Source organism: Canis aureus, chromosome 10, assembly GCF_053574225.1.
Source record: "Canis aureus isolate CA01 chromosome 10, VMU_Caureus_v.1.0, whole genome shotgun sequence".
NCBI lineage: Eukaryota > Metazoa > Chordata > Mammalia > Carnivora > Canidae > Canis > Canis aureus.
Genome location: NC_135620.1, coordinates 35,783,082 through 35,844,029, shown reverse-complemented (window position 1 = coordinate 35,844,029; position 60,948 = coordinate 35,783,082). Strand labels below are relative to the sequence as shown.

At 40.6% G+C, this 60,948-nt stretch overlaps 1 long non-coding RNA gene across 1 annotated transcript; it reads left to right on the top strand.

Annotated features, from left to right (window-relative positions):
• Positions 1-21,788: 21,788 nt before the first annotated feature.
• On the top strand, positions 21,789-28,327 carry LOC144321649 (uncharacterized). Its single transcript, XR_013387243.1, has 3 exons — positions 21,789-22,435; positions 24,227-24,335; positions 28,193-28,327. It is a non-coding gene; the product is annotated as an uncharacterized LOC144321649 (long non-coding RNA).
• Positions 28,328-60,948: the final 32,621 nt, after the last annotated feature.

Sequence of the window (60,948 nt, the reverse complement as noted above, 5' to 3'; positions counted from 1 at the left end):
CATCAGCCAGATTAGTACCCCGCCCTCAAAGCTACACATTCCCCGACTCTTTCCCTTTCCCACTGACTAGGATGCTAGTCAGTCAATGCTAGGATGCCCACTGTCTGAGCCTGCCTTATAACCTCCTTGCATTAAATTGGAGCTGAGATATGTTTCCACTCCAGCTCCCATAACTCCTAGTCAACTGCTCCTTCTCTGCTCCCTGTCCACACTACACACCCAAGAAATAGATGCTAGTTGATCTGTTGAGATATAGAAAGATCAAACCAAAGTAGATGCTGATGTGACCAATGGAGAATGGGTGAAGGACCATACCTATATTGAGAGGAAGATGAAGGTGTTGGTACATTGAGTGGGAAATAAAGGGCTGAACTGGGATATATTGAATAGACTCTTCTATTGAAGATCTGGGGGTGGTAAGTAATATAGCATGTTTTAGAACATATTATTCAGGAATGGTTTCTTTCTAAACAAGGAGTGTTCAGACTCTTTAGCCTCTAAGTGGATCTGCTTACTAAGGTGGTCTACTACCAGGGTCAAATGTATCCATTTTTTTCCATTATTCATTCAATAAACACAGATTGAGCATCAAATGTATTCTAATTTATGCACTTCTTCCAAGTTCCTTGGCCTCCTATATCTCTCACTTGGGCCACTCAGTCTTGGAAAGCTCTTGCTGCCATTGGTGGGTTGCCATGGTGGTAGTGGCAGTCACTCAGCTCTGTCACAATAGCATTGAACTCTGGCACCACCTGTGTTATTCCATGCAATAGAAACCACACAGACCTAGAACCCAGGCTTGACCTGACTAGGCCTGTACAGACTCTTCTTCTTCTTACCACTTTTTACAACACAGGGGGAGCGGTCCAGTGTCCCAGTGGGTATCCAGGAGTGCAGAGGTGACCATATAAGAAGTTGGGTGGTTAACTGTCTCTTGGAGAATTTGATCAATGAGAGAAAAGAGACAGGATATAAGTGTTTTCCCTTTCTCCCTCCAATCCACGTTCCAAGGCACAGTGATTGTGTTTAAGCCCATGTGGAAATGTCTTTCATGGCCAGGCAATGGCTGTGCATCTTGTGAAGCTCACAACCAGCCTGGCAATGGAGAACCCTGACTGTGATCTTATATTTGTTTCTCCTTTTTTCTTATTTCACTTCCTTTTTCTCTCAGTCCTCTTGCTCTCGCATAGGCCCTCCCAATAAAGAATTGGCACTTGAAGTCTACTTTGAGTATGTCTTTTTGGAACTCACCCCAATCAAAACAAGTGATGCGGGACACTGAGCCAGGAACAGGGCATACATGCCCCACACACATATGTAGCTCCCAGCAGAGTGCAATAGGCAGGTAACAACACATAATAGCAAAAATTAACAAAAATATTTAATATTGAATTAAATATTAAAACATTAATAAACATTTAATATTTAAACAAAAAAGATACCAAGGGGAAGAAAAGCAGATTTTCTTTTCTTTATAAAGAAAGGATATAGGGCACCTGGGTAGCTCAGCAGTTTAGCATCTTCCTTCTGCTTGGGTCATGATCCTGGGGTCTTGGGATCGGGTCCCACGTTGGGCTCCCTGCAGGGAGCCTGCATCTCCCTCTGCCTGTGTCTCTGCCTCTCTCTCTGTGTCTTTCATGAATGATAAATAGAATATTAAAAAAAAAAAAAGATATAAAGGAAAGGATGACTTCTGATAGGTTATAATGGGCCAGGGAACATTGTGGGAGAACTAAGATGAAATCACTTTAAATGTGGAGATTTGGAAAGGTCTCTCCAAGGAGGTTCTATTTAAATTGAGACATTAAGTTTTAGAAGGAGCTAGCCAGGCTACAACCACACAAGAGAATTCTCAGCTGCCAGAACAGGCAACAGACAGCAGGACTCTAAAGCAAGAATGAGTTTTGGGTATTAGGACATTCAAGAAAGATGAGGATGGTTGGAAAGTCCTGATCAAGGTAAGAAGTGACTGCCTTGAGGCTAGGGAGGAGACTGAAGCCAGATGTGATAGCCTTTGTAGGCTACTGAATAAGATTGTATTTTATTCTAAGGGCCACTGGAAGCCATTACAATGCTTTAAGTATTTGAATCCAGTAAAATCTTAATTCCAATTCAAAACTCTTAATTTATTTGAATAAAATGTTTCACTTGTAACTCTAATAATACAAGAACAAAAGATTATGGGAATAGATACAAGGAAGTAAATTTTATAGCATATACTATGAGTGAAAGTAAGCAGAAATATATGTCTAATATGAATAAAATACAGAGTGTGGCTTGGCTTGTAACCATTACTCTCTCCCCTCTAGGAAATCATAATCTGTTATAACACTACTTTTCTTTGGTCAGGCTGGTCCAGCAGTGTGTGTTGATCTGATTCGTTTTCTACTTTGCTCCATCTTTATTCAAGTTGGTTTGATTATTTCTTTGTATTAAAGAAAGTTCTTAGTATTATAATTATAATTTCTTGAAGTACAGAGCCTCTTTCCCCTCATTTAGAATTCCTCATTAATTGTAGTTCTATTGCTATGGCTGTCATTAGTGCAATCTGCTAATTCACAAATTCACGGAAGTCCGGAAATACATTTCGCTAATGTGCACTGCAAAATGCCCTCTACAAAATGCCTCCTATATAATGTCATTTACAAAATGCTTGCTGCAGCTGCCAGGGGAGGGTTTTTATAGACCAACCTGGATTGGGGTGAAAGCAATATATCTTCTAGGCAGAGAAAGCTCTCCTCTATAACTCTCAAAGCTTTTCTTTGTGGTTGCCACCTATTTTCAACTGTCACGCGTTCCCAAATTGCCTCTTTGAAGTTAGGATTTTAGCCATCATATCTATTTAAGTGTGTTTTATTAACAAAGAGTTGGCAGGATTAAGATAGACTCACAAAACAGCAACTCATGAAAATTAAAACCAAATATTGACCTCACCCTAGTCCAAGTCATACCCAGGCAGAATTGGCAGTAACCCACGTGGTATGTTTTTTAGGGGTGTGAGGTCGGGTGGGGTTCGGGGGGTGAGAGTGGGAAGCAATAGAATTTTTGAATTACCAAATGTATTATTCTCTGGCCAGAAATTGCACCATGGAGATTCATCTCTTTTCCTTGGTTGGAAAATTTTGTCAATTCAGGGAATACATTAGCAACACTTTAGCATGGATTTGTTCACCCCAGTGATTTCCAGAAGACAGTTGCCTGAGTTGGAATGGGACATGGGAAAGATTTTGACAGAAGGGGATGGATGCTGTCTGGAAAGCAGACGCTACCAGGGAGGTCTATAAACGGAGAACCCAAGAGGATGCTGGGTGCCCAGGGGAGGAGGTTGCATTGGTGCTGAAAGCAAAGATGGTTGCAGGCCAAATTCTAACTTCAGACTTTTGCCTCAGGCAGTACTGTTAGCATTTCAAGTCCCATTAAATGACCCTCCTTCTCAAACAGATGGTGGCTTTACTGATAACAAAGAAAACAACTTTGGTGTAGAACAGATAATCAGACTAAGCTTCAAAGAGGCAAAATACCAAGGGAGAAGTTACTAATGTTTCTTGGAGTATGAATCACTACACACACACACACACACACACACACACACAAGGACCTGATACAATGGAAATAATTTATTGAAGAGAGTCAGTATTATCAAGGGCATTACCACCCTCACTCTCTTCAGATTTCCTGCCTCCCTGCAGATGGGTGAGGAAATAGAGTTGAAACGTATCTAATTTGAAATAAAATGTAAATGCTACAGACTAGAATATTTTTATGTTGGGCATATTTTGTGCCCAGCTGGGATGATTTAAGTGAAGGTTTGAGAAGGCCTCTCTGAGGCAGGGCTATTTAAGTTGAGCAATAAAACTTTGAGTAATCAAAATAATATTCTGTTCCTTATTAAGAAACTTTGATTTCATCAGAAAGAACATGATGTCTTGGGCTTAGCTAATTTCTAATAATAAGGAAATTTTAAAATTGCGTATCTAAGAAAACTTAATTTCTATAGAAATTAAATGCATAGATAAAATGAAAATGACTTGTTGCTTATATATCATGTAACTTGATAAACACACAGGCAGATGCGTACTAGAATTTGTACATATGCTCTCATGCATATGCGTAGACTGTCCTAAAGAATGAATCTGTGAGATTGTATATACTTAATATCTATAAATAGATATCTAGATCTATATTTAAAATTAGTTGATGCCATCTAAGTCTTCTTATTTCAGGTGCTCCCCCATTATTGGCCCCACATATCAAACTCCACCTGGAAGCTTGGCCAAGGTAGAAGCAGCCCAAGTTTTAGGACTCTTCATCTTAAGTGACACGTGTTAGCTGTTTTGACTCCTTCCTCTGATTTTTGACCCTCTATTTTACTTTAACCTTTCCATACAGGAAATCCTCAACTCGTAATTTATCTGCATCTGGCTTCCATTTGGGCTGTGGTTTCTGGTCACTATCTAGCCCTTTATGCTGTTTGTCAGATATGTCTACACCTTCCTGACCCTGGTTGCTCACACTGTCTCTAAAATCTGGGTTCCAAGAATTATCGTGAGGAAGTCACATGGGATGTTGCACCTTCCAACTGATTTCACAGGGATCTGACATTAAGGAAGATATATGGCTTTGGCAAACTAACATTAATAACATTAATAAACTGGTTCCTATACTTGTGTACTCCAACTACAGAGCTTCTGTTATATATGTCTACTGATGACCTGATCATATCTGCTGTGTTAATTGTCATGTATACAAAGATGAACAAAGTACAATGTTTAGCCTCACAGGCCTGGTAGGTGAGAGAGACATATAAGTAAATAATATCAATACAGTGTAATGAGCATGAGGATAGTGGTTGACACAAAGTAAGAAAATGCAAAGAAAAAAAGAGAATAATCAACTCTGCTCATAGATAAGGGATCATACATTTCAGTTTTCCCAGGACAGTCCTGGCTGTGACTCTTCCCCAAACATCCTTCGGAGTTTAGTATTAGTTTTGTCTTCTTAAACTTTCCCGTGTGTCCCAGTTTTGAAAAAAAAAAAAAATTATATGGTTACCCTACTAAAAATGAGAAGGCCAAGCAAACTTTACAAGAAGATGTAAGAAATAAAATCGAAATTATGGGAAGCACTCTACCAATTTGATGAGACACAGATGGTAATTTTGGACAAGGACAATAGGCCCATGACCTAAGCAGTGTGTGAAGCTGGAGAATGATATGTAGTCCATATATGATGCTGCTGCTCTGGAGAGGGGTGAGATACTATGGTTTGAAGCAAAACCAGGGCCAGTGATGATGAGTCTTTTCTACTCTTAAGGGCCTTACACTAGTTCTCGTAGACAATGGAGTCACATTAAAATTCTCAACCAGGGGATCCCTGGGTGATTCAGTGGTTTAGCGCCTGCCTTTGGCCCAGGGCATGATCCTAGAGTCCTGGGATCGAGTCCCGGATCGGGCTGCTTCCTGATCATGGAGCCTGCTTCTCCCTTTGCCTGTGTCTCTGCCTCTCTCTCTCTGTGTGTCTTTCATGAATAAACAAATAAAATCTTTTAAAAAATGTTTTTAAAAAAATTAAAAAAAAATTCTCAACCAAAAGAATGACCTGATTAGGTTTGCCTTTTAATCACATCACATAGAAATAATGTATGGAATAGATGAGTAAGAACTAAAACTTTAGGCAGACAGAATTATTAGGAAACCATCATAATAATCCAAACAAGAGTTGCTAAGTTAAGGCAGAAGCAGTGAGGGCAGAAATAGAGAATGGACTTTAAAGCTATTCATAAGGGAGGTGATAGATGTTAAAGGTTTATCTGATTTAGAGGATAGAAGGAAGAGTCTAGATCATACTTAGTTGGTAGTTGGAAATACGGAGCAAGAACTCAGAAAAGAAATATGGGGCTATAAGTTTAGATATGGGAATGTGAGTGAAAAAAAAAAAGATCTGAAATGAAAAGAGAAAGTGTCTAAAGCCAGAATCTGTCCTTCTAACTTTATTAGAACAATGTGGAAATATGGGATAATAAATGGAAACAGCTTTAGAAAAAATATGCAAGAGACTCATATGACAAATTAGTTTTGGTTAAAGAATTATTACAGATGTTGGCACTGGAGTTTGAATTGCCAGCATAATTTTTGGTATGGAATATTTTTTTTCAATGTGTGATTGGTAAAATTCTTTTATATAATAGGGGTTTCTTATAGACAGAACAAAAGTGTTCTAACCACAAAGATCCATTTTGGAATGATTAATATGTATAATCAAAGTTACTAGCAAAGGTCTCATTCTTTTTATGAGTCAGCAATAAGCATTAAATCTATTTATGATAGACTGTATAACTCTCACACTCTTATTTGGGCAAAAGCAGAACACTGTACTCAAAGAGCATCTTGTGGGATGCTTTGGTGGCTCAGCCGTTGAGCGTCTGCCTTCAGCCCAGGGCGTGATCCTGGGATCCCAGGATCGAGTCCCACGTCGGGCTCCCTGCATAGAGCCTGCTTCTCTCTCTGCCTGTGTTTCTGTCTCTGTGTCTGTCATGGAAAATTAAATAAAATCTTAAAAAAAAAAAAAGAGCATCTTGTAGTTACCAAAACCAAGTAAAAGAAGAGTTGAAGTACTTCTCTTTACTGACAAGTGTACACCTCTAGGAATTAGGTTTTAAATCATATTAAATAGTCTGGCACTATAGATGAGATCTTTTTAGAGTGACATTTCTAAATTTGATCTATTAAATTTTTTTTAAATTTAAATTTAATTTAGTTAGTATATAATATATTATTAGTTTCAAGAGCAGAACTTAGTGATTCATCAGTTATATACAGTACTCAGTGCTCATTACGTCAAGTGCCCTCCCTAATGTCCATAAATCAGTTCCCCCACCCCCACCACCTCCCCTCCAGCAACCCTCAGTCTGTAGAATTTAAGAAACATAAATTTGGCCCATTTTCTAAAGCAGTTTTTTTTTTTTTTAAATCTTAAAAGATCTTGTTTATTTGAGAGAGAGAGAGAGTATGAGCAAGGGGAAGGGAGAAGGGAGAGGGAGAAGCAGACTGCCCGCTGAGCAAGGAGCCCGATGTGGGGGGCTCAATCCCAGGACTCTGGGATCATGACCTGAGTTGAAGGCAGACACTTAACTGACTGAGCCACTCAGGTGTCCCAGTTTAACTCATTTTTAAAGTAAGAATGAAAATGCTCCCTTCCCCCACAAGGAGAAATGATTGCTATTTATTTCTTATATTAACTCTCTATATCACAATTGTTATACTATATGTTGGCAAATTGAACTCCAATAAAAAATATACAAAAAAAATTTAAGAATTAAAAAATAAGTAAATTAGTATAAGATTCAGAAATTTGGCAGGATGCAACAAAATTCATAAAAATGTTTATATGTCTAACCCAGTATTTAGATTTCTAGAAATTTATCCTGGTAAATTATTAAATTATTGGGGGAAAAATGAGGTGCTCAGAGGCTTATTTTTTTATAATATTGAAAATTTGGAAAGAAGCTTCATATTCCACAAGAGAAAAATGGTCAAATAAATGATATTGGAAGAATAATATCCACTGATTAAATGTTAAAGAACATGTACCAGCATGGGAAGTCCTCTGTATGGGATATTTAACTCTGAGAAATTAGGAGTGCATATGCCCAGATGTGAGAAGAAAACTTGCAAATAAATAGTCTATGCCATTTTTTCCAATATCATAGGAGAGCAATCAATAAATATTTTTGGAATAAATGAATGTAAAATGAAAAAAAATGTTCATTCTTCTGTCTCTTCCACTGGTCTATAAGTGAATTCTAAATAGATATCTATATGTAATGAAAGGTGTTTGAATTATGATACACAAACATTTCCACCCAAGTGTAAAGTCATGCTTAAGGCTGAGGTTTTTTTAAACATCTTGGAATTAAATATAGTACTTTCAAGTTGTCACACCCTAATAGAAAGATTTTGTAGTTTCTGAGGATGATTTCTGAAGCACTCTTGGAGAATTTAAGCTATTTTTTAAGTTATCATGGCAAAATTCTCTTTCACATCAGTACTTACAGCTCTGTAAATTTCACTATTTTGGACCATACAGATCAGGAATGTGGGCTAACTCAGATAATATTTATAAATAAATTGATGTAAATGAATGAAACTTAAAAACAATTGATTTACTTTTTACCTTTTAATTCACCAAGAAGATGGAATTAGTGTAAAAGCAATGAAATTAATAATTTTTTAAAAATATCATAGGATTAAGTAAAACAAAATATTCCGAATGCTTTCAGCTTCTGTTCTTAGAAAATAATTTGAAGAACAGTTCTATCTTTCACATATTATATAAAATTAATGTGACTTATGTTTTGTAAGTGTTTTACATCTATTTAGTGGTATCTATTTATAGCTTAGAGTGTAATATAAACACACCAAGCAAAGATATTTTCAAAAGGCAGCTTAAAATTCAGTAATTTAATTAAGCAACATGAGCTCCCTTCTTCCTACTCTATTTTTCATAATTAAATCTTACCATATCATATAATCTTTGACCAGTTGCTTTTGTCTTGGGTAGTGGATGCTGCAGTGTGCTGCCTGTCCAGATCTCTTGCAGAACTCACATATTCATTACCCCAGGTTCTGGAAGTGATGGCGGCTGAGGCTGACAGCTAGGTCCCTCTCTGGGGATTGCCTTTGTCTGAGAAAAACTGCCTCACCAAAGTTACTCCCATCTTCTCAGGGTACAGCCCACACCCAAAGCTCATTTCCCTAGCCTAAAGGTTGGTCATGAAAAGACACCAAAACTCATTTCCCTAGCCTAAATTTGGGACTTTTTTTAATGACCATCACAGCTCCAAAACTCTCTGTGGGATCAACCGGTGACTCCATTGCAGCTGCATCACAGTGTCCATTCTGGTGCTGACCCTCCTGGAGGTGTTGCTCCCAGTGGTGCTCCCAGATAAATCACCTTGGTGAAAGTTCAACATCTCTGAGTTGGCTCCTGGGGAAACCAACAAGTGCCAGGAATAGTCTGAGAAAGCCAATCTTAAGATGGTGTCTTGAAAAGAATCCCATCACTGGTGGGAGGTAGATGCTATGGACTGAATTGTGTCCCCCTCCTCCCCCAAATTCATGTGTTAAAACTATAACCCTAATGTAACTTTATATGAAGATAGGGCTTTTAGGAGATAATTAAGGATATAGCAAGGCATAAGGATAGGGTCCTAATTTAATAGGATTAGTGGCTTTATAAGAAAGAGAGACATCCCCCTCTCTCAATCTCTCTCTCTCTCTCTCTCTCTTTATACCATGTAAGGACACATCAAGAAAGTGGCCACCTGCAATCCAGAAAGAGAATTCTCATTAGAATCTGACAATGCTAGCACTCTGATCTCAGGCTTCTAGCCTCTAGAGCTGTAAAAAAATAAAATTTTGACTTGTTGTTTAAGCTACCTAGCCAATGGTATTTTGTTATGGCAGCCCGAGCAGACTAAGACAATGGGTTGTTGATGAGCTCAGTATGCAACACCTATGCAATTGTTAAAACTTTTACCAATGGTGAATTCAGATGTGGTATCAGTAAAAGGAAATACATGGCCAGTGCAATATTTTAAGTATTTGAATAGTTTTGGAGAAACTATTGAATAGTTTTGGAGGACTATGAAATTAGATGGTTCTTTCTAGGGGCCCTTGATACTTTGGAGAAAAATGATAAGATTTAAAGGTAATTAATCACCAGGTTAAGGTAAGGTATGAAAGTTAGAGGGCCTCATTGGCAGCATAGTATGAGACACTCATTCAACTAGAAGCAGAAAAAGTTGAGACTCATGCATGGAAATTTATTAAAAGGCTATCAGAGATCCAGAGAAGGTTGAATGCTCAACCCCAGCAAGCCTGCTCCTCCTAGGTCAGGTCCCTGATGCATAGAGTGGGATTTCACAATGTGAGGGGAAAATCTGGATCAACCAATTTAATCCTGAATTCCTAGATTACTTTGAACCCTCTGCAGAGCAGTCCATTTTGCCTGTAATTTTGTGTGAAAATGGTGCAGAGATCTGAGTCTTGAAAGACAATATAAATTTGTCTCAGGACCTACCTCCACTTTCCTATTGACCACCAAAACAATACTTTTATGTCATGACATAACCTAAGCATGAAAGTTCTGAACCTGATGTAGAAAAGAAACCATATCATAAAATAACTGCAGGACCAAGTCAAAATCTAGCTAGATAGTGACCAGATCCTTAGGGTGCTGGGATCACAGGGTGGGGATATAAAGCTGGACAATGGAGAGGGCATCAGGATGGTAGCAACTTTCAGTGACACAGTCTTTTTTTATATCCCGGCAATGATCTTGCTGAAGTCTTAGCTAAAGGAAGGCTCACACTAAAGAAGTAGGGATGCCAGGACTCTGTGGCAGACCATGGAGGAAAGGGCCAAGTGGCTGACAGCCATGGGCTTGCTAAGTGAAATACTGGATAAGACAGCAAGCACTTTATCTGACTCTTCTATGGAAAAGTCCATGGCAAGGAGGGGTTATAGGCCAGTGACATAAAGATGAGCAATGAACTAGTAGGGAGGTGTATCTGAAACTCTGAAGGCAAACAATGACCATAGGAGATGCTGCTACAGAACTGGGCTCCCTGAGAGCAATACAGACAGGAGAATCCCAAAATGATAGGGACTGGTGGCAGTGCAAAACAGGTACAGATACAATGACAACATGGTCAATGTGGAAATGTAGAGTGCCTGAGCTATATAAAGCTATGGAGATGTTTACTAGAACCTAGGAGAAAGATAGGTGAGTAATTGCCAAAGAGATCACTCAGTCTGTGCAAACAATATTCAGAGGCTATGGGCAACACCCCAGTGGAAAATAATTATCCCTTGCCCAGCCTCCCGAATCAAGTTAGCTTTCAAACTCAGAACCCACACCCTGGAGGACATGCCAGGTTTCTAAAAAGAAGGACCTTACAACTCCACAAAGTTTGTAAAAATTCCCTAGTTCTTCCCCCTAAAGAGTTGAAGATACATGCTTGGGTAATCCATGGACTAGAACAAAGAGAATGCCCAGATATTTCAAATACTATGGACACAGAGTCTAAGTTGAAAGTGCCCCTCCCCTCCAGCTGATATAGCAAATAAAAAATAATAGCGCATCCTGGTGGGATGGCAGACAGTAGTATATACCCATAAAAAAAACTAAAGTGTGCAAAAATGGTGGTCCACATCATACCCCTACCTAATTCACCAGACTGGTCACTGAAAAATTCTTAGGTATCCTGGAGAATGACTATGGCATCCTGAACACTCAATCAAATAGGAACCCCAATTGTAGCTCCTCTGTCAGATGAGGTATCTTTGCAAGCACAGGATAACAGAGACTTGGGACATGGTCTGCAGCCACTGAGCAGATGAATGCATTTGTTTTGAACCCCACCGGGAAGGAGGGTGGGCAGCAGTTTGCCTTTGCATGGAACAGACAAAAGTATGCATATGCAGTCTTGCCCCAGGGCAAGACTCTCCCCCCACCTTCTATTGTAATTAGTCCAAAGGGACGTGGACTGTCTGGACATTCTGCAGAACATCACATTGGCCCACTATATCAAAGGTATAATAATATTAATTGAATCCAATGAGCAAAAAGCAGAAACTGTGTTTGACATTTTGGTAAACCACGTTTGCTCCAGGGGTAGGAGACAAACCCTATAAAGATTCTGGAGCCAGCCATATTGGGAAAGTTTTAAACATCAGTGAAGCATGCAGGAACACTCCCCTGGAAATAAAAGAGGATTTGTTGCCTCTTGCATCTCTCACCACTTGGAAGGAGACCGTGTCTGGTAGGTCTCTTTGCATTTGAGAAGCAGTGTGTTCCACATAGGAAAAACTGCTCCAAACCATTTAACAAATGACATGGAAGGCTGACGGCTTTTAGCAGGAAGCTCTGTCTCAGGTCCAAGACAATGCAGAAACCCTTTTGCTCAGGCCATAAGACTTGGCCGGTTGTACGGTACTGTATAGAGTGCATGGTATGACAAGAGGGATATTGTGGTGGAAGAGATGCTTTATGAAACTTATGGCAAGCCACTATAGGAGAGCCAGAGTGGAGACCCGTGTGTTTCTAGGACAAAGATATATCATCAGCACCAGAAAATTATAGACCATTTGAAAAAACAGTTCCTGGCATACTCCTGCCCTGGACATGAAGTGTTCTTGTGAGCAGAAGTTCCCATAATGGTTTGGGTTCTGTCAAATGTGCCAAGTTATAAGGTCAGACAAATCAAATAACAGTCTCATGTAAGATGGAGGTGGTATACCTGGGATGGGCCTGGGTCATCAGGCAACCTTGTGCTTGCACATTTGATTCGTGTACAGCACAAATTTAACACTATAGGCTTCCACTCACCATAGCTGGTGTAGCCACCGCTACTGCTGTATATCCAACCTGCTCATGATCTAGACCAATACTGGGTCCCCATTGTAGCAACATCCCAAGGAAATCAACCAGCCAATGATTCCACTAGGCTCTTCCAACCTTAAATGAAGCAGCAATTTACCTTGGCTAGAATCAACACATGGTCAACATGGATATGATTTTCCTGCTCTCCATCTGAGGGGCATTTGAACCATCAATGCAGGATCATGTACAATAGAGGATCATGTATGGACCACGGGACAGATCATTGTGACCATGGATTCACTAGTCATAATACTTCCCGTACCACCCAGAAGCTGCTGGCCTGATGGATCGAGGAATTTCATTTTCAAAGAGTAGATGAAGTTTCAGCTTGGAGAGGATTCAGTGAGGACAATGCCCCATTGTCTAAGATACAAGAAAAGCTCTAAATCAATGACCCTTATATGCTGTAATGTACCAATAGAATACTGACTGGGCTCAGGGACTTAAAGTAGTATTAGGATTGGCCCTGCTTATTCCCACAAATCTATTTAGGGATTTTAAGCTTTCTGTGTCTGCAACTGTAGGTGTTGCAGGTCTAGAAGTCCTGAACCCTAGGGAGGCCATGTTTCCACCACAGGGCCCAGCAAAGGTATCATTGAACTTTGTTATGAGTGCCACCTGCTTACTTTGTACTTTGTACTCCCTGGTTGGTTTGTACAGATGTGGGCTGTCCCTTAGATGGGTTGCATCCTACGTTGAAATAGCTCCCTTCTGCTGAGGGCAATGCTGAGGGAGGACTCAGCTCTGGGACTCCAGCCATCACTCCCAGCATCTGAGGGAGTAAGAGGCTCCATTCTGAAGAGGGGCCATTCCTTGCACCCCTTGGATGCCTATTTCCTGTATAGAAATTTTACTCCATCCAGGAACAGTTCCCTCAGAATTTTGGTTGGTTCGTTGCTCTTCCTGAGTAAAATCATAGGAAATCAGTGGAACATTCTATAGTTCCCACCATCGTAACTGGTCTTATGCTACAACCGATACTCCTCATCTCATTCCTCATTGCAACCACACTACAGTTCAAAAACTCTGCTGGTTCCTGCACCCTACATCTCCTTACAGGTGTTTCTGAGCACAAGGGCCAGTATCCATGCACCTCTTCATCACAGTGCCTCGTTCCCAGGGAATCTGCTCCTCGACATTTCCATTTTCCCTTTCCTCAGAAGGACGTTAATGATGGTGGGGTAAATGCAGGGTTTGAAGATGAACTCAGAAAAAGTCTATTGGCCTGATTTCCTCATTTCTGCCATTCATCTCAACTTTTAAGGCAGGTGTCTTTGTCTAAAACTTACCTGGAAAATTGGCAAAGAGAATTATGCCCATGAATTTTATTGTTGAGGAGAATATATACACACACAAAAAAAGCAGTTGCTGAATTTATTCATTTACTATGGCTGCCACAACAGAGCACCATAACCTGAATGGCTTAGACAACAGAAATTTATTGTCTCACCTTCAGGACACCCGAAGTCCAAGGTGTCAGCAGGGTTGGTTTCTTCCAAGGGCTGAGAAAGAGAATCTGCTCCAGGACTTTTCCCTTAGCTTCTGGGGGGTGAGCTGGCAATTTTTGCATTCCTTGGCTTTTGGAACATCACCTTGATCTCTGCCTTCATCCTCACATGAAGTTGTCCCTGTGTGAGTGTCTTTACATCCAAATTTCCCCTTTCTGTAAGGATGCCAATCATATTGGCTTACGGGAGCATTCTACTTCAGTGTGATCTCAGTTTAATTACATCTAAAAAACCCTATTTCCAAATAAAGTCACATTGTGAGTACTGGGGGTTAGGACTTCAACATATGAATCTTGGGTGGATACAACTCAATCCCGAATGTCGAACTTTAGGGGGAGGGTTGTGTTTCTTAGAAAATTTCAGTGCTAGAAAATACAAAAAAAAAAAAAAAAAAAAAAAGTAGTAGGCTAGTTGGAATTTTTTATTAAGTGGAAAACTTAAATCACTGTCCTCAAGAGAAAGGCTTTCTTTCCACTTGCTAGTTGAGGGGAATCACCCCCAGGGGTTGCATTTCCAATGAATTAGCATAAAAGCACTGGATTCTATTTGTGTCCTGACATGTACCTGTCTCCTTGCTCCATCTGAAAACTTTATGGCACCAAAAGGAAGAGAAATAATAATGTATCCTCTCTGCATGAGCCCATAGTAACTGGTTACAGCTAATCTTCTAAAGAAAGAGAATTCAATCTAGTAATTAGAATTTATGGGCATAAGTTCTGGAAGATGAAAACCCTCATCATCCTATTTGGTTCATTGACTCTGAAAGGCCCGCATGCCGTGTCACATTGCCAAATCGCACATCTGCATTTTGGTTGGTACATGCCTTTGGTGTTGGCATTGGCCCTATGACCACAGATCTTTCTATTGTAGCTATTTTAGTGGCTTGGCACTTTTTTATTCCCTTAGGTCTTATGGTGGAGCAAGAGGACACCCACAGTGGAAGCCAAAAGAGTCATCTTAATGAATGGCATATTATAGACCTCGGGATTGTGATCCACATTGTTTCATAGCATGGCTGGCTAAATTCCTGTCACTGAAGGATGGCGTTAAACCAGGCATAAAAGTGATGTGAAATCTTTTTTTCAGAGAGCTGCTCACAAAAGCACTCTTGTCCCCACCAACTCTGCCTTTCGTACGACAAAGGACAGCAAAATCTTATGTATGAATACGGAGCACCAAGTCTGTATCCCAGGCTTCTAGAACTCCAGTCAGAGACTCGGGAGGTGAAAGACGGTCCCACACCTGGACCCCCACCACCTCGTGCGGTAGGTCTGGGAGCGGCGCCCCGAATAGAACAACCCAGGCCGGGCCTTCCAGTTGGGAGCTCCCCTCCGGCAACCGTGTCATTAAACACAGGATTCAGGGACCTGGTGGGACTCTGCCACGACGGCCGAAAACATATTTCAGGCCCAAAGTGTCAGAGTGAAGGGGGGGCGGTGCGGGGAAGTGAACCAAATGCTGGAGCAAATAAAAACATCTTTTCAAATGTCGCCTGCTTGCTGCCAAATGTGGGCTCCGAGGGAGTGCCACCGGGAGCAGGTTCCACATGGCGGGGCCTTCCGAGGAGAAGCCTGGCTGGCAGGCCAGGAGCACTCGGTGATTAACGCCGTCAAAGACTTGCGAGGCCCCATTTCAGCAGCTCGGTCTGGAAGCGTTTGCCCGGGTCCCGTCACCGTCCAGCGGCCGGCTGGGCTGTGGGGTTTGTCAGCGGCTGGCGCCTGTGTGGGCCTCAGCTCTCCGTCACACGGGGTGAATCAGCCTGGGGGTTCCTCTGGGGGGACTTAACCCTGTGGGGATTAGGGTGCAGAGTATCTGACTTCAAAAAAAAAAAAATTAAAGGAGGGACTCTTGGAATGCAGAGTAACCAGTTCCTAGAAGTTATAGCATCCAGATGGCCAGATAACAAGGTTGGAGAGCCACGCACGGTCACCTTGGCTGGGCATAGGAACTGGTCATGGTGGGCTGGGAAGGGGGTCATGGAGACCCCCGGCAATGTGGGTGAAATTACAGGCAATTCTGTAAAGACTGTAAAACAGGATACGGTGAGGAAGAACTGCTCTCTTGAGAAGAGGCGAATATTAATGCGTAGGTAGCTGTGCCGGAGTGGAAAAAAAAAAAAAAAAAACACAAACCGGACATGAGTTCATGGGTTCAATACCCAAGACTGCCACTTATTAAACCTTTATATAAAATGAGGGTCATGGGCAGCCCTGATGGCGCAGCGGTTTAGTGCCGCCTGAAGCCTGGGGTGTGATCCTGGGGACCCTGGATCGAGTCCCACGTCGGGCTCCCTGCATGGAGCCTGCTTCTCCCTCTGCCTGTGTCTCTGCGCCTCTCTCTCTCTCTGTGTGTGTCTCTCATGAATAAATAAATAAAATTCTTAAAAAAATAAAAATAAAATAAAATAAAATGAGGGTCATGGTATCTCGTGTGAAATGTTTTTATTATGAATATATAGACATATATTATTGAGTAAACAAACTATAGATGCATATATATCTACACACACACGCACATTTATCTGTGTTCCTGTCATTTAGTGATCACTACTATGCAATCAACAAACTTTTGTCTCGTACCTCCTCTGAATGGGCACATCTTAATACGTGGTAGTGAACACGACAAGTCTCTGTTCTCTTGGAGCTTATATTAGTGAGTGAAGAAAAAACTGGCAACTAGACATGTAAACAAGTGACATTTTCGGTTGTGAGAAGATGTACGAAAGGGTGTTTTCATGGGGAACTTAAAAAGAACCCTTTAGGTAGAATGGCTCCAGGATATTTACTTTTTTTTTTCATTCAATTTTTCTCACATTCCTGCAGCAGGCACTACTGTTTCCATTTATTGACGGGGAGACCCAGGTCTTATGGGTTAGCCCTGATGGGGGAGACTTAGAAGTAGGGGTATTCAATCAGAATTGTGTGAGCCGCACTGGGTGCTCATCTTCTTCAGCAAGGGGATGTCTGAAATCGAGAGATGTTTCTGGCCCACCTTGTCTCTCTTTCCTTTACTTTCCTTCTTTGGGTAAAATATTATTTGCTGGAGCCTGCATGCATTACAATTTATGAATTGGGCCATGCAGCAGTAAACCGCACTCGCTTACGATTTGGGCCCTTACGGGATGTTACCACCGAACACCGAGGAGGGCGCAAAGGGCCCCATGACAGCCACGGTGCGAAGGGACAGCTGCACCCTGTTCCGTCTGCAGAACTTGCTAGCATCTTAGCTGCGCCATCTACCTCACAAGAAAGCAAGACTCATTTAAGAGGTTCAGACTGTCTACGTCCGACAAACATCTTCGAATTGGGAAAGAAGATTGCGGATTCAGGTTTGTTATTTTCCTGTTTCTTGCTTATGCCTGTACTACTTGTCGTGTGTATGTGGTTTAAGTAAAGTGGAGAAATTAAACTTGTATCGCGGGAAGAAATTGGGGGTGGGGGGGGAGAAGGAAATTAAATTGTATAAATCTTTGTCAAAACATACTTGGTTTGAGCTAGATTTGAAGCATCTCGGTGTCTCCTTACATATGTCTGGCTTTAAAATGATCTGAAACATATGTGTTCCATGGGCCCTGAGGAAGAACACAGTTACAATGGGGTTAAAATGGTGCTAAAGAGAAATCTAGAATCCTTCAGGTGAAGCCAGGACGCATACTCACCCTCCAGTTGTTGTTCTTCGGTGTTTTCCACGCTGCTATTGCGTGAAGAATTTTGTCAATTGTCCAGCACCAAGCAATGGATGCTTGGTGTCCGAGCCCTGCCAAGGAGCTGAGCGAACGACAGGATGATGATGGAACAGGTCTCCTGCATCCCTGCTTCTCTGGCACCCTCATGCTCTCACCCTCTCTCTTCTTCTTACTTTCCAATGAAGCGCCTCTGCTCCTGGCACTTTAATTATGTTTTCTCCCCCTACATTATTTTTGTGAGCTTTGACTGGCTGCTCATTTCCCATGTTACTTCTTCCAGCTGGAACCCCTTTCTCATCCAGCTTTCACCCATCCCATGGTTGGTAATTTCTGTATCTCGCCCTGGCCGAGCCTCCACCACTCAGAGCCCCCACCGCCTGAGCAAATAGTCTTGTCTAAGATATAACCGTGGAGTCCTAAGCATTGTATTTTCACCACATATTGTTTTACTTAACCTCCCAGGGACCCCTTGATATATGGTATGGTTCCCATTTTACACTGGAGGAAACTAAAGCCCAGAGCATCTAATGACCTCCCCAAGGTTACCCAGCTGGTAAACGGTGCAGTGATAGAGGAACCTGCATCCTCTGACCCCAGCTTGCTTGCTAGCGCCCGGCGTTGGGCCATCACGGGCTCTACTTTCCATAATGGTAGGTAGTCAAAGGGTACAGCATGTAGGAGACAAAAATTGTAACAAAAGTGCCTTCTGAATCAGCCCTCGCTCAGCCAAGTTGTCCAGCCAAGTGGTAACTGAAGTTTGGGAAATAGCATTTTGGTAGAACTTTCATGGTGAGTTTTGTCACTTATATACGACTTTTGCAAGATCTGTTCTGTGGAGCAGCTAATTAATCCTCTTGGGGCAATTACCCAGTCACCAGAAATGGTCTGCTGCGGGTTCATGCCTCTGGGCACAGTCTGCGCAGCAGGAGAACCTCACAGTGGCAGGTTCGCAACCACCCCCTCCTGAGGTCAGCGTTGCTAGCACTTGCCTATTCTGGGCCCAACAGCACAGCATCACACACAGGTGGGTGTTCTGTAAGTGCTTTTTAATGATGGTGGTGGTGACGATGTACGAAGGTCTGTTTATACTTGCAGAGAGGGCCGTGTATTTTAACAAGAAGGACTTTTGATTGGCATTTCAAAGAGGCTAGTGTTGTTGGAAAATGTCAGCACCCTGCATAGGAGGGCACTTCACAAGTGTTAAGGGATTGGGTCTGCTAAGGGGATTAGGATAATTGTTTTGGAGTGAATGGGCAGGCTCAGTGGAGGTGACCTGAAGTCATTTTAATGGGCCTAGAGGAGCTCATGGTGACAACTCATGCTAGTGGATTAAGATGCTCTGATGGAAATTCCCAATCATTACTTAGCATTGGTTCCATTGGGATACTGGCTGCCCTATTGTATTGCTATGCCTGGTAGGCTGACTCAATTTCTGGGCTCAAACAAAGAAATGCTGATCAAAGAAACTGCCACCACCCCACCATGTGGCACAGGGTTCCTTTGCCTCCAAAGATGAAAGATGCCTATTTTCATGGCACTTCTCATTTTGGGAGAGCCTTTTAATCTGTGCCAGTTCAAGATCAATCAAGGATGAAGTCAAACGCTGTCAGAATAGAAAAATCCTGTGGGTAAAAGTAAAGGAGGGAACTTTTTCTCCTAAGTAAATGCCAGGTTGGGTTGCTGCGAGTCAGTATTACATCAAGGTTGTAAGCTTTAGGAATAAAAGACAAAGTCTGGAATGAACGTGTGTGTAGATTCAAAGATTAGAAAGAACAGAATTCATGTGGGTTCTCCAGGGGAACTAGTAGTTCTTGTCTGTCTGCAACCTTTTCTCACATGATACAAAATAAATGTTGGGTGGAAACCTTAAATTTCAAGTATTGGTTAATCCAAATGACCAAATCAGGTAGTTCTGTTGGCCAAAGGATTGGGATGCTACCATCATCGCCCAAAGGGTTAGGATGTTTGTAGTTTAGCCAGTTTGAACTTCTTTGTGCATGAGATCATCTATGTGCCCTACACATCACTCCCACACTCAGGGAAGTGAAAGAATGTTCTAGAAACAAAATCTGACTTTTGCCACAGACTTCTTATGTTTTGAATATTTGAGGATATTTAACTTCTAATTCATAGTTTAAGACTTTGCAAGGTTGTCAGGTAGTCTGGGAACTTTAGCTGGTTACAGTTTATCCAAATCAGAAGCTCTTCAGGGAAGTGGCTAGATTGGAAAAAGAGGGCGGTACAAGGGCAGGCAGAGTGATGTATCAGCTTGAGTACCATGGACTGTACAAGTTTCGCAACAACGTGAGATTTGCACCTGCAGCTAACAAACTTTAGGTTTCTCTAGAATGCAAATTGAGGAATTGTATACACACATGGCCCTCAGCCTAGAAATTCCATGCCTTCCCACACTGGTTTTGTAAACAGTCTTAACACCCACATTACATATCTGGCCTTGGCTGCCTATAATCATTCCAGTTCCTCTGGTGAGTGGACAGTAACTATTTCAGAGGTTGGGATCTTTTCATTTTGAGTTTGATGTTTAAGTGTATTTTATTTATGGAGCATAACTCATCCAAAAAGCTTGTCTTTAAATTTTAAAAAATCTGCAATAAAATTTATTGTTTCTCTATGCAGCACTTTCTTTCTGTAGACACATTCATCTCTGAAAACTCCTTGCTCTGGATTCTCAAAAGGGCCAAGGAGAGTAATGGAAATTTTGATGAAATAGCCTTCAACTTTGAAATACTCTTTCTCCCTGACACTGTCAGAGTCGCTGTGGGTGGTTGTTAAAAATTGAGATTCCTGGAATTCAACTGAGGTCTACTGAATCAAAATCTCTAGTGCTAGTTCCGGAATCTTCAGTATACACAAGCCCGATAAGCACTTTTGTAGACCTCTGCCATATGCCACCAGCTTGTTTTCAGGACACACTCTAGACCTACTTCAGAGTCTTGGGTTTGTAACATACTTATACAGAAATTCACCTAATTTTGTACTGCCTACCCTTTGTCTGATTTTAGAGAGATGGATTATTACTTAAATGATTTATGTAAAACAGAAATAGAGATTTCTATTCCCTTTCTAATACCCTCTTCCTCCTCCCCAATCTCCTCAACTTTTCTCTCTTAAAACTTTCCTGGCCTCAGTTACAAACATATGTGACATACTGAGGAAGATATAGGAGAAAATGCCAGACAACAATAAAATGTCAAGGTGAGCCAACCTCATTTTTGGTATTCACATAGGAAGTCTGAGAGGGAGAAGTTAATTTACAGGTGGGTTCTCCAGGGGAAGGATGGCACACTGCAAGGCTCTTGGAGAGCGTGTCGGAGAGGTGGAAAGCTGCATATTGAAGGAAACCAAGATTTAGTTTGTGAGGGAGGGCAACTGGTAGTGAACTCAAGATGTCTGAGTACATGTACAACCCAGTGTAACTACATGAAAGAATTTTGTGTGAGGAAGATGAGTTTAAAGAAATTTCTTTGACTTCTAGCTGAGCCAAAGAAGAGATTATTCACCTGCTTATATTCAGAAATATGGCATCACATGAGGTTTTAGCCATTATACCTGCATTCTGACTATCTCCAAATCCTAAAAGTAAAATTCTATAAGTAGCAGGAAGCACACCTGGGAAACTGTCTCATTCTCACGAAGGTCCTTAACATAGTACAGATCAAAATTAAATTCACTTTTCATAAGTCATTTAAACATGACTAAATGTGCCTATAAGGCACCAAATGTTTTACCCTGAACTTGACTTAAGTAGTGGCAAAGCATCATATGATTTGGGGATGCTGTAAGACCTCTCCCTGTTTTCTCTTATTCCCCTCCAGCCTACAGAGCTTCTATTAATTTTTTGTCAAAAGAACAGTTCCTTTGGATTGGACATTATGTATCAGAGCCCCAAATCACAAAGCACAAAAAGCCATTTTACAGCAAGCAACTTAATGATAGTCAATAGCTGTTACCCAGAAAATGCCATGGCCAGAGAGTTTGGACTGCAGAGAGGGGGAGAGGTTTGAGGTACGATTGGTGGTTTGGGGAGGGCAGGTGCTGACACTAGGGTCACTGAGTGGGGGCGTGGGGACATCATGAGGTCATAAAGGAAGCTGAAAGGCAGCACTGAGGAAGGAAACACCAAAGACAACATTTTCTTGCATCATGCTAACCCCCTGGGCAGGACCTATTATGGGGTTAGTAGAATGAATAAAGGAGGCACAGAAGCTGAGGCAGGGAGATGCTGGGTACATTCTCATGTAACGCCTGGGCATAATCAGCAACAGGAGTCACAGCATGCATCAGCTACCCATCTCACCTTTAGCCAACTATTATTTTCTCCACTTTAAACTAACACTGATGGATCACCTTAGGGGAAAAAATGGATTAATGAATTAATTTCTCTAATTTTTCTAAGGCTACAGGAAAAAATAATTGACCTCATTCTGCTAACTGTGAATGGGAGAATGAAATTCATGCGCTTTTTTTTTTTTTTTTTCCTCTGGCAGGATGAGTTCTAATGATTCATGTCCATGGCAATTGAATTTCCTGGAGAAAAGCATCCTGAAATTTGAAGTTACAGTCTTGGCTTTTAAAACTCTGACTATAAAACCTTTCTCTGAGTGGAAAATAGGCTAAATCATGTTTTCTTGTCTTTTTCCTCTCACCTATTCTGTTCCTTGAGCTTCTGATTCACGACTATGCACCAAGGACATTGCGGATGTGGGAGTGAAATGATTCTACAATATTTAGCTCTACAGAGAGAGGCAGACTTGGCTCTGAAGAGGCTGCTAATTGGGTGGGTGCCTGACTTATCCCTCACTGATCCATCCCCACATCCCCAAGGTTTTTGCCGTACATGGAAACATATTCAGGGATTGATTCTAAGGTTACATAACCAATGTTCACAGACTCGTGTGAAAATGAGCCTTATTATTTTAGAACTGGGATGGGGTTTTGTCAATGCAGTTGGGTGTGAGATTAGGGAGTAAGGGGGCCTCTGGCAAACATGAGAGGGCATATCATGTCTATGGAATAAAATTTGTATTTTAAAAAAAAGCACAAACCTGTGTAGGCTAACAGACAAAGACAAGAACATCCACTAAATCCCAAATAGAAATTTACTGGTCAGATTGAACTTCCAGGGCTCCATTTTATAACTCCTGCTTTAAATTCACGTTTCATATTTACAAATGCACTCCAAACTCAAAATGCAAGCCAGTTTTGGATTATGGGGTATTTTGGGTCATCCACTTTTCATGCTATATTCTATCACTAAAATAGTCATTGAAAGACAATCAGGGGCTATGCATACCTCTCATGTCTAAAATGGCATATAGAGAAGACCCAAATATTGAGATTTATCTAAATATGTATGCTATTTTATTGATCTGATTCATATGCTGGTAAGATGTCTACTCAACAAAATATGCTGAGGTGACACTAGCAAAGGAAAAAGACTTCCAAAAATACTGAGCAGAATAGGAGAGAAAAGCAAAGTGATCCCATTCTATGCAGGGGCAAGGTGCATGAGGTATAATTATTGTTGTTACTGTTACTATTATTTCCTAATTCATAGCAGCATTCCTAGTACACAGTGAGGGCTCAATTCATGGTTGTTGAATTTACAAAAAAAAAAAAAAAATTCAAAGTTATTCTATTGTGTTCCACCTTCTGGAGCATTTTGTATTTCAAATGAGGTTCAGGGTAGAAATGTCAGTGTAATCGATAACCAATCTGCCAGAATAACAGTGTGACAGAAATCTGTGTTGTAAATTAAGAGATAAAGGAAAATAACGCTGTTCCTGAAGTCCCATATATAGACACGTCTTGATGATTTTGTCACTTGTTTACGTCTCATTGAAAAAATGCATCTTAGAACTGAAGCATCTACAAAGAGGACAAATGTGCAGTAAATCTGAACCAGTTAAACCTTAATAGTGTAAATGAAACCTTTAAATTGTGTGAACCACTAGCAGCCTTGCAACTCTTTACATGTGCAAAGAATTGAATGAAGACATATGGTCACCATCAACTTGGTTATTTAATTCCGAGATGACACACGTATTAATCTAACTGAAGCTACTATATAGCTGGTTGTAATTAGCCAACCACAAATTTCTATAACCACTTCAGTCTAAACCAAAAGCCAAAATGGCATTTCATGATTATACCATCCCACCCAGATTTGCATTTCTTGATGAATTCCCAAGGTTAGGATATGAGCCATACTGTAAAACCAACCCTCAATTACACCTTTTTAGAGGGGAAGATTAGTGGCAGGTGGTGCCTGCTATAAAAGCCTCATTAAAACACCTTCTGGTGGAGTTTCACAAAAGGAAGCCACCAGATGGAGACCCATCTCCACATGGTAGTCTTACCTCAAATGAGAGTTTCACCTGACACTTTGGGGACAGACAATTTTTTTCTCACCTAACAAGCCACTGAGGTTCAAAAGACGATCTATTAGGATTAATCGTACTTGATCACTAATCCATTGTAATGCCATATGCTGAAAGCGTTGTTCACTGTTAAGCCTGGAGCCAGGTAGAGCCCCTCTGGTAATGTAAACCCTCCCATTTTCCTGCAGCTAATCTAATTTCACCTCCTCCGAAGACCTCAGATGCCAGGAGCGATGCTTAACTCTTCCTACACTGTCTCTGATGCATTTTTGAGTGGTAGCAAATCTGATCTCAAAGGTAACGATGCTGAAACCTGCTGCCTAATTGGAAAATGATTTTCCTGGTGTTGTTTGGTTAGTGGGGTGAATGGATAGAAGGTATTCATTCCATTGTGCACGGATTTAAAGCCCGAGTCAACGGCCTTCTGATCAGCACAGCTTGGTATTACTCATCTCCTCTTCCCTAAACGTGTTTGTCAAATCTGCGATTTACTGAATTGGAACAATTGGCCAGCTGGGCAGAGAAAGTGAAGTTTATGTTTCATAGAGGAGATTTTGTCACCTTATGCAGTCCTTGAAATGGCAAGATTTTTTTTCCCCCCTGTGGCTGGACTTTGGTATGGATCCAAATTATTAAGTGCCCAACAGAGACACTTGTGTATGTGTGTGTGTGTGTGTGCGCGTAGTTTGTTCTCCTCTATGTTTTGTGTTAAGCTGCTTATGAAGCACCACCCACTAAGTTGCTTTGTGAAAGAAAGATGGCCTTTCTCGCTGAAGACCCCATGTCTACGAGTTACACACATGAACGTAATCATACCCGTATGGCCACATGAGCCCCACACATTTTGTTCTGGTCCTGGGGCCCCAGTATGAGGAGTTTATGAAATAATTCCAAATTCACTGCAATATTTTGTGGTCACTTGGTTACAGCTATAGAGAGACTGCAAGAGGGGGTGGAGTAAATAATCCATCTGCAACATATACTAAACAATATCATGACGATAACAATAGGTTTCCCAATACCCTATGCGTCAAACAAGTGGGGCCTGGCCTCCTAATGCCTCCAAAGTGTGGGGCTTCACACTTTCCTATAAACTGCTCACCAAAATGCAAAAGGGTTTAGACAGTAACCATAATTGTAACACCTAAGCAGTTTTTTCAAAAATTTAACCCTTATATTGCATAGTCATGGAGGAGCCATTCTTATTAAAATACAGATTCTCAGGACTCAACACAGACTGACAGAATTGGAGTCTCTAGAGGTGAAATCTGAGCCTTTACTTTTTTTTTTTTTTTTTAATAGGTTTTGGTTTTCTGTCTTTTACAAATTCTTCAAGTGATTCTTATGCACAATAAAATGTAAGGTCCAAGTAAGAGAACACAAAATCCCATTGCCTACCCTGAGGTCCCACCAGGGCCCTGAGACCCCTACTCTCTTCTTTCCTCATCCTGAAGGCAGTGTGACCCTGTGGTCAGGGGAGATAATGTGACCACAAGTCATTCTCTGAAGAAGATGGGAAAATACCCTCCAGTTGCTCCCTGGATCAATTCTGAAGCCAAGCAAGGCTGCTATGAGTGTTTTTTGTTATCCAAATGGTATATCTAATGTGTCCCGTACTGTACATGTTTACGAACACTTTAAAAAAATCTTAAATTTCTATGACACATATAAATCACTCTAACTTTGTTTTTATAGTTTATGTAGTCACCAGACACCACAGATAAAAATACAGCCTCAGCATTGTGCAGCTGGAAGACTTTAGTTTATCATACATAAGAACTGCTAGGTATGGCCAGGCAAAATTATCCTACAGTACTTTTTACAAAAGATAAAAAGAAAAAGAAAAAGAACAAGAAAAAGACAACACTCAGTAGCCAACCAGTTAGACTGAACCAGAGAGTCCAGGTTTTCCCTATTATTACACATGAAGGATAATGTTTTCTCTCTTTGATGCAATTGCATTTACGGGAAAGCGTGGGCAATATCTAGTTTCATTAGCCTCCCTTCTTCACAAGGAAGATTTTTACTTCCATGTATCAAGTCATCCAAGATGCAAATATTTTCTTATAAGTTTTGGCAATCCAACTCCAGAGAGGCAAGTCTCAGTCCACCTTCTGATGGTGGAGACCTGCCTTGTCTCCCTCAGCCCCACTCCTATCCCAGCATGTCTATAGGAATGAGGGCTTTGATGGGGGGCTCACTCAGTTAGGCATCTGCCTTTGGCTCAGGTCATGATCTCAGGGTCCTGAGATGGAGCCCTGCATTCGGCTCCCTGCTCAGTGGGGAGCCTGCTTCTTCCTCTCCCTCTGCCCCTCCTTCTTTCTTGTGCTCTCTCTCTCTCAAATAAATGAAATTGAAAAAATATATATTTTAAAAAAGGAATGAGGGCTTTGCTAAATCTTAAGGAAACCCAGACAAACAAAGGAGACATCAGCTAGTACTTGCTCCTCCCCTCTGACCCTGGACCTTAATCTGCTTACCAGGGATAGTAGGGATCTCCCCTCTTTGTGTGCAGGACAGAGTCAACTTTGGTCTGGTAAAGAGTGGAGGGGGTCAGTGTGTTTGGGAGGATCAAGAAGCAGTGGGTTGGACAGGGCAGTGGTCTCTGCATTGTGGTCACCATGCTCACTGGGACATGGTGGGGCCTGTAGGGAGTGGAGTATCAACCCCAGGTATCTAGCTCTCCAGAGCCATCTGAGCCACCAATACCACCTGAGTGGACTCCCTCTTTTTGAGTACCTGTGGGACAGGACCTAGAAGAGGGGTTCGAGGCTCTGCATTGACCCATGAAGGCAACAGTCTGAATATTGATTTTGAGCCTTTAGATCCCATTACTCCCTGGAAGCTGGGGAAATCTCAAGATTTAGGTTAATCTTAAAAAGATAAAACCATCTAAATTTTACCTTGCTCTGTTCTTTTCTTTCTTTCTTCTTTCTTTCTTTCTTTCTTCTTCTTTCTTTCTTTCTTTCTTTCTTTCTTTCTTTCTTTCTTTCTTTTTCTTTCTTTCTTTCTTTCTTTTTTTTTCTCCTACTTTCTCTCTTTCCTTCCTGCCTGCCTTTTCTCTCTCTCCTTCTCCTTCTCCTCCTCCTCCTCCTCCTCCTCCTCCTCCTCCTCCTTCTTCTTCTTCTTCTTCTTCTTCTTCTTCTTCTTCTTCTTCTTATTCTTCTTCTTCTTCTTCTTCTCCCTTTCCTTCTCCTTCTTCTTATGACATACTCTTTGTTCTTCCTGGCCATCTCTTCTTTTCTCTCTTGTTGGTCTGCCATTAGGAGAGAAAATGAACCCTGCCATGATGTTCTTTAAGGAATATAATTCTCAGCGACCCTCAGAAAGTAGTGGTGCTGTGGAAGGGGTAACCAGAATTGAATTTGTGACATAACAAATGTAAATGATCCTGAATTTCCTTTTCTTTTACTTTTCATTTGTATTGCTTCTCTGATAGTAATATCCATTGCTGCAAGATACGTACTACCTACAAACATTGGAGCACAATTCAAAGACAGATGCATCTAGTATCTCTTTTAGTATAAAGTAGAGCATTTGGCGCCTGCCTTTGGCCCGGGGCGCGATCCTGGAGACCCAGGATCAAATCCCACGTCGGGCTCCCGGTGCATGGAGCCTGCTTCTCCCTCTGCCTATGTCTCTGCCTCTCTCTCTGTGTGTCTCTAATGAATAAATAAATAAAATCTTTAAAAATATAAATAAATAAATAAATAAATAAATAAATAAATAAATAAAGTAGAGCATTTGGCTTTGATAAAAAAAATTAAATTCTTACAAAGCAGCATTAGTGTTTGTCTTCACTTTATCAAGTATTTGTGTAATTTTGAGTCACCTCTCCATTTCCCTTGCCACCTTTCCCTCAAACTTTTTTCTTCTTTTCTGTGGTTATTCTTTCTTTGTTTTCTTTTGTGTCAGTTTCCTCCCAGATTCTCCCTGGCTATATCTGGATGGTGTGGAGTATTCCATTCATGACTGAAGGCATCTGTCTGTGTCTGAGTGTAGGTTGTAGCCACCCCCCAGAAGTACTCATTCTTCCTCCTGACATTTTTCTCCTATGATTTTCCCCACCTCCTAATATTTTTCACTGTGACATTGATGTCAGGATTTCTGTGTTTTCAAAGAATAAAAAATATCTACTTTTTATTCACTTGCAGCTGTTTTTTCTGTATATTCCTGTGGATTACGAAAAAGGGAGCACATGTCTTTCTCAGCCCTCAGCTTTGTGCGGTGCTAATATGTGGGAAAGCTCTTGGGTCAAGATGGAAGAGAGGTGGTCATGATATTCAAACAGCTGGGCCCCTTTTTTCCATACTCCTTGGTCATTTTGCTTATCAAAGTAAAACAATGTTGTTTTGTTGTTGTTGTTGTTGTTGTTTTCTTCTGTAAAGTATTTACTCGCCGGGCTTTTATCTTCTCTGGTTACCTCAAATGTCCCCCAAAGAAGAAACATGACCCCCAATTAGAAGGCGTAGGGGTGGGAGGAGCAGGGTTAGGTGCCTGAATGCCCAGTGGCTGCTCTCACTAAACAGACAAGATTGTCTCAACCAACCTAATTTCTTCTCATTTAACTAATACAAGGCTGAGAGTGACCTTTGCAGGCCAGCGGGCAGGAGCTGAGAAACACTCCCCCAAATGAGCAAGGATGTATATCTGTTTACTCCACAGCATGCCGGCCTAGAGCTAATGACATTAATCCCCCTACTGCATTTCATTAGATGACAGACAGGGAGCCACACTTCGGAGGGAATCAACTGCTTCTCCCCATCAGCCAGCTGCGGAGAGGAGTGGCTCCAGGATCAGCGCCGCTCCCCTCATTTGCTTTTCTTCCTCTATTATCCCTGACATGCTCACTGAACTACAGACTGCATATGTTTAAAAATAATTAAACGCGCTCCAAACAAATAGGCAATGTTTCCACGATCCCTGCAATGAACGTTCTGTGTGTTTTGACAGATTTTTCTGCTCGTTGGATTCATCAAGCCGCCTGGCTCTTTGCTGTCACTCCTGACAACCCCGCAGATAAACCCCCAGGGCAGGCTTGCTGGCCTGGAGCTCCTTCCCTGGCTCTGACCTTGCGGCACAGAGAACTTCCAGGCTGAGGGTCCAGACACCACTGGGGAGATCTGCGTCCGGGGTTCCAGGGCATCATGGTTCCTATATGGCACCAGTAGGTGAAAGACAAAAGTGGGGCAAAATAAATTTGGGGTTTCATTTCGAATGGCTCTGCTGTATCATCCTGAGAAAATAGACATGAAGCTAATTCCATGAGAAAGCAGAAAGACTAAGACAGTGAGACCATCGTCACCCCAATTCCCTGTCAAATATGAACTTCTCATTCTGCTGCCTCTAATGCCCCAGTTTAAAATTTTTAAAAATTAAAATGCCTCTGTTTAAAGGATGAAGAGGAAAAAGGAGTAGTGGACACCTGGATGGCTCAGTGTTGAGCATGTTCCTTTGGCCCAGGTCATGATCCTGGGGTCCTGGGATCTTGTCCTGCATTGGGCTCCCCTCGGGGAGCCTGCTTCTCCCTCTTCCTATGTCTCTGCCTCTCTCTCTCTCTGTGTTTTTCATGAATAAGTAAATAAAATCTTAAAAAAAAAAAAAAAGAAACAGGAAGAAGAGAAAGACAAGATTCAGCTTATAAAGCTACATGAAATACTGCACGATTAAACAAATTAAAATGTGTATAAAGAAATTAAATCACAGAGAAGATAAAGAGTAAGGGGGTATGAAAGAGACTTGGCAAGTTTGAGATGTAAAAATCATCCTAAAAAGAGAGAAGCCTCATTGAAAGGCCTTACTGAGACAAAGATCCTCCTCAGACATGGACATATTGTGACATCAGCAGCAACATCCTCAACAATATTCATTTACAGATTGATGGAAGAGTGCGAGTTTCTTGATCTTTCTCAAAATAGGCTTATGGAATCTTGCAAAAGTATAACGATTCTAGAGGAATTCTGTGGAATAAGGAGTGTATGGAAGTGTACATCTGAGTTGTCAGAGAGAAGTGATCAATACATGTTGGTCCCAAACAAAGTTCCAGTCATCTGGCTTAAACTAAGAATAACTTGGAGAGAAAACATCCCAATGGATGCTCTCTAAATCCTATAGGTAACATATTTAACTCAAATTTGAATCAATATTAATAGCAATTAATAGCTATCAATAACTTATACATTGCTCAGATAGTGATGCCCAAGATCATCCTAGTGTCATATGGATCTTAACCAACAAGACCCTGCAGGAAAGTACAAGTTTCTCTTCAGGAAGAATTTTCTAATGTACTGCAAAATGGATTATCAACTACTAAATTCTACACCAGAAACTAGAAACCTATAGTCCATGGGTCAGATGCAGCCTACTGTCTGTTTTTATATGGCCTGTGTGAACCACGGTTTTTGACACTTTTTCATATGGCTGAAAAAAATATTAAAAACCCAATATTTTGTGACATGTGACAATTATTGATGTTCAATTTCAGTATCCATAAGTAAAGTTTTATTAGAACCAAGCCATGTTCACTCATTTTCATACTATGTATAACTGCTTTTGTTACCACAAAGGCAGAGTTGCAAGACACTGCATAATTCGCAAAGTCTAAAATATTTGTCATCTGGTCCTTTACATAAAAAGTTTGCCAACCTCTGTCTCGTACCATTAACAATAGAGTAGGAATATGATACCTTTAACATTTTTTCCAGTTGCCAAAATAGAACAGAGTCAAAATTCATCAGGATGCCTGGGTGGCTCCGTGGGTGAGCATCTGCCTTCAGCTCCAAGTGTGATCCTGGGGTCCAAGATTGAGTCCCACATCAGGCTCCCTGGATGGAGCCTGCTTCTCCCTCTGCCTGTGTCTCTGCCTCTCTTTCTTTCTGTGTCTCTCATGAATAAATAAATAAAATCTTAGAAAAAACTGGTCACGTTTTCTCTATGTTTCTATAATACATATCAAACAACATACAGCATGCTCACCTTATGACTCATAAAGTCCACTTCCAAGGGATTTATCCAAGAATGGAGGGTGGAAACAAAGATAGATAACAGAAAGTGGGAGATAGCATAGATATATAGCAGAAAATAATTAAATGAATGAATCATCATTTAGTTATGCAGCTAAACCCCTGTACCCATTAAAAGAATGATTAGATGTATTTCGGGGACACAAATAAATCGATAGACATGGTTTCAGCCCGCCTGTATGGTTGCCACCTTCTTAGGAGGAAGGATCCTTAGGTTTGGGGGGAAATTACCAGACTTGGGCTTTCATCGGGGAAAAGCTATGGAAGAACACGAAGGCAAGAAAGGCTATATTGATTTACATTTTACGGGCACAGAGCTACCCCTCTGGGAAGAAGGAGGTGGGAAGGGAATGGAGCCGTGAAGTTGGGCCTACTGTGTACCAATGTTTTAGAGTTTTGGCAACAACACACCAAAAACTGGGTGGCTCAGAGCAAGAGAATTTTTGTGATCTCTCACAGTCCCAAGACCAGAAGTCCAAAGGTCAAGGTGTTCACATGGCCATGCTCCCTCTAAAGGGGATGATTTATTCCAGGTCTTTTCCCTTGGCTGAAATGGCTGTCTCCTCCGTGTTTACTGGGTGCTGTGCAGAGAATTACCTCTTTGTATCTATATTGTGCCTCCTCCCTTTTTAAAACTTCGCCTTTCCTTTCCTTTCTTTTTCATTGTTAAGAGGAAATGCATGGCTTTGGTATAAAATCCAAAGGCCCAAAAAGTAACCTAAGGAAAGGGAAGTATCTTTCCCCCAGAATTCCTAAGCTCACTTATCCTCTGCAGACTACTTGTTACAGTTTCTTGTGTAACCTTTAAGAGATATCCTTTTTTAAGATTTATTTATTTGAGAGAGAGAGTGCATGCCGGGGGTGGGTGGCAGAGGGAGAGAGAGACTTTCAAGCAGACTTCCTGCTGAGTGCAGAGCCCAGTGTGAGACTTGATCTCAGCATCCTGAGATCACGACCTGAGCTAAAATCCAGAGTCAGATGCTTAACCCACTGTGCCACCCAGGTGCCCCTCCTTCAAGAGATATTCCGTGTGTATGCAGATGTATATTGCATATCTTCTGCATTAGCCACTACACATACTGTGTTACTTAGCTTTTTCACTTAAAGATACATGTCTGGAAGCAGTCCACATCTTCATCTGGAGCTGCCTTCTTCATTTAAATAATTGCATTATATGGATGTTTTCTAGTGCACATCACCAGGTCTTTTTTGATTAATATGTCAGCTATTTTCATTCTTTTTCTATTCTGATGCCTCAATGGCTATTTTCTGTATATGTAATTAATTACTCATAAGATTCTATATATGTATTGCATAACTCCTGTATCAGAAAACATATGGATTTTAAATTTCATAAATATTACAAATGTGCTCCATCAACTTAGCAGTAAGTTGCATTGCAACATAATAGTGCCTGATTCCTCACACCTTCTTCAACATAGTATGTTATCAAACATCTTAATTTAAAACAAAAAATTAAAAAAAAAAAACATCTTAATTTTTCACCAGTGTGAAAGATGAAAAATATTTTATTATAGCTTTACCTTACATTTAAAATATGAATAGGCTTGTGCCTTTCTCATGTTTAAAACTATTCACATAGCCTTTCTGTGTCTGTTTATGTCCTTTGTTTTTCTATTGGATTGTTAGTTTTTTCTCATTTGTAGTAGTTTTTATAATTTAAGGAAATTAGTTCTTTACTGTGATGATATTTGAAGATATTTCCCCCTGATTATCATTTGATTTCTGTCTCTTTTTTTGAGGTGTATCTTTTCCATAGGGAAATGTTTTAATGTCATGTAGTCAAATAGCATTCTTTCATGACTTATATAGATGGTATATTTATAAAAGGACTTCCCTACGCTGAAATTTGCAGTTATATATATTTAACATTTCTTCAAGTACTTTGTGTTTTCATGATAACAGATAGTATTATTTTATAACATGCACGGCTATTTTGGGTGTAAAGTTAAGTTGCTCATTAATGCTTTTAAAAACATCCTGGGCTGGGCATGCTGCCACACTTAAGACTGACCTAGGCCATGTTGCTTACATGTGTATTTTTTTCACATGGAAATATGTTCATACTGAGATATGTAGCAGATGTGAATATATCAGACTATGTAGGAAGGGTTGCAAAATACATAATTTTCTTTCTTGATAAATTCATTCTCATTTTGGGCCTTCGCCACAGTCCAGCTTGGGTAAAGTTAGTCATTTGGGGTAAATACAGTCGATTGAGAACCTTCTTTTCCTGCTTCTTTCCCTCTACCCAATCTAGGCTGCTTAGGTTCCATGTGGCTTCATGACCCCTCTCGGTAGCCATGGTGCTGCGAGGCTTGCTCTCAACCCATGGTCATCCTCATCCTGTAAGGTGGGGCACAATTCTGGATAGTCCTGGAGAATGTTGGTGCCAATGGGATGACATTTTCTGAGACGACCCTGTTCCTCTCCGGTCACAGGACTGCAAGAGTCAAACAACTCTCTACCATGAGGTTTCTTTTTTTTTTTTTTTAAAGATTTTATTTATTTATTCATGAGAGACAGAGAGACCGAGAAAGAGACACAGACACAGACAGAGGGAGAAGCAGGCTCCATTAGGGAGCCTGATGCAGAACTTGATCCCGGGACTCCAGGATCATGCCCTGGGCCTAAGGCAGACACTAAACTGCTGGGCCACCTAGGGATCCCCTACTATGATGTTTCTCCAATACAACTGTAATTCCCTTCCAGGTCTGTGACTCCTGGTGTCACATTCACCTGGTACCAGACACCTGCAAAAACATTTGTCTCTTTCCTATTCAGTGGCAGTGCCCACATACTCAGTAGGACAGCTTTAGACCTAAGCTCACCTTTCAGTCATTTCAGCAGGACTGTTGTCCCATCGTAGCCGGGGGACCTAGCTTTACTGTTTGTCATCTTTGAGAGCAGTCATCAGGACTCTATTCTCAGATCTACTAACTACTTGGGGTTTCCATCACTCTTTCTTTGAAACTAATTCTGTGGGTGATAGAGTGGAGTTGGGATTTTCTTTTCATGTCTCTCCTTTATAACACTTCTTGGTCTACTAGCTCAATAGTTTTTCATCTTCAAGGGAAAGTGAGTTTAAAACATAAGGACAACTAGCTTAGTAAGCATTCTCCTGAAATTTTCAGTGTTAAATCTAGACAATATTTTTGAGACTTAGAAAGTCAAAAATTTGATGTGTCTTTTCTGGGGTCTTATTATTATAAATTACTTTTGAAGCTATGGGGACCATGCGTTTATCTGTCTAGGGAAGGATCACTGATTATCTAAAGCAATTCTGGGAAGCATGGACAACAAAAAATAATTTGGTTAACATCTCCCAGTTATAAACATAAGAAGTTGAGTAACAAACCATTTTATACACTATGTATCATTTTTATAAAAAATGGATAATCCAAAACATGAAGCAACAAAATTTAATAAATAATGTGATTATTCAGGGTGGAAAGCTTATAGATAAATTTGATTTATTTATATGTTTTATGAAGTGCTACATTTTTATGCATTTTATAAAATGAAAAAGTAATATATCAATACATAATCATTTAAAAATTTTATGAAAATACACAAAAGCATAACATATTAAATGATATTATGCAAAACTCCAGATCCAAGGTATCATCTCTGTCAATGTTTTGGTGTAAGTTATTATTTTTACATAGATCAACATGTTTTATATAATTGAGATTATTTTGTATCTGCTCATTTTATAATCTTTTGAGTACACAACAAGCATTTATGAATATTTTCTCATGTCACTAAATATTTTTTACAGCATGAGTTTTTGCAATAGTCTATGATATAGATACACTGTAAAATTTTAGACAGTCTTTTGTGGTACATTCAGATTTTTTTTTTAAGATTTTATTTGTTTATTCATGAGAGACACAAAGAGAGAGAGGCAGAGACATGGGCAGAGTGAAAAGCAGGCTCTCTAATGAGGCGAGCCTAATGCAGGACTCTATCCCAGGACCTCAGTCATGACCTGAGCCGAAGGCAGACGCTCAGCCACTGAGCAACCTGGTGCCGCATTCAGATTTTTTCTAATTTTTAAATATTATACAAATAATTCTATGATGAAATTATAACTAAATCTTTATGTCCTTGGTCCTCCCCCCTTTTTTTCCTCTAGAAATGAAGCTGATGTTTTACAATATAAATATATTACACTAGTTTGGAAAAACGTTTAACCAGTTATAATTAAATATCCACCTTGGTTGTTAAAAAAGTTCCAGTAAGCCACCTAAAGAGTGTCTAGTTTCAACCTATATGACTTTTCTAGTGTGTCATCTTGAGAACCTAATTTAAAATTACTCCTATACATCTGAATTTGGTAATATGCTCCATAAGAATATTAGCTACAGTATAAATATAAGGATTTCCACCAAAATACTTGTTGTATTTTTGAAAAGTAGTTATGGAATTTTATTCCTCATTGATGCCTCGTTCACAAAAATAAAAAGTTCAAAAAAATACAATATACATGAATGTGGTGTTTTTAAAACATGGCTGCCAACTCTTTTAATTCTCCTTCTATTGACAAGCACAATCTATCTTTTCCATCTTTCTCCCCAGTAGACATGTGACCATTTCCACCAATAGATCAAGATGACCAAAGGGACACTAGACAACTTCTAAGGGGAACCCACCTAGCTTGCAGCTTGCAGCTCAGCTTCTTTGCTGAGACATTGGGATGCCATCGAGGAAGTGTTCCCTGAGCCACCATGCTGCAGCACATACCTGTAGGCCCTGGAACCTACGATTCTAGCTGAGCTCAGCCATGCAGCCACACTCACCGACATGGCAACCAGCAGGGTGAAGGAGCCATCTTGGAAATGAGTCCTCCAGCTCCACTTGTAATGGTCCCTATGTGTTTAGATTGATCCCAGTTGAGGCCCGAGACATGGATCAGAGACAAACCATCCCTGCCGTGAGTGCCCTGCATTACTGATACGCAAATTGATTATTGAAATGATTGGTTTTTATGCCACTAAGATTTGGAGATTATTTTTGTATGCGCCTTAGATGATAGCAACACTGAGGTTTTTTTTTTTTTCTTTTGATTCTTTACACAGACAGATTATACTTTCAACTCATTCAAGATGACTTCAAATAGTTTAGGTACAACTTAAAAGGATATAAAGGCAGAGTATACTCATGTTTATCCCAGCAGAAATAATCTGATCCAGTGAGAGACAGTTAACATGAAGTCATATTTTCATGCCGGTGTTATAATACAGATGCCGTGCAAAGGAATACATAGCCAAGAATGTAATACATGTCTCTGCAATCTAGTTCAAATTGATTCCTGTTTGTGGATTCACAGGGCAAGAAAAGGTCAATAAAACCTGCAAAGAATCTTCATTTTTCCTAATAAGAGAACCAGAAGAATACAAAAAGCACAATGGTCATCAAGAGTAAAACCGTTTCCTGGTTCTGTTGTTCTTGTGTAGACTATCACCTTGCAACTATAATACAGGAAAGAAACATAATGTTTTAGATCTAATTCATCTGTGATTTGTGCAAATAAAATATTGCTCCAAACTAGCTAAGGCCAGGACCTGAGTTCAGCAAAGACGGTGAAATGATCACCCTCTACCTAGTTCAAATGATCCAGTTCAAAGATGGTAAAGAGAAAGGGGGATTGGGAGGAGGGGGATACCATGACAGTATTATGTTGCAGGGCATCCCGGGTGGCTCAGTGGTTTAGTGCCTCCTTCAGCCCAGGGGGTGATCCTGGAGATCCGGGATTGAGTCCCATATGGGCTCTCTGTATGGAGCCTGCTTCTTTCTCTGCCTGTGTCTCTGCCTCTCTCTCTCTCTCCATGTCTCTCATGAATAAATAAATAAAATCTTTAAAAAAAAAGAATTCTGTTGCATGCCCTATGGATCAATTTTTCCTGGGCTCACACACACTATTTTCTGCACCAGCAGATTCTGTTTATATACAAAATTAATGAGACAGTTTTCATTTTTGTTTTTGTTGCTATAGCAGTTGCAAATAATCATCTACAAGAAAGCAATCAGCCCACTGTTCAGGGGCCCCAGTGCTGTCCCATCCATCAGATTGGTCTCCCACCCTCTTACTGACATCCCTGAAGATTTTGAGTGGAAGGAAACTGTAATAACAGTAATATCAGGACACGAAATGAAAATCAGGACTTTTGTAGGCAAACCAGGACACTTTCTTTCAAAAATAACTGATTCCACTGAGGTACATTTGGAATCCATGAAAATTAAGTTTGTAAGTTAAGACATATCTTAAAAACTGTACATGTTAAGACATAATTATGTTCAACTTGTCAGAAAACCAGATCAGAACTAGAAGAAAAGTGCCTGTCCTATCAGTTGGGAAGTTCACAGCAGCGTCTCCATTTGGGCAAATGGCCTGTGCCCACTGACAACTGCATAATGTGAGGGGAAATCCACAGGAGAGGAAAAATATCCATGATCCTCCTTTTCCTTCAGTAACAAAAAACCATATTTATGCATATGTGTCCTTTTTCATTAGATACAAGAATAAGCAAGGATGATGGAATGGAGAGAACAAAGACTTTGGAGTCAAATGATGATGATGATGATGATGATGATGATGATGATATCAGCCTTACATTATGAAAACAAATGAGGTCAATGGACAGTAAGATTCTCACATTGACATTCCGAGTGTTGTTACTTCCTACCAAGTACTTAATATTCCAGTGCATTCCAGACATATTCATATGTTTATTCAGTAAATATTTACTGACTAGCTCGAATGTACCAGTCTTTGGTCCAAGGATTGATATATGTTAATATGTAAATAGCCTTGCCCTCAGGGAGCTTACAATCTAGATTTTGATGAAAACCTAAAATCTGAAAATAATTTGGATCTAAGTTGTATACAAATCCTGAGAGAAAAAGAGTATATATCATGTTTCCCTCTAACTATCCAGATCAGCTTCTTTGGGGAGCCTGGAAGTTACAGACAGCCATGGTCTTTGTTACTGGGACTGTTTTTTCTACCTTAATAAAACTGCCTTAGTAGAAAACTCTTTCTATAAGTTCATTTTGGGTATTTTTAATAAATAGTTTGGGTAAGTACAATTGTGCCTCTGTTTAAGGTAGCTGAACTAAAAATTTGTTATTAAGACTGAGTGTGAACCAAATAGCAAGATAAAGATAAAGACAGTTTCATTATGTACTTGTCGTTTAATGCTGGGTCACTATTATCTAAACACATATAGAATCTGTGCTGTACAAAGAATGTTCTTGTTTAGTGGAAAAAGACATATGAGCAAGAAATACATGCACGTGTTGCTATGGAGAGAAGTATAGGAACCCAGAAACATAAGTGTTCCTTTTCCCTGGGGCAGTGCAGTGGGAAAGTGCAGGTTGGAAAACTTTGGAGACTAAATGGTGCCTTTCCCTGGGTCTTGATCCATAAGAGAAGTTTGTCAGCTTGACAAAGGGTGGACTGCTGCGAAATTTCCAGGCTGAAGCAGCAGTATGAGCAAAGCACAAAAGTATTAATTTAAACCTCACAACGTCCCTGTGAGGCCAATTTAATGATCTCCATTGTATAAAAGAGAAAACAGAGACTCAGAGAGAGTTCTCCAGTTATACTGCTAAGAAAGGGAGTGCCAGCATTTTAATCCACTTTGGCTGACCCCAAAGCACATTCATTCTCCACTATATTAATCTGTGTCCTTGTTCATGGAATGAGGACAAAGGTAAACCCAAATATATATTATAGGTGTCTAAAACTACTATTGTACTGTTCAAAATCTGAACCCTTTTTTCAGGTACCCTATTCATCACTTAGTCTGATATGATAGTAAAGTCTATCCTTAAAACTTCATATACAAATTGAGGTTGCAATCTCAAATGCTTACAGAGTAGAAGATAGGGTGAGGTAGGCTCCAGAGTAAAGCTGCTCATTTCTGGCCTGTGTGAAGGGGCAGCTGCCACCCAGCAGATGCCAATTGTCATACAGAATGGCAGGCCTAGGGTCACCAGATCCCCTGATTTTTTAAGGAAAACCAGAAATATATAAACTTTATTTGACATTTCCCCTTTTAAAAATTTTTGGAAACTAATTATTAATTAACTAATTAATTAGGCAATTAATAACTAGTTAATTAATTAATTAATTTTTAAGAAATACTCTGGAAACAAAGCCAAACATTTCTGGGCGATGTGACTATAGGCCACCTGTTGAGACTGTCCAGCTATTTAAATTCTGTTAGTAGGTAGTGGACTGTAGGATAAAGAGGCAGGCTTGCAGCAAGCTTGGGATTCAGTGTAGTTGTTCAACCAATATTTGTTGAGTAGCATTTTATGGATCTTCTGAGATGTCTGGCAACTTTCTTGTCTTATGTTGAATTAAGTCATCTATCTTGGCACTTAAAAGAGATCGGTCCTATGCTTCCTGATTGGTCTCTAGGGGCCCCTTTGTCTCCCAGTCTTTGTGACAGATATTCAGTCCTGCACTTTTGACATGAACTCAGGTTTTAAACAAGAGTTTTCTGTAAAAGTTCTGCTGTGATCCTTGCGAAGTGCCAGAAGCATGGGAACACTCTGGATTGTATATGGCAGCAACCTGGCCTGTCTACTGGAGAGGATTTGATTGCAACTGCCCTTGTGACAGGGTCTGTCTCTGCTGGCTCCAATGCTAACTTCAAAAGAACTATAAATTATAGCAATTATAGAAACATGCCATATATCTTACGTTTGTGACCTAAACCAGGAGACAGACGAGAAAGTTACATTGTTTGTGCTGTGAATTTTCAATTAAACAAAAGAAAATGGCCAAGAATCATCAGAAATTATGGAATACGTGATGCTGTTCATGCAAGTTTTATAACCTAAAGATTTGGAGAGGGTAAAATTTCCAAGGCATCTTTCTGAATGATTTGGGCTTTCCTTGTTGTGGCTGAAACCAGCTCCAATAAGATTGGGTTACATTAAGCACATAAATACACAGCTATTACACAGCACTTTTGATATGCAAGCTCAGAAACTGCTTTACATATTTAATCTTCATAATAATGAAGTAGTGTCATAGTCTGTTCAGGTTGCTTAAAACAAAATACCACAGATCGAGTAGCATGTAATAAAAATGTATTTCTCACAGTTGTAGAGACTGGGAAATTCAAGATCAAAGTGCCAACATGGTCAGGTTCAGGTGAAGGCCCCTTTCTTAATTCAAAGTCAGTGCCTTCTTGCTGTATCTTCAGGGGATGGGGCTAGGGAGCTCTGTGGAATCTCTTGTATGAGAGCACGGATCTCGTATATGAGGGCTCCAGACTCATGACCAAATCACCTTCCAAGGCTCTGTCTCCAAAAATGATCACATTGGGTGTTAGCCAATACATGAAGGCGGGGGGGGGGGGGGCAGACATTCATACAATAGCAGGTAGATACTATTAATGTCCTTTCTTTAGAGAGAACTGAGATGTAGAGAGGTTAAATGACTTGTCCAGTGTTGCATAATTAGTAAATATAAAACTAGGACTTGAACACAAGTCATCTGGTTTCCACAGCCATCTCGCATTTCTGGATGAATTTTAGCATGTTATTCATTACATTCCTTGATAAAACCAACCTCTCATACAGACATGACACTGGGTGACAGTTTTTAATACTACAAATTTAAAATAGAAAAAATACCTAGTGAATCAAGGCATGCTCACATCGAAGAGTCTGAAGCTTTGGCATTCCTTCATTACCTGGGAAGCAGCAAAAAACAATGGTCACTGGGGCCTGGCTGCCCTGGTTCGAAACCATCTGTGTGGCACACAAGTTACTTACTCTTGTGCAAGATGACAAAAGTACCTATTTCAACTTGTAAGTGTTGAGCTAGAAAGTAGCTTTAGAGCTCTTGGAACTGGGTCAACACAAAGTAAATGCTCAATAAATATTAGCTATAAGCCATTCAACGGCTGATTTATTCATAAAATAAATCACGTATATTCCTCTATTGAACATGACAAGGTCCACAATGTGTCTGGCATTTAACTTAGGCAATGGAGGATGCAAATATGTGGAAAGCACAGGGTATATATTCTAGCAGAAGAGACAGATGCGTCAAGAAAACTGTTTTACTCTATGATAAATGCCATCATAGAGGTATGTCCAAAGAAATATGGGACCGGTGTGGAAAAAACTATTTGTTCCATCTGGAAAGTTGGGGAGAGTTTCACAGTGGAGTGACATATGAACTAGGCCTAAAGGGCTGAATAATGGTTCCCCAGAAATAACAGGCCAGAAATAATAATGTGGAAACGTGGAAGTGCCCTGTGTCTTAGATGAAATGGTGAGAGGTCAGCATGGACCAAATGGTGGCCTGACCTTTGAATGTGCAACAGGTTTACCAGCCATCCCACCCCCAAAGATCCTGGTAGCACCTGGCTACATTTAATACACTTTGTTTTTCAGAGCAGCTTTAGGTTTACAGTAAAATTGAGCAGATAGTACAGAGAGTTTCCATAGACTCTTTCTCTCCTGAACATTACATGTTTTGAAAATACTCCACAGGTGGTTCTGATACACAGCATGGATTAGATATTCTTGGCTACAAAAAATGGAAGAAAGAGAATGAGCAAGATGAGCAAGGAGACAGGTGAGGTCAAAGTCAGATAGCAATGTGCTCCATTAGGCCCTGCCAAGGGGGTTGGACTTACCCTTGAAGACCATAGGCAGCCATTGAAAGGTTTTAGGCAGGAAAGGGAGATATTCTGACCTATGCTTTAGAAAAACAAGCTGGTGGAAGTGGCTCTAAATTGGAAGAAGGCATGACCATAAAAATGAGATGGGAGATCGTTGAAAAAACTCAGGCAAGAGATGATTGGGATAAAAAACTGGAGCTGGAAGGGCTGTGTTTGGCCCGTATAAGAGAGTGGCATTCTCTCCAGCTAGAGAGAACCATGGGCAGGTGCTATTTGACATACTTGCTGGCATGAAGAGAGGAGGGGGATAGGAAGGGGAGAGAGAGAATACTTTATTCCTCACAAAATGGAGGACCGAAGACTTTCTCTCCCTCACTCATTGCCCTCTCCCTCCTTTCCTTTCCCTCCATCTCATGAAATTCCTACCTCTCTTCATTTCTACCTCACTCTCCTCTCCTGTTTGGCCACTTCCTTCATTATACAGAATGGCTGTCCTAACCCTAATTCTGTAAGACCAGATGAGCCTCTCCAATAGAGGCTGAGCATCACATTTCCCAAGAAGAGCTGACCGATGAGTTCACTTCATCCCTTCATGCTAGGCCAGTTCCAGCCAGCCTCTGGATTGGCTCTTCTGTGACATGCCGCCTATAGCTGATATGGGGAAGGGAGGTAGTCAGATGGTGCAGACCGTGGTACTATGACAGAAGGACTATAGCATGACAGGTACCATAAATATGTCTAGTAAAAATGGACAGTATAAAGAGATTGATTAAATGGGAAAAAAAGGACTGCAAAGCAAAATATGTTATGTGCCATGAGAAAGAGATAAATAATCACCATGGAGGTTCAGAGAACAGAGGGGTCAAATCTGGTTGGACTGACCTTCCTTAAAAGTGTTTCAATGAGCAGCAGCTTACGAGCAGGGCTGCATTAGTGTTCTGTTGCTGCTGTAATGAATTACCACAAAGTCCATAGCTTAAAATAACAGAGATATTTTCCAGCAATTATGAGTGTCAGAAGTCCCTTGAGAGGCTCACAGGCTAAAATCAAGGTGTGAGCAGGACAGCAGCTCTTTTCTGGAGTCTCTAGGAAAACATGGATTTCCTTGTGCTCTCCTTGTGCTCTCAGCTTCTAGAGACCATCTCTTTTTCTTGACTTGTTGACCTCTTCTTCCCTCTTCAAAGCAGCAATAGTGGATGGAGTTTCCATCATGCCACTCTGATCTCCTCCTCTGCCTGTCTCTTCCACATTTAAAGGCCCCTGTGGATAATCTGGCATCATTGCCCTATTTTAAAGTCCTTCTTCATTCCCCTTTGTCATAGAATGTAATATGCAGGTTCAGAGGGTTAGGATGTAGAACACATGAAGTGACTGGTCTGTCTGCCACCAGGGCATTGCGGGGGGCAGGGAGGGAGGTTGGGGGATGCAGGCAATGGAGACAAGCAGGATGGTGAAGGCTCCTCAGGAAAGTGTGAGTGGCCCACTTTGGACCTGGGAATTTACAAAAGGAATTATTAGGTGACAGAGAAAGGCAGCTCATGGTCACATTGTTTTCAGCCTTTTTTCATCTAAGCTGTTATGTATGTTATATTGTTGTATATAGCAGTGATTTCAATTTGCATATTCTGATGCTTAAATATGCTGAGCAAGTTTTTGAGTACTCTTTAGCTAGGTGTGAATGTTTTTGTGTGTGAATGTTGGAATCATATTTTGGGGGGTATTCGTGTGGGGGTTTTGCTCATTATGCTCTGAGGATGGAATTTGCTTTGTAAACATGATGGGGAGCTACTGAGGGTTTTACAGAAAAGGAATGGGATAAGAGTACATGTTTTAGAAAGATAAATTGGATATATCATATATATAAATGTATATACATGTAGATATAGATATAATTGGGACACGGTGAAGTTGGAAGAAATCATTTCAAGTAAAAGGTTATTAAAATAGTCCATGCCTATAGTCTTCCAGAATTAGAGTTAGGACAGAACTAGGCTGTGGACTAGAGATGTGGCTCTGAAGACTCTCCAAAGAAATAGAAAAATAATTACATGGGGTGGCTGCAGATTGGTGGTTAAGCTACTGTGAGTCAACCTGCCTGGGTTTTTTCCAAACATTATAAATATTTTCTTTTTAAAAGTTTTTAAAGGGTATAGCCCTGTGCTGTGGTGTCATCTTTGGAAGTGATTGTCTGATAATGCATACAGCCATGGATGGCATTTCAGTGGGGAGGTGGAATGAGGGAGATGACCTCACCCCAGTGCCCTTGGGAGGTTGCAGTGGCTGGGACCTAAGTGTGACTATCAAAATTAGGAAAGAGGAGTCAAGCCATAAAGCTGTATCAAAATATTAGAACAAGAGGAGCCAGAGGGGCCCTTGAGATGCCACGCAAGAAGTCAAGTAGCTAACTGAGAGTAAAGAAAGGGCTAAGCAGCAAGCAAAATGAAAGGACATGGTTTGATAATTCTGGGGAAAGAGTGTCGATGCCTGTGGCAGCTCTTTTATATGCTCCCAGTGTGTGTTTTGCTGGGGCCTTAAAGGGGAAAGAATGATGGGACCATGATAGCGAATGGCAGGCAAGACATGGGGAAGTTTCTTAGTTCATGGCCAGATTGAGCAACTGTGTTGACTCTTTGCATCACATAGATTCCATTGTATTAATTCTTTCCAGTAAATTGGTAGCCAGTGATCTCTAAAGGAAGGGTTGGTGCCCATCCTTCCCTACTATGGGGCCAGGGAACTCTGTTTGCTAACACTGGATATTTGCAGGGAAGAATGTAGTCATTTAGCATAGACTTCCTTCCTGGAGGGCACTGTCACATTTTTCTGCAGAGAAGCTATCACACAGCTGCTGTGCAGGGTCATACTGTGTGACAAGAGTAGAGTAGGGTTAGCGTTTACTATGTGTGCCCACTCTCGCTTTGGTTCCCTGGTTTATTCTGCTTATAATGATGGTGGCCCTTGGAAACAAAATCCAGAAAATATGATGCCAGACGGTAGTCAGAGAATTCACTAATAATTTCTTCTCAGTGGGTGTCTTAGATATAGCATCATGTGTAAAAACAAAACAAAACAACCACAAAAAAGGGAGTAATGTCACGTAATAAAGAGAGGTGGGCCTTGCTGCCTTCAGAGCAAAGGCAGCAAGTCATAATCCACTTCAAGTAGGTAATCTGCCCCACCTTCATTTTCTTACTTTTAAATTTGTGGGGTGTGAATACAAAAGGGTCCACATTTGCTATCTCTGTGGTAGGGAAATGGGCACTTTCATACCCACTGCTCAGTGTGGAAACTTTTCTTGAGGGCAATTTGGCAGTATTATTCAAAAGCCCTCAACATGGAATCTAACCCCAGAATTGTACTTTAGGAGCAGACCATATAAGTAATTAAGATGGGCATAAAGTTCTATGTATAAAGACGTGTATCCAAGCATCATGTTTAACAGCAGAATTGAGAAACAACATAATGTCCAACAACAGTTGAACACTTAAATAAGATTTGGTTAGAATTGCAGAATGGAACTCTATGCAGCCATTAAAAATGATGATGCAGAACAAGAGTTGGCAAATTATAGTCTATGGGCCAAAGTAGCCTACTGCCTATATTTGTAAATAAAGTTTGATGGGAAAACAGCCAGGTCAGTTCATTTATGAGTTGTTGATGGTTGCTTTTTGAGCCACAGTAGCAGAGTTCAGGAATTGTGACAGAGATAATATGACTTTTTTATGTCTCTTATCATCCTTTCAATATTTTTTCAAGTTCTTTGCTTGCCAGTGGATTGTCGAATATTTTGGGTCACTACTGGGACGAAATCTTAATGGTGACTTTAGATTGCAATACAGTGTTTACTCAAAAGCCAAGATCCCGTGGCATACGTTAATCAGTACTCCAGTCTGAAGCATAAGACTCCTTTCTCCTCACTCGGCTAGGAACACAACTGTAGTCAAGCTGCCTACAATCCACATGTGAAGCTGTAGCCTTTCTTTCTTCTTTCCTCACTTTTGACTTCCACCCTTTCTTCCCTAGCTTGCTAACCCTGAGGAAGTTTGCAAAAAGGTTCAGAGCTCAGGAAAGATGGAAAAGAAGCACAGAAACAGTCTTCTCTGACTGGTGCTCTCATAAGGTGGCCTCACCATCTCTGGGAGGGGCAGACTCCCTGACCGTTGGGTATGGTATATCCATGACACAGCCAGCCTCTTTTCCCCCAGCCTCCACATGCCTGGCTTTGCCCACGGTCCTCCACATACATGGTCTCTATCGGGGTCCCGTGCCTTTTCTTGGGCAGGATGTAAAATGTTTCCAGTGTAGCTTAATCCCCACGTGTCCCACGGAAAATATTCATGTATATTTCAGCTTGACACACTCTGGGCATGCAGCTGACCCCAATGTGGCAACAATTCTTTTGGCTTTGCTAGCTGAACAGCGGGATGACTCATCTCTGCCTTTTAGATTTTCCAGGTGGATGTCAGACTTTGGTACACTTCACTCACCATACTCCTGCATAAACACATCAAGGCCTGGGGTTTCCTTGAAAACCATCCTTGCTGATAAATGAGAAGAGGCCTTCCACCTCCCCTTGTGGAAGATAGGGAGATGGTGAGAACAGCCACACAGCCCACGGCCAATGAGTCCTCCTCAAGAATCTCCAACCGCAAGTTCTCTGTGGTAAGTCACATAAATGGGTCTCCTCCTTTGTGGTTCTCCCCAACTGACAGTCTAATGGGTGTCTTCTCTTATTTTTTTTTTTAAATAATGGACACACACTATGTAAATGGTAAGAAAACCCACTTGAAAGATTCTGTTTCAGTTTTAACATGTCCTGTTGAGTCTTTGACCATCTTTTCCCCCTCTGTGTTCCTACCTAGGAAATAGGCTAGAAAGCCTTGTCTTGTGGCTCAAGGTAAAATCACTGTTAGCTTATTTAGCCTGAGAGTTACACAAGGTCTGCTAAACAGAGGAAGTGTCGTTCAGAAATATAGGGCCTATTATTTTCTCTCTTTCCTACAGCACAGAATTGTTTTCCCCTCAGTGAACAGAAAGATCAGCATGGACTGAGAAAACTATGTATCCCTCTAACTTACTGACTGCTTACTTCAAACTCCAGCTAATTACTCCAACAGCACCTTTCACGAAGAAAAGCTGACACAGAAGCTGGACAGAGTCTGTGTCTCAAGTGCTCTGAGGAGAGAGCAGTAAGTAAGGTGCTCTGCACAGCTCAATAATTTGCACCGCAGGAAAGCCATACTTCCAAGGGCAGGCAATATGTCTGCAGTATCCTCCTGGCGGAAGGAGGGCCAGGAGCTCATCTTTATGGCTTGAGGCTTGAAAGCTGCTTAACTGGGCGGAACGCCACCTCCTTGCCATCAAAGCTGTCCACCTGGCAGTGAATCTCAATGAGACAGCTGACTGGCTCAGCAGACAAGTTGCCTTGCCAAGGGGATGAGAACTTAACCAGAAGGTCTTTCAGGAAATCTGTTTAGGATGTGGGGGATAAAGAGGAAGAGAAGGAGCAATTCATCCCCTGAACGAGGGGAATGAGGAGGAATAGCTGTTCCTCCATTACGCGAACCATTTTTTTGAGTGTTTCTGGGCCTTTCACTCATTTAGCCTTAACATCTATGAGTCCGAGTCTAAATTCTGGTATTAACCTCACACATTAACTGAGAGTCCTTTGTGAAAAACACATGGAAGTTGATTCAATTCGAAGCATAAAGCTAAGAGAAGCCCTCAACAATTTTTCATTGGAAAAGGATACAGACAGGAATATTACAGAGAGGGCACGAAGCTCTGAGTTTTGGAAATGTACAGTTGAAAAGTGTCTCGATTGTTACTTTGCACCAAAGGTTAGAACCATAAGCTTAATCATGATAACAATTCTTCTCTCACCCAGTACCTGCTGTGAGCCACGGCCATCCCCGACACATCACACAAATGTTCCACCTCACATCCTTCAGAACCTGTGGGTAGGCCTTTCAGCTTCACTTTGTAGGCAAGAGAGACATGACTCAGAGGGGTTTTATAAATCAGTGTGGCCATAAAGAGAGTAGGCGACAGAACAAAGATTTAATCCTCTGTTTCTCTCACTCTGAAGCTCAGAATCGTGTCTATCCAGGCCGATTATACCAGATTTGCTAGAGAAGATAATCGTGTTTGTTTGTTTGTTTTTTAATCATGTAATGAGCAACCAGGGCTGCAGAGAGAGGATTGTATGAACATGTATGTGGGATATGGGGATAGTCCACAAATCACTCCTCCATCCTCTCTCCTCTCTGTGGTGGGGTGTGGGGAGGAGACGGGAGTGAATAAAACCTGAACATGGTCTTCAGAAAGCCTGGTTTGCTGTCTCTGGCTTTGGGTTGTGACAAGATGGCTGTTCCTTTGGCTTTGGTAACAGTGAAAAATTATTCATTTTGCCCTTTAAAATGCTGCCTCTCTGGGGCACCTGGGTGGCTCAGTGGTTGAGCATCTGCCTTTGGCTCAGGTTGTGATCCTGGGGTCCTGGGGTCGAGTCCCACATCAGGCTCCCTGCAGGGGCCTGCTTCTTCTTCTGCCTATGTCTCTGCCTCTCTCTCTGTATCTCTCATGAATAAATAAACAAATTCTTAAAATAAAATAAAAAATAAAATGCTGCCTCTCATTCTCTTAAAATTGGGTCAGATAATTTTTTTTTTTTAAATAATAAAGTAAGATGGAATAGTGTGGAAGTTTTGAATGGTGTCTCTAAAAAACAAAGCCTACTCAAGGCTAAGTAGATATTTGGAAGCAGTGTTTGGAAAGAGCTTAATGGATCAAAGTACAGGCTGAGTTGGACTCCCAGCCTCACTATTTCTGGCTGTGTATTGGTGGGGCCAGTTATACAGTCTAAGTCTCAGTTTCCTCATGTATAAATAGAGGCAATAGAACCCACCTCACAGATTTCTTGTGGAAAATACATGAAATATTCCATATTCTGTGCGCACCATAATATCTTGCCCATGTGAATACTCAAAAACTCAGCCATTAACTGGTTTTATTGATCTGGTGTGCTGTTCTCTTCTTGAAAATGGAAAAAAAAAAATGTGCCTTCTGCATAGAATGCTTCTTCTTACTTACTTTTGTGGTTTCCCCTTAGAAGTTGTCTTCAAGAAAGAATTCACTCCATTCACTTCATCTTTGGTGAGTAAATAGGAAAGAATCGGCTCCTTTACCTCCCAGGATTGGGTTAAGTGTCTATTCTGGGTGTCCCCAGAGCACCTTGTTCTGACTGCCATTGTTGTTATTGGTCATTCCCTTTAAAAACAGGGGCTCTGTTTTCTCTTTTTGTCACCAGCATCTACCACCCTAGCACCTCTTTGAAACACAGGGTCTCCACAGGAAATATATACTGGGAGAATAAATTAAAACAATGAGGTGATATATGTAAAAAGGTTATATTTTAAATTTAAGGATGTCAGATTTCTTGAATATTATTGTAAAACATAGTAATGATTGTGACCTACACTCTTCCCGCTGATTCTTTTCTAATGCTACTAACAAAGGAAAAGCTATTTAACCCCTTCTAAGTAAAAGGTTGCACGATGTCATCTCACACAAGGACTTCACTAAGTGGAGTTTCATCTGAGAAATATTTTTGTTTACTGAATAAAGTAGAAGCTGGTTTTAAAAGAGAAAACTGGGTGTGTAATCACCATTAATACCACATATAGACATCTCTGGTGATATCCAGGAGGGTCTCCAGAATTTCTGTACTGATTTCATCTGGGAAGAGTTGCAATAATGGAAGTGGTGGGCCATTATTTTGTACTGTTTTTCTGTACAGATATTGAACTTTCTTTAATTCTCAAATTAATTCTCAAGTAGAGGACCACTTAACTGCAGATTCTTGGGCAGTGTGCTGCCCAGATCCCTGGACCTTGGTGGGCCTTAGGAAGCCTGCTCTAGGCTGCAGATGGGTGAGAGAAACAGTCCTGCTCTGAAGTGAGGGGAGGACAACAAAATGAGCCAAGGCTTTGTGCCTGCTCATGACAGGCGCAACAGTTATGCAAACGAAGAACCCAACATTTTACTAAACTGATGCCAAAAATCTTGTCCCACACTAAAACAAATGTTTGAATCTGCAGAGAGCCTATGCAGAATAAAATCAATATGCTATTGTTGGAATTCAAGTCTTTTGATGAAATTGGTGCTTAAAAATGCCTTGGACATTTATTTGAATGAGCCTTATCTAATAGCAAATTGGCTATGCATTTTCTTTCTATTAGAAATAGAATTCCTGAAAATGTCCCTGCCCCCTTCAAAAATTCTGTTTGGAAGGGGCTGCAAGGGAGCAGGAATGAGCAGTTTTGTCCTGAGCACTTCCCTGGCAAGTGAGATGGTTATTTTGTATACCTGCTTGAAAGATTAAAAAACAACAACAATACAACAAAAAACAAAACAAAACAAAACAAAAAAACCCTGAAGCCCTGAGCAGTTGATGAATTTCTGCAAAAGGTGAAACAAGTGTTTGAACTCAGAACTGAGCGGCATCCAAGTCCAGGTTCCATCTACTATATTAAGTTACTTCTCAAGAAAGGTGAATATAGCCTGGGATCTGGTGAGAAGTCACTCAGAGATCTTATTTCCTCATTCTGTTTGCATGAGCCTCTTAACATGTAAGCTACTTCATTGTGGGGAGAGGAAGTGGAAAGTGGTCAAACATTCACGCAGTCTTATGGTTAAGATTGTTCTCATACTTTTGTGAGTCCTTTGTTCTAGGAAACTAATAGGTGAACAAAAAAGTAGTCTTCCAGACTCTAGGTTAGTTTCACACTCCCTAGCCCCACAGAAGGAAAAGAAGGGGGTGGTTTTCAGTTGTATCTAAAATCACCAGAATATTCCTGAAAGGCCTTTTTGACATTGATCTTCTGATTTTTGTTTTTAGAATTGAGTGACAAACCCATTTATCTTATTTTCCGTTCCTTCTTTATGATTAATCAACTAACTGCCTGATCTCTCTAAGCTTACCTTAGAGAGGTAAGCTGCACTGTTTGCAATATCTTGTAAATGGAAGTTTTGTGTTTTTTTTGCCTCCTCTAATAATTGTTTGCTTGGCACAGATGATTTCAGAACACAGTTACACAATGGAAGCTTAATGTTACAATCCCACTAATTTGTTTGCATTTATTATTCTGACAAATTTCACTTACCAAATCAGGACACAAATAATACAGCCATGAAGACACATCTGGAAAGCAGATTCCTTCTAAGAACATTTCATCCCATTGGAGTGGGGATCTGGAGAATAGTCACATACACCAGAAAGAAAGAGCAGGTGTTGGGTAGTGAAGAGAGGGCCAAGTGAGCCAAGTTTAATCTGGACAAGGAAGTCCCCTTGGGCCCATGGAAGCTGGAGACTGAGAGGTCCAGGCAGGTGACAGTTAGGGATGTCTCATATAAGTAAAGTTGTAGATAATGCATGGCTGATACATTTACATTATATTTTATTTTAAAAAAAATTTTTTAAAGATTTTATTTATTTATTCATGAGAGAGAGAGAGAGAGAGAGGCAGAGACACAGGCAGAGGGAGAAGCAGGCTCCATGCAGGCAGCCTGATGTGGGACTCAATTCGGTGTCTCCAGAATCATGCCCTGGGCCAAAGGCAGGCGCTAAATCGCTGAGCCACCCAGGGATCCCTACATTATGTTTTAAATCCTTTATTTATGGGGCATTTGTTTTTTATTTTGGGGTGACCTAGGGATTGAACTTTATTTTCTTCTAGAAGGAGAGTCAATATTCTTAGTCATTGATGATATACTGAATCATTCCCCCACGAATTAAAAAGCTGCTTTATCACATAATATACTTAAATTAGCTTTTGACTCTCTGCCCTCTCATTGATTTACCTGCTTACTCATGGGCCAGAATCTCATTTTTGGATCATATTAGCTTACTTCACTTATATATTAAATTGTTCATTATTGAGGGTGCAGTGCGCAGCCCATGCCTCAATGCCAGGAGAGTTGCATGGGTCCTGGGGGTGGAAAAGAATGCAGGCAGAAAGCCTTCCCTCTGAATCTTACATTCTAAACAGTCTTGGAATATTGCATAGAAAGCTTCTCGTCTCTCATTCTTCTTAGTTTTACACATTTCTTGGCATTTTTTTTCTTGCTCGACACGCAGGACTTTATTTGGACAGGGGCCATCACAGGCCGAACCAGTCGGGGACGCCAGCGGCCGGGGATCGCGGGCCTGCCTCGCCGCTGGTCCTCTAGGGGCTTGTCCCGGGTGTCATCGTCACCAGGGTGGCCGTCGGGGCTCTTTTTCTCAGGAAACAGATCGGGGAACGTGAAGGTCTGTCCGTGCGCCAGCTGCACCTAGGCCACTTTATACATTTATTTTCTGAACAAACCTTTAAATCGATTTGTCTGGGCCTGAGAAAAATAACCTAATGAACTTTTGATTGGAATTCATTAAATTCCTATAATGGTATGAAAGGACTAGGCTTATTATAGTGTTTTGGGGATACTGAGAAACAATACGCCCTTCAATTTGTTCATTTTGTATCCAATTACATTATCAAATCTCTTCTAAATGTTAGCTTTTCTTGGTCTTTTGAGTTACCAGGTATGCAATCATATATGAATGCTGTATCCTTGTCTCTTTCTTTCCAATTATTCATACCACTTATTTTCTTATTTCACTATCTTAGAATCCCTCAAGCAACATTATTTCAGTTATCATCATTGCCTCAATGGTTCCCTTTTTGGTATGATGTTTGCTATGGTGTTGAAGGAACAGTTTTTATAGCTCTGCCATGCTTTTTCTTGTTTTTAAGCTGGAGTTTCTATTTCTAAATTGAAAATGGAAGCTATTTTTGAGAGGTGTTTGTTTCTTAGCATTAATTAATGCATGTATGTTTTTAATTTGCCCAGTACACTTTGATAAGTTATGTTGCCATATTTTTAAATGTTGAACTATCCCTGCATTCCTGCAATATAGTCTACTTGGTCCTGGTATGCAATTTTTTAAACATGCACCTAGATTTTCACTTGATGACTTGTTTGTACAATTTAGTTACTGCATTGCATCCATGTTTATGAGTGAAGTTTTTTTATAGTTTTCATTCTCTCTTCATCAGGACTGGGAAGTAAGGTTATGCTTGCTTTGTAAATTGAATTGGGAAGCTTTCCATCTTTTGCTATGGTCAGAAATTTCTTGAATAACATAAGGATTATCTGTTCACTGAAAGTTAGATAGAATTCAGCTGGAAAGCCATCTGGGCCTGGCACATATTTTAGTGAATAGATAATTTTTTAAAAGGGTTTGTGGTACAGTGGGAAGAAGATTGTCTTTGTAATCAGAGACTTATATTTGAATCTCTGCCCAACCTATTGCTGACTGTGTGACTTGGATAACTGACTTTTCTTTTCTGTGAAATGGTGATCTATCTATCTTTTTATCTATCTTCTATCTATCTATCTATCTATCTATCTATCTATCTATCTATCTATTTATCTATCTATCTATCTATCTATCTATCTATCTATCCATCCATCTATCCATCCATCCATCCATCTATCTATCTTGGAGGGAAGACTATTTCCTAGAGACATTTATTAGAGGAGAAAGTTTAAGAAGCTGTTGGATCTGATGAGTAGGTGCTCAATAATGAGGTATTTCTCATCAAGTCATTCCCATTGTAATAATTTCTCTTTGGCTGTATGCATTCTCATCACCTGCCTCCCTGATAAATACATTTATCTGTAAACGGCTGAGTGCTAAGCTCTCATCAGCATCCTGTGTGCTTAGATACACCCAATAGTCGCTGTGTCGAGACTGTCAGGTCTGCTGGAAAGACCTCTGTCTTCCAGGGTCTCTTCCCACCATGATATTCTTTCTAATTATGATAAAAGTTCAGAACAATCTGATGAGGCGGCATCTTCCAATTTCCAAGCTTTCAATTCAGTTTTTTCCCCAAGTATGCAAGGAAGCTTTGAATAACAGCAGCATGCTTTGCGTTTTCTGTTCTGTTAGGAGTGGGACATTTGACAGATAGCCTTTCAGGCCAGTCACAAAGCCAAGTTTATTGTTCAAAAGCATTTATTTAGAATGTTAGTAATTTATTTTGGGCCCCGATAACAGACCTACTCATTTGTAGCTAATATTTAATCCTGAAATATTTCAATGCAAGAGGGTTTTTTTTTGGGGGGGGGGGGCGGGGATTTGTTTGTTTTCTAGTGCAAAGTACTATACAAAATATTTGGGTGTCTAAATGGGTGCTTTGTCAATGAATTCAAAGGGAAAGGACTTTGATAGTTTTGAAGTTCCAACAGGGAAGAGAAGTCTACTGAAGCTGTATCTGTATGATGCTAACTGCCTGAACAGGACTATATATAGTAGATCCCATTTGGGTAGATGGAAAGTATACATAAATACACACACACTAATGGAGGCAGTTTTTCTGAAGAATACGTTAGAGACTGTTCACTTTACATTTAGGAAGAAGAACTAAGGATTTGTGGGGATAAGTAAGGAAAGGAAAGAAAGATTTGCATTTCATTTTATATCATTCTGACAGAATTTTATCATCATTTAAAAAAAAAGTTGATTTCTCTTACTCAATATATGTTTTACTAAATGGCAGTACTGGCCTTTCACCACCAACTAAATTGACTATTATTTATTTGAATTATAGAATCAAAGGCTTAAATCTAGTTCAGTCCATATTTGTTTGAATTCCCTCATTCCCTCATTCCCTCATTTGAGTACCAAGTCTATCTTATTTCCATTTGTCCTTCATATGGCATTACGGCCTCCAAGGAAAATTTACTACAAGTCTGGCCCAGAAAACATTTCTGGAACTTAAGCTTTGTTTGAGGGTGTTTTTGAAAAGGAAATTTGCCATCATCAAATACAGTTTCTTGAGCCCACACAGAGTGTGTGGCATGGGTCCAATCGTTCCTTTCTGGTTCCTTTGAGATTTGTTTATTACTTTGAAAATCAGAATTTCCATAAAACAGCATAAGACTTCCCTGCCTCATAGCTCAATAGAATGGCTGAGCAAAGAGATTTAACTTCATTTTGAGGGTTGGTTTTGCCACATGTATTAACAACGATAAAAGCAACAAACCAGAGCAAAACAACTGTGACCGAATGAGCACACGGCACAGGAAACTAAGCTTCTTTTTATTTCTTATGCAACCTCTAGGGTCAACATGATGTTGTTGGGTTTTGCTGGGCTGACTCAGGCCTGTTCAGATGTTTGGGTGCAGAGTTAACATTGAAATAATCATCCTTGAGGGGGTGGATTAAGAATGAGTTATAAGCATGACGTTGTTGACAGCTAAAGCAAATTATCTTTCAGTTCAAGAACAAGAGCCTCTGCTACTGGGACAGGCTTTGAGTTTCAGTGCCCTTCCTGTACACTGTTGCTCCTGGCATCTGGGTTCTCTGGGTTGTTCACCTTTGGCCACAGGAGCCACACTCACTTGCCATCTCTTTGTTGTTGGGAATCCAGTAATAATTTGTACATATTCCCAAGAAAGTGCTAACTTCTTTAAATAATTTTATTTGGTCTATAAATGCTTATCTTTCTCTCTGCCCTCTCCCTCTCCCCTTACTTCCCCTCTCTACCCCTTCCCTTCTCCCTCCCTCCACCCCTGATGTTCTCAAATGCTGACTTAGATCTGTGCAAGAATGTGACCAATTTTCACCAGTCCATACTGAAATGAGAAAATAAGATCAATGTCATGTAAAGCTGTGGCATCTATCAGTGCTGCTTTTCAAATATGTGCTGCTTCTTAGACAGTGCCAGCTCACCTGGCACGTGACAAGTGGCACTTCCTGACCTTCCTGTGATTGGATAGGGCTCTGTGACTAGTCCTGGCCAATGAATTGTAAGGGATGTGCTGTGTGTTGCTTCAGGAGCATTTGTTGCCTATGCAAGAGTGCCCAGAGCTTTCTCTACTCTCTGGCACAGCAGTTGACCACTTTGGAGATGGTGCTTTGTCCATCTTGATCTCTAAGGGAGGACCACTCCTACCATTCTATGAAAAATATGTAGCTTGTTGTTTCTAGTCACTGAAATTAGCATGGGAGGGGTCGCCTATTTGTTACTACTGCATAATTCAGCCTACACAACAGCTAATGGATGTTGGTATAAACGTCAGCTCTACTTTTTTAGAAATGACTCTAATTTATTTTGGTGGGTTTTTTTTCTACGTGTAAAACAATTTAAATGTCTTTCAATGTCCTTGTTTGAAATGAAAAGTTGGCACTGCTATGGCAGTTCCCTTTCTTTGTTGTTGTCATTGTTGTATTTTAAGTTTATCAATATACGAAATCCAAAAGTCTGGGAACCACTGCTTTGAGCCATCTTCCATGACCCAGTAAAGTAGTGCAATGACATTCCAGAGTTTTCTAAGGTGATCCATTAGATTCAATTTCTTCTATAATTGAAGATGTAATTGGTAGGTATGCATGATACCTAGCCTTATCTCACTGTCTATGGTTATACAAAGGCTCAGCTTTTTGATGCCTTATTCTTTTGAAGCTTCCTGCATTTCACTTCTCATCACCTGAAATAGTTCACCCAATGGGTTTTGCCAATCATGCTAAATCAGGTGGCAGCCTAATGCATCTTCCTGGAGACAGCATGATTTTCAAATCATGGGAGCCATATTGGAATGCAAGATGTGGGGGTAACCGCTTATGTGTTTATTCATAGGGGCTTTAGTTTGATGAAGGCAGAGACATTTTTCTCTCCATTGTTTACTGTAACTTCAGGGCTTTGAGGAGTATCTGGCACATAAGAGGAGTTCTGTAAATATTGGCTGGATAAACTAATAAAATCTATGTATTTCTTGTGTGAATGATACACTTAATTTTGAAAGTGCAAATTCCCCTTATTGCTTTTCCAATTGTTGAGTAATGGTTGGTTTAGGCTCTAGAGGCCTTCGATCCAATGACCAGTGTACAATTAGGATAGTGCTACACGAACAGGTTAATTTCCTACTTTCAGGAAGGGTTTTCCTTTCATCTCATTCACCCAGTCAGACAGGAACGTCCCCTCTGCTGTCTTAAGGATATTTCAAAACCGCAGGTATGTGTGTGGTTTTTAAAGCCTTAAAGCACAAAGCCATGTATACTTTTAAAAAATATTACTGTTTTCCTTTCTATTGTTAAATGTTGAAACTATTCACGTATTTACCCTAGGGATAGTCGTGCATGACGGAGGAGGTATGTGCAGGGGAAATTCTTTCCTTGTCCCCAGTGCTGTCAACCACACCGTTTGGGCCCAACTACAGTTCTTTGTTCACATAGTGAAGAAGGGCTCATCCAGTCTGAAGACAGAAAGGATTTGAGTTTGCCAGGGTTGATAGTCTATACATACACACACCTTAGACTGGTTTATCTGAAACTCTTAGATCCCAGTCTGTGTGTCCACGACTTCGACTTCAATGCAGCCGATCTTCAGTTTGAATATAATTATTTGCAAACTGTATCTTTGTCTGCATAAAAGTTCATGCCCAAGATTTGCAAAATGACGATAATATTTGAGTTGTAGAATTTTAAGGATTTTTAACTTTGTCAGCCTGTCCATAATACCTACTCAGTGTGCTATCTTCTCAGCCCTGTGGTGAAAGCTACAAAAAAAGAGGGTAAAGAGACACTCAGGGTTCTTCTCATGGTTGTATAATTCCTCTCAAATTGGCAATAGGAATAAACAGAGTTTTATAAGGCAGATGAGAAATCAACTCATTTTTAAAGGGATTGAATGTACTTATCAGTCCCTTACATAGAATTCGGCAGGGTTCTGAAGTGCAGACCTTGTCTCCAGGGCTCACTTGCCAGGTCTCCACTGTGTCATTAAATAACTAAGTTTAGCAATGCAAATTTTTTTCCCCCCAAAATGAATTATGTTCCCTCGTGTAAAAGCATAAAGACTCTGTGTCTGACTTGTGGAACGTGCAAACTCATAGCCGTAGTCCCGCATCCTTGCAGATAGCATCACCGAGGAGGATTTCCTGTCCTCGTGTTTTTAGGTGGCTCTAAGAAACCTGAGGGCATTTGGACTGATGACGGATGTGCCTGACTCTGGGCTTCTGCCTGCCCGGCTCCAGAGTTTATCTGCTTTCTGTTTGTTTTCTGTGCTCCTATTAGGTTGTTGTTAGTTACATTCTGATGTTTGTAGTTTGGGGAAATCTGTATCTTTGTTATTTATGTTATCAATAATGTGACCTGGGCCTTCCTCAGCAATGTTCCAACTGTTCCCAGGTCCTCAATCACTAATTATGCAGATGAACAGATTGCGGAAACTCTTTCCGTATGGCTGCATTCTGGAGGAGTTGTTTTTATTAAATTGCCGGTGTCTTGAATTATAATTAGGTACTGGCCCATATTTATAGCATTTCTCTTCTCTCTTTCTCTTCCCCTCACTTTCCTCTTCCCCTTATCTTCTCCTTTGTTACTTATTATGGGATGAAAACTTTATCACAAGAGAAATAGCAAGAGAAGACTCAAGTCATTAGCTCAGAAGTAAGCTTGCTTAACAGTAGACGACAGGGCAGCGTGTTAGTTATCAGGAGGTTCTGTTTCTTGCAGAAAGTCATTAGGATGTGGAGCTGCCTGCCAGAAAAAGTAGTAGAAGCTGGAGAACTTAACAAATTCAAGGGCAAGGAAGGGACTCATTTACAACCTTGCAACACAGCCTGGCCAGTCCACTAAGAAAGGAAATGTAACAGTGGTCAGAGAAAACAGAAGAAACATGGGGACCACAGGGACCTCCGGTCTACCTCAGTTAGCCAAATCCTAACATGTTTCATCTACTTGCTCCTTGTGCGAATTATACGGATCTTATTAACTGAAACTATTAAGCATTCAAGGTGTGTGCTACCCTAGCATGGAGGTGTGAAACATGACCTTCCCCGAGAGCAGTTTGCCTCAAAGGACTTAGGGCTTTTGATTGAATGAAGTATAGATAATGCAGGCTACGTATGATTCTGTTTAAAAAAATACACATACACATAGTTTTTGAATCATGAATAAGTGTAGAGATGGCGCTGGAGAAGAAAATGTATGTAGTGCTTGATACTTAAAAAAAAAAAAGTAGGGATCCCTGGGTGGCGCAGCGGTTTGGCGCCTGCCTTTGGCCCAGGGCGCGGTCCTGGATATCCGGGATCGAATCCCACGTCAGGCTCCCGGTGCATGGAGCCTGCTTCTCCCTCTGCCTGTGTCTCTGCCTCTCTCTCTCTCTCACTGTGTGCCTGTCATAAATAAATAAAAGTTAAAATTTAAAAAAATAAAAATAAAAAAAAATAAAAATAAAAAAGTTCATCTCGGTATTTTTATAGCCTCGTTTTAGTCTTTATTTATGGTTCCAAAAGAGTTATTTTCAAATTTTGTTTAGAAACTTAAACAAAGGAATGTTATACTAGAGGTAAGTGTAGGTAAGCACTAGGCCTCGTGTAATTGTTGGGGGGGTGGTATTTAAATTAGAACAAGCATGTAGAATTCTACTATGATATTGATGCATCTGTATATGTCAGAGAAGAGTCATGAGAACTTTGTATAAGCCTCAGTATTAATGTGCTGGCACCTGGAAGATAACTAAGGGCTACAGGCAGTCATTAGGAAGTTATTTAGAAAGAAACTCATGCCAAACAAGCCTGTCTCCTTGTATTATTAGAGAAAGTAAAGCATTGATATACCTAAGTAGGAATGATGCTCTTTTATACTACAATTATGCAAACATAGGATTCAACCCATGTCTGAAAGAAATTCAACCTCTGTGCAAATGTTAATAAAAATGGAATTAGGTTTACCCATAGGTAACTGATATCCAATGTTATAAATAAATAATAGACTCATAAAACAATGGAGCTAGAGGGGACTGGAATTTATTGATTCCAATGTGCCCATCTACTATACTGTGGTAGACCTAGATAATTCCCAAAGACAAGATGGCTCAACCTGTCTTTAAAGATTCCCAGAGAAGAAGGCCCACAAGAGTCTGTGGTAAGCTGTTCCAGGGATCTCTACTTCCAGTATCACAATCCCCATGTACTGCTCTGATGTTTACATTTCCAAAAAAGGCAGCTATTATTTGTTTTTATTTATTTATTTTAATTTTTATTTATTTATGGTAGTCACACACACACACACACACACACACACAGAGAGAGAGAGAGAGAGAGAAGCAGGCTCCATGCACCGGGAGCCCGACGTGGGATTCGATCCCGGGTCTCCAGGATTGCACCCTGGGCCAAAGGCAGGCGCTAAACCGCTGCGCCACCCAGGGATCCCATGTTTTTATTTTTTTAAAGCAAACCTTTATTTAATTATTTTATTTTATTTTTAAAGATTTATTATTTATTCATGAGAGACACAGACTGAGAGAGAGAGAGAGAGAGAAACAGAAACAGAGACATAGGCAGAAGGAGAAGCAGGCTCCTCACAGGGAGCCTGATGCGGGACTCAATCCCGGATTCTGGGATCATGACCTGAGCCAAAAGCAGGCACCCAATGGCTGAGCCACCCAGGCATCCCAAATTATTTTATCTTTTAAAAGATTTTATTTATGTATATTAGAGAGAGAAAGTGTGCACAAGCTGGGTGGGGGGGGGGGAGAAGGAGAGAGAGAAAGAATCTCAAGCAGACTCTGTGCCAAGGGCCAAATCGGAAGGTGGGGCTCGATCTCACAACCCTGAGATCATGACCTGACCTGAAATCAAGATTTGGATCCTTAACCGACTGAGCCACCCAGGCGCCCCAGCAAACATTTATTTTAAAATAGCTTTAGGTTTACATAAACATTTTAAAGATAGTATAGAAATTCCTGTATACTCTGTACTCAATTTTCTGTATTATTAACATCTCACAATAATGTAGTACATTTCCAATTAATGAACCAATATTGATATCTTATTTTAAACCAAAGTCCACACTTTATTCATATTTCCTTAGTTTTTACCTAGTGTACTTTTTCTGCCCCAAGACCCCATCCAGGAGACTACACTGTATTTACTTGTCATGTCATCTTATGTCCTTCCCTCTGTGACAGTTTCTCAGAATTTCTTTGTTTTTGATGAACTTGAGTTGGGGTTTTGAGGAGTAGTCATCAGGCATTTTGTGGAATGCCCTTCAGATGGAATGTATCTGATATTTTTCTCATGATTACAACTGGGGTATTGGGGGGGGGGCAGATCATTGTGGTAAAGTGCTATTCCCATCACATCCTATCAAGGGTATGTGCTATT